This window comes from Erithacus rubecula, assembly GCF_903797595.1.
Source record: "Erithacus rubecula genome assembly, chromosome: 8".
Taxonomy (NCBI): domain Eukaryota; kingdom Metazoa; phylum Chordata; class Aves; order Passeriformes; family Muscicapidae; genus Erithacus; species Erithacus rubecula.
In genome coordinates, this window is record NC_136659.1 from 1295740 (window position 1) to 1358517 (window position 62778).

At 45.0% G+C, this 62778-nt stretch overlaps 3 protein-coding genes across 3 annotated transcripts; 2 read left to right on the forward strand and 1 right to left on the reverse strand.

Moving 5' to 3' along the window:
* Nucleotides 1–336: 336 nt before the first annotated feature.
* Nucleotides 337–21173, reverse strand: MCM3AP (minichromosome maintenance complex component 3 associated protein). The gene is made up of 28 exons (XM_079310282.1): nucleotides 20334–21173; nucleotides 20036–20259; nucleotides 19329–19407; nucleotides 17964–18111; nucleotides 16776–16972; nucleotides 15673–15812; nucleotides 15083–15280; nucleotides 14601–14869; nucleotides 14262–14424; nucleotides 13553–13713; nucleotides 12854–13098; nucleotides 11867–12057; nucleotides 11136–11236; nucleotides 10191–10322; nucleotides 9424–9537; nucleotides 9125–9277; nucleotides 8526–8723; nucleotides 8159–8227; nucleotides 7301–7435; nucleotides 6741–6894; nucleotides 6065–6323; nucleotides 5637–5734; nucleotides 4463–4853; nucleotides 4088–4345; nucleotides 3500–3629; nucleotides 2671–2865; nucleotides 1892–2042; nucleotides 337–1773 (listed from the first exon to the last, which is right to left on the reverse strand). Exons 1-28 carry the CDS (start codon nucleotides 21154–21156, stop codon nucleotides 1615–1617), a joined length of 5535 nt encoding a protein of 1844 aa, XP_079166408.1. The 5' UTR covers nucleotides 21157–21173; the 3' UTR covers nucleotides 337–1614.
* A 286-nt stretch (nucleotides 21174–21459) lies between these two features.
* On the forward strand, nucleotides 21460–22154 carry YBEY (ybeY metalloendoribonuclease; the record flags this gene model as incomplete). The annotated part of the gene is made up of 3 exons (XM_079310561.1): nucleotides 21460–21798; nucleotides 21885–21953; nucleotides 22068–22154. 3 exons carry the CDS (start codon nucleotides 21460–21462, stop codon nucleotides 22152–22154), a joined length of 495 nt encoding a protein of 164 aa, XP_079166687.1.
* POFUT2 (protein O-fucosyltransferase 2) lies at nucleotides 21885–30512 on the forward strand. The gene is made up of 10 exons (XM_079310465.1): nucleotides 21885–21953; nucleotides 22068–22383; nucleotides 22959–23209; nucleotides 24179–24323; nucleotides 24602–24712; nucleotides 26816–26882; nucleotides 28839–28964; nucleotides 29493–29673; nucleotides 29917–30040; nucleotides 30326–30512. Exons 2-10 carry the CDS (start codon nucleotides 22211–22213, stop codon nucleotides 30477–30479), a joined length of 1332 nt encoding a protein of 443 aa, XP_079166591.1. The 5' UTR covers nucleotides 21885–21953; nucleotides 22068–22210; the 3' UTR covers nucleotides 30480–30512.
* The last annotated feature ends 32266 nt before the right edge of the window (nucleotides 30513–62778 follow it).

The following is a 62778-nucleotide window of genomic DNA, read 5'->3' on the forward strand; positions in this document are numbered from 1 at the left end:
GGCCGGGCCCTCACGGGCGCGGGGAGGGCGGTTTTCTCGGGGAGCGGGCGGGTTGAGGGAGAGTGGTTCACAATGGGACGAGGTGGCCGAGTGGTTAAGGCGATGGACTGCTAATCCATTGTGCTCTGCACGCGTGGGTTCGAATCCCACCTTCGTCGACTTTTTGCTGCTGCCACGGGCTGTCTATCCAGATAAATGATATGGAAGAGGTCGGGAGTGCGACCAACCCCCAGCACTGATACACCAGAAACCCCCCGCGTAACAGACAGCAGCCACCCCCCCCTTTCCCCTTGGGAGCATCTCATACCATGAGCTCTTACAGAGGAATAAGACATCTTTCAAGCCACTAAAAATTTTATTAGGTACAAAACACAATTTACAGAAAATAGCCATGCTCCCAAAGCTCTGTTGGATTTTGACAGCTGAATTCCAAGTAAGCTGAGAAGATCAAAAGCAGGGCACAGGCTTCCCTTCACATGCAACCAGTTAAACTCAACAAAAGCGCAGGGAGCAGGAACAGCCTCAAAGCACACTCTAATTTAAACTTATTTCAACTTAGCAGTAAGCTACTCTTTTTATTTTGGGTTTAAGAGAAATAATACAAATGAAATGCTGAAATTAAAAAAACTGTAAAATTTCTTTTTTGGAAGGTAATTGACAGTTTCACACTACTGAGGATTTCAGCTTGGGTTGGGCAGGCAAGATAATCAGTTTAGTGTGGTTATTTATATTCCACCACCAGAAGCCTCTGTTTGAGTAAAACTTGCTGGTTTTGAAAGAAAAAGATTAACTATATAGGAGTACTGCAGACATGAAGTACATCTTCAAATTATTTACTGGGAATTAAACTGAAACCAAAGGCCTTCACCTTCCAAAAGTTTTTAAGTGCTGGAGAATGCAGGCTACCTGCTCTTCCAAAAAAAAAAAAAAAGCAAAATTGTTTCCCCATAGCTGTTTAGTGAAGACAGAAAGAAGCATCCTCTTTTCCAGCATGACATGGAATCTGTGGAATAAGCACCTCACCTGTTTTTAATGCTGAAAACATTGAATAAAACAGAACTGGAGCCCAAAACACCAAAAATCCTTTTGGATTTGCACTGAGCAACAACAAGTATGGCCAAGTGCTGTTCCAACTTGAGAATGACAGTTTCAACATTCCTGGAAAGAGAATAGGAACTTCAAACCATAGTGCTGCTGCAAGGCAGTTGCATGAAGGAAACAGACTGAGACAACATTTCAGGGACTGTGTCTATGGAGAGCAATTGCTCCAATGTTCCCAGGGGCCCATGCTACCCTCCAGCTGAACCTGATGAAGCTGTGTTTACCCAGAATGAGAGCTGGGAGAAATTGAAAACAACACTGTCATTTAAGATCTTCCAATAAAAACCATTTAGTTTGTCTCTGTGCCTGTGGGGCAGAAAAAGAGGGAGTCCCAAGACCATCCATGCACGCTGGCCCTGTGTAAAGCAGCCATGTAAGATGGGCCCAGGCCCCATGGCTGCTCTGTGTTCTCATCCCAGAACACCTGCTTGTTCTGGAATAGGCCCCAAGAGTCCATCTGCCCAGTCACCTTGATGTGGATTTCTTCCCTGAGTCTCCATGTCTCAGCTTCGCTCAAATGTCCACCATGTCCACCAGAGCAGAGAGGTGGAGCTTGGAGGCAGCCTCGGCCTCCTTGGTGGCTCTGAGGAGTCTCTGCAGGTGTTTGAGTCTGTCTGTCACTGCAGAGCTTTGCCCCAGCTCTGGAACCTTGTGTCCCTCCTGACTCCCAGCCTGGGCAGAAGGAAAGGAGATGAGACTGAGACTTTCTCTCAAGGTAATTCTCACTACAGGTTTTGCAGCTACTGCACTCCTCAGAACTTTAGTTTAGCTCACAACCACCTTCACTTACCTCCTGAGCAGCTGACATGGGACTCTTCACCAAGGGGCAGGTGGTGGCTGGGGTGGAGAGCAGAGACTGGGGGAGGTAGAGAGGAAGACCCAGGAGATCCCCAAGGGGCTTCATGTCCTCAGCTAGATATCGGTGCAGCTGTTCTTCAAACCTGGATGGGAAGGATAAGAGCACCAGTCAGATGGCAGCCTGGCTTTGTCCCTGTAACCAGTGCATTACACTAAGAGGTTTTTCTGGGTTCAGAAGCATCTGACCTCCATAGCCATATTCAGAACAGTCTGATGTTCCCTACTGCAGCTATCAAAATCCATCACAGAGAAATGTGGTACAGAAAGAAGCCACACAAACTTAAGAGACTCAACTTACAGGAAGGCTGACAGGACAAAAACCTCTTGGACCAACCTCAAAAGCTATAGTTCTCCACCTTTGTGATCCATATTGCTAGGAACTGACATCTGAGAGAGAAGTTTATAGACATTTGTGACACGGGGACAAACAGACCACTGTACACACTGTACTGCTTCAGTTTTGATGGCGTGACTGACCAGTTCTCAACCATTCCCAAGAACTCCAATAATTTCTACCATCCTGAACTGTTCCCGTGATGCAAGAAGGAAATAGTAGAGAACTGCCCTGATGTGGTTGATGAAAGCAGATGGAACTTGAGACAGTCTAGGCTTTTCTCTAGCACAGTTTAACTTTCTATTCCATACAAGATACAAATTGTTTACAAACCTGGGACGAAGCTTCAAGGAAAAGATGCTGCTCTGGGAACTTACCTCTTGTTTTCTATTTTTTCCAGTTGCAACTGTGCCAACAGATGTTCCTGGGCCAAGGATGTGTCTCTGAATTCATCTGTGCTGGGAATGGTCACTTCCTGACCTGGCAGCATGCTCATGCCAGAGCCATACTGACCCGACACCATGGAGATGCTGTAGGGTTTCTTAAAAGACTTGGGGGATTTTACCTTTGATCTGAAGGGGGGAGGAAAAAACCAACCAACAAAACCACATGAATTAGGATAAGTGCATTGATTTTTCCCTATTAGCTTGAAGCTTGGAAATAGCAGGGAGTGAGAAGTGATTATTTTGAGAAATAATACTGTTGTGCCTTGGTCCAACACAGCACCACCTGTCCATAGGATTAGAGAGGAACTAATCTGACAGGAGTATAAGATTCACCCCCAGCATCACCAACTACACAGCAGAGCTGCAACTAAGCTTCCAAGAGAGAAGACAGTGGTTTCCTTCTCAATGTGGGTAGGGAAGTGAGCTAGACTTGACATCTCAAATACTTTGATGTCACACAGTTCTAAGGCATCCTTTCCCCACAATTTATCTAGCATTTTCTCAGACTCACATTGTTTTCCCTCCATGCTTTTGCACAACTCCAAAGCCTCAGCAGCAGGGCTTTTTTTTTGGCAGAAGTTAATTTCTACACTTTTCAGCACTTCCCAACCAATCCATTTCTCTGAGAGCTGAGTAACCTTGTACAAATAAAATCTACTTCCTACTCTGTTTCAGCACAGACCTGTACATGATTTTAGGGAGATGTACACAAGCAGGTTCTGGGAGGATGCCAAATGTTGGTTTTCAGCATTCACCTCACCTGTCGTGGCATTGCCGGATCTCCTCCTGTGTCCGCAGCCTGGCTTGATCCCATGAGAAAGGCACAGTGTAGTTCTTTAAATGCTCCTTGAAGAAGTACACGCGAATCTGACCATCTTTACTTACAGCTTCTGTGAATAAACCCAAGCCAAACATTTATCATTTGCACAGGTTCTCTCCTTCAGAAGAAAAGCTCAGTATTAAAAAGGTAATTTGGGGCAAGAACATTTGTTCACTTTCAAATAGGTTTCAAACAGAGTCTCAGATAAGCTTCATTAATTAATGGAAGTGATAATTAACTGTGGCAGCTTGCCTTCCCTGCTGACAAGGCTTCTAAGGGGTAACTCTTGGCCTTTGCTTAATGCAAACCCTCACTGGGAGGGCTGAAGGACATTTGTAGACACAGGATAGTCAAGCCATAACCAAGACTAAACGGATACTCCAAGGGGAAGACAAATGCAGAACACAGTAAGACCACAGCTGCCTCCCTGCTACAAACCACTTGCTGCCATATGGAAAGGCACCACTGGCAATGTATTAAATACCATCACAAAAGAAGCATCATCCATGCTGCAAGAGGATACAATACCTGGAGTAACAGGTAGTTTGGGTGGCTTCCAGTCTCTCAGTTTATGATCAATACAGACTGCCAAGATACAATCCCAAGGGATTTCATCAACAGAAGGCCCATCTTCATCAGAGTTGCCAGTTGTTCTGTTTTTCCAGTTTTGGTAAGTTTTGCTCAGCAGATTCTCCACCTGAGACTGGATCAGTGGTAGAGTGTGAGGAGAACTTGCAATCTGAGAGACATACTGAAAGATCATGTGGCAAACAGGACGCCAAGGAGCTATGGAACAGAAAACACGAAGTGAATTGCAAGAATTTGTTACAGAACCAACACTGCACAGGCACATCTTGGAGAACAACGTGCTGCCAAGAAGATATTAGAGTGTGAGGTACCTACCACCTAAAGGAGGCAGATCTAGGTATGGGATTTGGAAGGACAGCACAGCCTTCTTCAGCCAGCCCAGGTGATCTGGCATGTTCCACTGCAGGTGGGGCAACACTTTGTTACCCCCTGCTTCTGAAAACTCTGTTACAGGCCAAGATAAGTCACAAAGGTGCTCTGAGGATGCCACATCTGACAGGAACTGCAGTACACTGTTGTAGAGCTCTATGATGACGCCAGGCTCCTGGGATGGCAGCCCAGCTAAATGCCTCTCCTTCCAGTCACGGTAGAAACGCTTGGCAAATTCTCCATCAATCCCATCCTCAATATACTCCTGAAGAGTCTGGCTACAGAGCTCAAGGGATGCAGGACACTGGGACACCAGCCAGCCCACAGCTTCAGAGATCTATGACACACAAAAGAGGGAGGGCTGAAAACTTCTCTACAGTGATTGGGACACAAAGGATTGAACACTAAGTTTGAATAACACTCTCCAAGAGAATATGCAGCAAAAGGCAAATAAATCAGGCATCATCATACTAATATTTGCAAGAATAATTCTCCAGCTAGGCCACAAACTGAATTTCCACACAGCAGGCTCAGGAACAGACAAAGAGGTTGTTCACATGAGGTACAGGTATGCAGTGGAATTCTCTGCTGCAGGATGGTGGGATTGTCGAAAACTTATCCATAAAAACTGGACAGATTCACAGAAATTAGCCAAGGGTGACTATATCATGTCTGATCATGGTAGTCCTTCAAGTGCAGACCTAAGCTGTGAGAGTTTGTGGGGGCGAATCACTCTGGGCTTGTCAGGAGAAATCTGTATGATCATATTCATGTACAGAACATGAGAGGTAGAAGAAACTCAGTCCTATCCACAAAGATGGGATAACTCTGGATGATCTCACAGCAGCCAGAACACCTACAAAGGGCCTTCAGCATATTAATACTAAGAGCTTAAGGATATAAACGTTTACCACCACCAGCACTTCTATGTTGGACAGCAACACAGGCAAGGCAGACAAGAGTGGGTTTAGTCTCAGTACAGTCTTCAGTATTACTTTTTCTTTTTTCTTTTTTTTTTTAATTTTTTCTTTTTTCCCAGCAAATGCCACTGATCTCTGGCCAGTGAAAATAGAACAGTCACAAATAATGGAAAATAATTCCTGTATCTTGCTGTTCTTACCCTTCTGGTGCCTTCCAAGTCATTGACAGAACTTGGGAGCTCCACAACAGTGTAGTCTGAAATAAGATGTGCTGAAATCAAGTCCTGGAGCATCAAACCTTAAAAAAATAAAAAACCTCATCATGTACACAGAAAGAACACATGTCCTTGGGCCACATGCTCCACATTACATTCACTGCATTGCTGCTCCCCCCTCCTCTCTGCCCACAGACTCTCAGGATCAAATACTGTGTGTGAAAGAAAACTGGAAGCCAAAACTGGTGAACTCTTAAGGCCTCAGGATTTTTAGGAAAGCTCTGGCATGTGCTGTACTTCACAGGCTCTCCCTTTACTGGATGCTATAACTGAGAGGTTGCACTAGGCTTAACACCTCAACTTGGGGCAGCCCTAAATAGGCATTGTTTCAAGACACAAAAACAATTACATACCATCTTCTACTTCCTTCTCCACAGCCTTCTCTTCCTGACCAGGGACTAGAACCACCAAGGGAACTATGGGGTGGAAAGGTTTGGCCTGAAGCAGCTGTTTCAGCTGCAGTAAAGCTGAAAGCCAGTAAACATCATCTTCTGCAACATCTTCACTCCTAACTCTGGGGGGCAGGAGAAGAATGAGGCCATTGGTCCCAAGCAAGTCCTTTTGTGTCTCAGCCATATCAAGCTCTGAGTCAGAGAGTGCACCATGTGCCACCTAGACAGGCAACATAGATGAGAACAGTAATGCAGATAAATAAGGCTATTTCCACATCAAAATCTGCAGTTTATCTTCACTGCCATTCAGTTTTGACATCCTTTCCAGGAGCTCTACACAACCTAAGACAACAAGCTGTTGTCAGGCCAACATGGATATGTCTGATAGATGAGCTGAGCATAGAAGTGCCCTTCAGCACCTGTGTTGGGACCATGAATTGATGATTCAGATTCTACTACTGTAGGTATTTCTCAGCTGATTAAAAACAAAGGAAAAAAGCCATCTTTTTTCAGACCTTTTCAACAACCTACCCAACCCAGTATCATCTCTCCCCATTCAACAGGAGACACAGTACCCACTGGAAAAGAGCCCACCCTGATATGGCCTCTTAGATATCATGAAATTGTTCTCACCTACCTTTATACACACACTGACTTTAATGCTTCTGCCCCCCTGCATGCCACGAGAACTAAATAACGTCAGCGTTTGAATTTTGCATTCTGTGTGTGAAGCTTTTTTCTCACAGCTTTCATGTCCCATAAACTTGGCTTTTAACCAATCCATCAGTATCCTAGCAAACAAAAAAAAAGGGCTTTGGGGGGTTTTGTTGTTGAAACTGGCATTTTAGGGTTTTAATATCAGCACCTCTAGGATACCACAATCTATCATAATCCTATATATCTAGGTTATGATAAATAGTCCTAATAAATATCTGTAAGTTTTAATGAAATTGTCATCCATCAAGGTTTTGTTTTCAGTAGGAGAAAAAGGAATTTAAAGATGTTAAAAAATAAAGATCACTGTAATGAATTACAGCTATATTGTTTAGAGTGCTCTGGAGGGGAAAAAACAAGCTGGAAATTTTACATGGGACAGGCAAAATTACATCAAAGACTGTGTATTGCTAATCTTCTACCTTGACAAAAGAAGTCTGCCCTGTTTGAGAAAGGGACCCAGCAACCAACTTTTCAATGTACCTATTGGGATCATCCTTGGAATATTCATCATCACTGGGCAAAACCAAGAGCGCCTTCCAAAACACCTGTTCTTGTTGAACTGGAATATGTTCTGTGATTAACGAGATGAGATCCAGAGGAGTCCAAGCTAAATCACTTAAAGAGAGACAAAAAACTGGTGAAAAGATCCACCACAGGGCTCTTTCCCAGCTGAGGAATGTCTGTCTTGTACTGAACAAGTTACAGTACTGTAAGTAGTGATCAGTTAATTCTTTGGATCTGTTGCTCATCCTGCAGGAACTGTAGCTGCTAAACCTGACACATGAGCCTTTCTCTGGGCATTTCAGGTGCACATGTGTACTGCTTCCCTTCCACACTGACCCAACAGACACCCAGGCCACTGGAGAGCATGAGGAGCCATGGGAAGCCAGACCTCCTGCTGCACTTCAAACATGTCAATCAATATTTTTTAACCACAAGCCAGGTCACTGATAGCTCATTTTACTCCTCTCCCCCTATAGCCCATCCCAGGCCCCATCCCATCCAGGTACAAAGCCACACCCCATAATACCCATTACATCCTTAAAATTACACCCAGGAAGATCATCTGGCCCAACACCTTCATTAATTTAGTGGAAGGTATCTCTGCCCATGGCAAGGGGATAGAATGAACAAAATTATCTTTAAGGCCCTTTCTAACCCAAACCGTCATATGGTTCTGTGACCTTCCTGTTCCCCTTATTCCAAAATACTCCCAGAAGAGAGGCTCCAAGTGGACATTCAGGCATGATTAGCCATACCTTTTAGCCATTTCTGGTACCTCTGGCATGTCTGCTGCAGCCTGCTTCTAAAGAAAACAGGAACCAAGCCCCAGCCTACCTTACCAACTCCTGGCAGAAGTGCTGAACTTTAATTTCATGTACTGTCTTGTTTCTCAGCAAGTTTAATCTGGAAATGAAATATTGTTGGCTGTACTTTTTGATATAAAGCATGTACTTTAAACAAATCTAACAACACTGAGGCGTAAGAAATATTATAGAGGCCTAAGAACATTGCTGTTAACAGAATAATTTATTTAGATTTTCAGTCTTGGTCACAGCTTTTGTGGAGAAAGTCTTTTTCTGGAAGCTATTGAAGAATAAACAGTTCTGAAAACCCACTAACATTCACAATGGAAGGAGTTTTGGTAACTTATCTTCCAAATGTCAACCAGATTGCCAACTGATGCCACTGGAAGTATCCTTACCTCGTGCAAGAGATTCCCACCTTTCCTCCATTCCCCAGGTTTACAAATCTCTTGCACAAGTTCTCCATGGCTATAGGCCACTCTGCACTGGGGGACAGTGCTTTCAACTGATGTTTGGAATCCAAACCACAGGGAGCAGCTGGAAATGCCCTCATCTGACGTTTCAACTTTGTCCGAGCTGCCACTGCTTTCCTCCACCTTTGGCAGAGAAGAGATAAATAGGTCATATTTAGACCTCTGTCACCAGGTATTTGTACAATGAACATCATCACAACCACACTGAAAGTGCGGCAGGAAAACCAGTAACCAGCAGAAAGAATACATGGATAAGCTATTGCAAGTTTCTAGATAGAATGAAGCTGGAGTCTCCTACTAAGCTTACTACCTGACTACAACAAGGTGATAGTCCCCTCCCATGTACAGTAATTTACCAGAGGCTGGTACTAAGACTGTAAGGTCTACACTTACTTATCATGAAGATAAGAAAGAAAAAACTATCTCAAAAAGAACACAACCAGACAGCAGTAGTTTCATCTCCATCAACTGCTCCATGCCAACACTCCCAAGAGAAGCAGCTGTGTCCCAAGGTGGTAACTCACCGCTGTAAATATTTACAGAAACACTGGAGTTCCTGAAGGGTTTCCTTGGCAATCTGGAAAATCTCATCCTCCAGAAAGAGTTCCATGAAGTGGCCACACACTTCTTCTGAACACCGGGCAATCCGGGCATGCCGGTCTCTTTCTAAGGCACACCTGGTTCCAAATAAATGAAACCAAGACTGCTGTGGTGAAGACCTCCAGCAAATGCCAATTCAGGGCTGAGATGCAAACAGGGAAGTCCATGACATTTAGGAAACCCTTGGGAATGCAAACTACAGCATGCAGTACATTGTACATACCTTAACTCATTGGCTGAAGCTTCTTTAACACCCTCCTTTATTACTTCTTCCATTAATTCCACACCCAGCAATTGGCTCAACTGCTTTATCAACTCTTCTCTTTCCTGTTTTTGCCTGGAAGGACAGAGAAAAGATCTACACAAGTAAAAAAATTTACACTGACAAATCTGCTGCTTTAGTTACACAAGCACTACATGCAGTGTCAAACAGCTAATCTACCTAAATTATTTCCTGCTATCTGGTTTCTAACTAAACAGCTTTGCATGGAGCCAGGTTCCCCTCAAAAACACAGATGATAATGTAGTTCCCTAAGCAACCTGATCTAGTGAGGGGCATCCCTGTCCAGGGCTGGGGCTTGGAATTAGATTATCTTTATGATCCTTTCCAAACCAAACCATCCTAGGACTCTATTTCTTCTTACCCCAAAAAGATAAAAACAAGTAGCTCACTCGGAAAAGTTCCTGCATACAGCAGATGCATGGCCCTCTCTGGAAGCTCTGGGTAAAGAGAAGTTCCTAAAATTCCCATCCACCATTTTCACCATAGCTCTGAGGTGACCAAAATGCTAACCAGCAGGTCACCTGAGAATGCAAAGGGGAACCCTGCCTGCACAATCCCAGGGGAGTTCAAAGTGAGACTGTTGTGCCACTGTGGCAGAAAGACAGGGCTTGAGCAGAGGCACAAGGACTCAGGCTGGCTCCAGCTGTCCTTGCATTGTCCAGGGTGTACTCAGCCCACCCTGCCCCACAGCCAAAGCAGTGCCTCACCTCTCCTCCTCCACTCTGCGCTGCTCCTCCTCGACACGCTGCCTTTCCACATTGAGCATGTTTCCAGCCATTTCTCTGAGGATCTCCTCCATCACCTCAGTCACAAGCTCCTCTATGGAGGTCTCTGAGGCGCTGTGCAGAAACAGCAAATCTCTCCTCAAAGCCAGAATGTTTTCATTTAAAGCCCTAGGTCTATGCTTTTCTCAGCCACACCTTGCTCTCTGTGGTGGGCTGACTCCAGCCATTAGCCAAGGACCCACATTGATACTGGGTTAATCCCCTCCCCACAGGGAGACAGGGAAGAAAGTAGGAAGAAAAAAGGAAAACTCATGGATGGAAATAAATACACTGTACAGAAAGGCAAAACACCCCATCAAGCAAAGTAAATGCAGCCAGTCATCATTTCCCATGGGAAGAGCAATACGCAGACAGTATCCAATCAATGTCCACCCTGAAAGCCACAAATCTCCAACTTCTTCTTCTAACCCAGTTTTATTGCTGACCATGACATCACAGGGAATGAAGTTTAGACTGTCTGTCAGCTGTCCCCATTCAGCAATTACCAGACGGTGGAGGAATAACAACAGTTTGGGTTACATCCCACATCTACGACTCTACCAACTGCCCTGGAGAGGAAATTTATCAGAAGCAGAGAAGCAGCCAGATCTGGACTTGCTCCTCTTGGCCCCCTCTGGGCACCTTCCCTTCCATGACAGAGGTTTCTTGACAGGCAAAGCTTCCAGAGGCTTGGGTCAGCCTTCCCTTAGGCTAGAGTTGTGATGTGACAGACATCTGAAGAAAGGTCTGCTTTCCCTTCCACTGCATAACATGGCCTCCATCACAGACCTGGCAGTGCTTAGTTTTACCGTCTGAACACATGGTGCTGCTATAGCAAGGGGCAGCCGTGGTGACATTCGAGGAGAATCTGCAAGAAATACTCTTTACCAGATAGCAGCAGCCACGTAAGCTGCTCCTGCTCTGCCCACTTCTCTGCACTCTCCTTTAAGGACATCGTGCACCAGCCCATCCACCACTTCGGCAATGTCCTGTAACACAGCAGAGGAAGCAGCTGAACCAAGGTGCAGTCCTTCTCAGGAGTAAATCAGGAGTAAAGCTCTCCAGACTTGCTTAACTGTAATTCAAAGCAGCATCTGTATTTCTGCTTACAAACTGAGCCAACTTAAGCAAACACAACAGCATGCAAACTTCAGACTATTTACACTATCTAAAAGGTTAGTAACAGCCCAGAAACAAAAGCAGATTTTTGTACTTAATATGGGCAAATCAAATAACTGAAGAGAGACTCCTATTTTCTTACTTTAGACTTGCATTCTAGCTGATTGAATTCCAAATTATCAGCTCTACCCATCACTGAAATTTGCCATTATCTAGGTAGAATATGGCAACTGTACTATACAAAACAATGAGACGCTCAGACTGGTTCAGCATCAGCACACAATAATTTGTGTAGGAGGGAGAAAAACAGCACAGGTAGACAGGGTTCACATTCAAGACCCAGCATTAATGGTCATGTACCCACAGGAAGAAACTTTGCCATGTCTCATCTGACATACATCCATGTTTCAGCAAAATGAAATACCCTAAGAATTTGGTTATCTTTTGTTATATTTCACAGATCTTTCCCAATATTTCCCGATGGGTTTAGATTTCCCTACCGTGTCCGAGTAGCCAGGCTGAAACTTTGAATGGGGAGACTCAGGCTGTGCAGCAGGCTGGGAGATGGGCTGTGCAGAGGGCAGGACTGGCACCAGCTGATGAGGCAACAGTGAGGGCAGAAGGTGAGGTGAGGGCTGGACTCTCACTGCTGTGGCATCTAAATCCACACCTCTGCTTTCCACTCTTCCTTCTTGGGAGAGGAGAAAAATTAAGGAAACCAGACCAGTCGTGAACAGAAGCAAATTTTCTCTTCAAAAAACAGGCTTGTCTGAAAAAACTCAGCATGTCATAAAATAAATCTGTAACAGGAGCTTGTTGCCTTAAAGTTAAAAATATGTATCACAGAAATAATTTATATCTATGAATGTTTTATACAAAACATTTAAACATTTAATTGCACATTATCCCCTTTACCAAGTGCATTTCCAACAAAGCAATTGTTTTAAGTTAGACAGACCTGGTACCTACACAATCTGTACTTCCAACAAGGGCACAAAAGCACACATTCACCTAACCTGAAAACTGATGTGTTCATACACACAGTGTATAAACAAACAGCTGCAAATGAAAAACATGAAAACTGCAAAGGGAAGTTGGTTTTCTGAAGTAGTCAAACACTTGGTATTTCACTTAAATTGGCAAAATGTGGCTCATTAGAAAATTATGTGAATTGAGAAACACATTTTATTAATCACATCATTCTTGGCTTTTACAGATACATAAATACACTTAGGCAACTTAGTCTAGTGGAAGGTGCTTCTACCATGTCAAGGATGTAGGAACTTGATGAGCTTCAAGGTCCCTTCCAACTCAAACCACTGTGTGATTCTCTTATGATTTAAACTGTAGTCCTTTCACTGCATCTAAATTTCCGTGCAGTTTAAATCTCTGAACCACAAACAGCTTCTGCTTTGCACAATAAACCTGCTAAGGGCTGCCTCAACTCTGTGTTCTGAGCGGTACCTAAAATGCAGGTTTGCTCTTACCTGTTGCTTCCACACTTGGTTTTTGGCTACTGCCAGCCTGATCCACAGAGGTGCTTCCACCAATGTACTTGTTCTGCCCATTGAAGCTGGACACGGGCACATGGTGGGACACTGGGGGCAAAGGCCCCCCATTCACAACCTCCCCAACAGAGACAGTGAGTTTCTGGCTGACAAACAGGGATTTCTGTGGTTTGGGTAATCCATCTGGTTCCAGGAAAGCTGAGCGATTCAGCTCCACGTAACCCCTGGGGAAAAACAAAAGTAACAACCAAGTATGTCCTCAAAGCTCCAGGCTTTCAATTCTGAAACTTACTGTTTTGAAACAGAATGTGGACAGGAATAGATAGCTAACTGACATCCTTGAGGGTTTTTTTCCCCTTTTCCAATCTCTCAAAACATCCAAGTTTGGATGAACACACAATGCATGGATTTTCATGGCAGACACATCTGTGAACTGCTGTCCTCCAACATCCTTTAAGAGCTGGTTTGCACTGCTCAGCTTCATCCCACCCTACAGGCATCACTGTGATGCCAGTTAGCCATGAAGCAGAACTGTCTCCTTATTTCCTATGGAGAACCATCCCCTTTTCTTGGCTCGTTCTTTCTCTGGTTCCAACCTGCAGCAGCAGCTCCCCCATATTACCTCTTTGCTTGGCATCAGGCTAAACACCCCCAAGGCATAACTTTCCTCACACTTACCCATCCGATACACTCAGGCCATAGTAACTTATAAAATCAGTTGCCTCCTCGCAGTCTTTGAACAGCAGCATGCGGACCAGGTGGTCCAAGGGGAACACTGTACTTCTCTGAGTGCTCACAGTGTAGGCAATATTGAGGGATTTGAGACCATCCTTACGAATCTGGGGGAACAGAAAAAGCCATATAACTACTAGGAAAGAACCCAAAATAAACTATGAAGCATACAATAAACAGGAGAATAATATTTAAATACACCAATACTTTATCATCAAAGATCCATACAAACAATTACTTAGAGTTCCAATTTTGTTTTTAAATTCTATGCAGTTGCTTTCTAGCTCCTGTTCCTCTTTCATGATATTTGTTTTGAGCATATCCCTTTGTGATTCTTGTGTAGAAAAAACACCTCGCAAGGTCTTCTGAAAGTGCAAGCTCATATTTGCTTTGCAAGACTCTCAGGCCTGCTTCTCTATTACGTTTCAGGTAAATATTTATTTGTACATAATTACAAGAAAAAAAAAAGAGCATTTCAGTATTTGCATTTCATATCACAGTAGAAAGGTCCTGATAAATTTTTAATACTGCTAAAGAACAAGTAACAATATTATTTTTAAGGCTCAATATCTACTAAGTTTTCTGCTGATTTCCCCCCCACATCCCATAGTCTTACTCATTAATACTTGTAAAAATTCCATCTGTTTTTTCTCACCTGGTTGAAATAACAGTGTAAGAGGCAGGCATTCAGATATGAAGCTGCTTGCACAAGCTTGAAAAACCGCACAAAATTGTTGCTGTTTAATGCAGCAAAGGCTTGAACTGCAAATCTAACTTCAGGCGAGTTTCTAACCTCTGGACGGAATTGCTGAACCTCTCTGTGAAGACAAAAGACAAAGACAAAACTTTTGCTTCAATATTGAAAAATCGCAATTCAACAGCAACCTGCAGCAGCACAGAATTAAAATCAGCAGCATTACAATTTGTCTGGATTTAATTATAAACTCCATTTTTTCCAGATGTAAAGAGAGAAAAAAAGTGGTCTTATTCTCACCTGAGAATATCGCCCTTGTTGAGATTCAGCAAGACATTATAACCCCTGAACTCTGCTTCACTCTTGCAGTAAATCCCCTTGTTAGCCAAGTCCTGATACATCTCCTTTAAGCTCTGCAGGCATTTAGTCATGTTTTCATTGTTTATTTTGGCATCAAAGGAGGACATGGGCTCTTCACACAAGTGATGAGCACAGTGGATGTGAAAGCGAGTGCACTTCTCAATCAGAGACACCATCAGCTGGTTGCAAAGGTGTTGCTGGGTTATATCCTAACAGAAAAAAAAAGAATGCATTACATGTATTTTTAACTAGTTTAAGTGCACAGTCACCCGACACTACCTCTGTAAAACCCATTTCACCATGCTTTGAGTCACTCTGCAATTCGAAATGTTTCAACAGCTATTGCTTTTGGCTTCCATTTTTTATAGCATGATGGCATCTTTTGCTTTTTATCACCATACATCTCCATCCATAGTTCTTACCTTTCTTATTCCACGAGTTCTGTTCCAGACAAAGTCATACCATTCTCGGTAGTTTCCTTCTCCTTGGTCCATAATATTTGTCACTAAGTAGTCCATGGTCATGCTCAGCACCTCAGAGGGTCTCAGTTCATGGGGCAAAGGTTCCTCCTGATCTGCTGAAGACCTGCTATATTCCTTGATTGCTGCTGCATGATCCACCTGCAAGAGGTGAGGAAAAGAATCAAAACTCAAGAAGTATGTACAACTTCCAAGCAGTAAAGAGGATTTCATCCCACCCATGCCTTTAACTTCAGTAAGGAGTAGACTATTGAAGTGTTCACTTAGTCTCTAACTCTTAACGTTTAAGACAATATACAGCTATAGGTAATTACTTATAATATATAACTACAGCTTTAGAGCTACAGTTCTAAATAACCGAATAGAAGACATGACACGAGTGAAAAAGCAAATCTTGTTTTCTGATGGGGAATTGAAAGGTAATAATTAAACAGCTACAGAATTTTTGCACCAGAATTACCCCTGTAATCAGCTAAACAATACTGACAGCTCAAATGAGCATCAGGCATACTGATATCCTGGAAACTGCATACCTTGTCAGTTCCTAGAAGCAATTCAAAGATGCTGAGCTGGTTTCTTGTCTCCCTCATGTAACGCTCCTTTTCAGGACACATATCTGGGCAAGTGCCAACAACAGTTTTTGCTTTGCCAAGATCAGTCCTTTTTATTCGAGCTAAAACAAAAAAAAGCAACAAACAGAAATAACTGAACAAACACTAAGCATCTCTTGGGTTTGGGGTTTTTTTGGTCACAATAAGCTACTACCCTAATGTGTCAAAACAGCCCTGACCATGCAAGGCTGTACCTAAACCTTGATACAGCCAGAAATGTGCAAGGATGAGGTTCTCCCCACTCTGAAGCCTGTCCAAGTATTGCACATATTGTGAGTTTTGCTGAAAAGACCAAAGCTTTTCAAAGATACCCAATGTTTTGTGTCCTAAGGAACAACAGTTTCAAAATTCTGCATTGAGTGGACAAGAAGTTTGTCAGTATTAAAAACAAGATCTTAAATTAGAAATAGGATCAGTTTTGAAACTGGAAGAACAACATGGAAGGTTTCACAACCACCACTGTGAAACAAAAGGACATTTCTTGAAATAATTCTCAGCTGTATAATAGCTTGAATTTGGAGAAATACTGGAGGTACTGGCACAAGCTGCTCAGAGAAGGTGTAGTAGCCCCACCCCTAGAAGTGTTCAAAGGCAGACGGAATGAGGCTTGGAGCAACCTAGAATACTGGAAAGCCCATGGCAAGGGGGTGGGACTGGATGAGCGTTAGCATCCCTTCCAACTCAATTATGTGGTTCTATGAAATGCAGTTAAGGCTTTGGTAACCTTCTTTAAAGAGAGTCTGTAGAGATGCAGATCTCCCTATGTGCCCTCCTTCAGAGAAGATGGACATTCTGCCCTTCCCTTTACATAGAACATCACATGAGCAATAAGTAAAACAGATTTGTGTGTTCTACAAGAAAAAAAATACAGAAAAAAATACACTAGGGAGAATATTTTATAGACTGCTCCACATTAAACTCTCTTTTAAGACACATCTATAATATCACAACAGCTTTGCCACAAAACCCAAACACTTACTTCTTTCCAGCAGAGCAGCAGATGCCACACTTATTAAGTTAATTACCTTGTCGCATGATTTTGTCCCTCTGATCCAAAAGCCTGTATCTCTCTTCAGATGTCTCAGCCACCAATCCTACCAGGTTACTGAGAGACAACAGCGAAGCTCCCAAGCCCTCTGAGCTTTGTCCTTCAGAACTGGAATCAAACAGCTCTGCTTCAAACTGAAGCGCCTTTCGAAGGCCAGGCTTCTTCGCTGGAGAACTATAAACAGAAAACTTTTTTATCAATAATATGTTAATGCATGCCCTGGTCTTAATCAGTTCACTGTTCTTTACGATGCCAGCATCTGTTTAGAAGAGTATTTTGCTCAAAGGAAAATGTGAACAATGTATGGATGTGCTAAGCTAAGCTAATACCAACACGGGGAGTTACCTGGTTAAACCCTCAGCACTGCCCTGACAATGCTGCCAAGAGTTCTGATATTGTGGAGAAACTCCTAACAGAAAAGTTATTACTAAAAAAGTGTCATTGAGGGGACAGAAATGGATGGCTCTTGTAGCATTTTGCATCACTATGGCACAGCAGTTTATATTTTACGCTAGGACCTGGCTTCCTGGCGTGAAGACAAACTCAATGTGCTTTCTATAGCAACAGAGATTACTTAAAGATTTTACAGGGCCAACGACAAACATGCTTTTAAAATCAAGGGATACTGATTCCTTTACAACATATAACAGACTTTATATGACTCCACATATCAAATGCCTTTTGTCAGACTAGACACACTATTGAGGTATGACAAAAATGACAACCTTGTGGTATTGTGACTGCCACAAACCAGGAAGACTGTTCATTTGAAGTGAGACAATGATTCAAACTAGTTCAAAAAGGAGACTCTCATTCCACAGAACTGTAATTGCCTCCAAAGGAAACTGCTTGCTTGAGAAACTCATTGAATCAAGAACACAGTGCCTTAACTGCTTGGTCCTAGTTGGGCTCTGCACTGTTTGTTCACTTCCCCTCATGCCTCATACTGCAGTTCCTTTTATGAACAAAATCCAGAGACCAAAGTAAAAGACCCTAATAAACAGTTAGGAATATCCCTCAGATGAAATGTGAGAGCTGAGTACTTCTAATTCAGAAACCAGAAAAGGAAAGCAGCCTCCCTGAAGAAAATATGACTATTTGGCACATAGTCTTTCTCCAAGCTCCCCCTTTTCTGCCAGGTGGATTCCCAAAGGAGAGGACATACCTTCTCCCAGGCAAGACACTGCTGGCAGAAGACCTTATTAAAGGTTTTCTAAGTGGGGAATGCTGATAGCTTTGCTCTTCACTGCTTTGCCTTCCTTCATCTTCACCTGATTTCTTCTCCTTGGATGAAAATTCTCTTTTTGCTGGACCTGAAATGACACACAAATATGAAACCAGGTACCTGCCAAGCACTTTAATCAACAGCTATTTCTTGACCTCATAGAGGTGGTGATAAAAACTAAGACTCCCAGTTTTGTACACGCGTGCAAAGCTTCCACTAGGAGCTGTACCAAGTTTCCACCAATTGCTATCAAAGTCATTGCTCTATAAAGAATAAGTATTTTTCAAGACAACATCACTTAGTAATAACTGCAATTATCAGTAAACAAAGTCTGATCCTCAACTGAATCACAGTTCTCTCAGCCTCATGTTATAACCCACGAGTCGTAACTCCCTATGGGATATGAAATCCATTTCACCTGCATAAATCACAATTTCAAGTACTCCTACTGAAAGCATTTATTTCACATAAGCTTAGACTCAGGTTGGCATGAGTTAACACTTGCAGGAATGGAGAATTTCTTCTTCCAGAGACAATTTTTCCAGTGGGATTTCTTAAACCCTCCTTGAATAGTTACTTCAGAATGCTACCATACATGCTGCCACAGACATAACACCATGATAAAATGACAGCTGGCAAAGAGGCAGCCGTAGAGCTGCTGCTTCAAGATGTTCATTCTCCGAGAGACAACTGGGCAGCTTGTTTTCTGGAAGGCAAGGCTGATGTTGGTCAAAGCTGAGCTGAACCATCCATCTGCTGGCAGCTGAAGTGCACCCTCAGGCTAGGGGTGCTCACAGGCACACACACTATACTCATGGAGCTAAAGAAAGGGAAGGACTTGACATTATAAGTATTTACCCGGAGACTGAACAATTTCCTCTTGCCCTAGTCCCAAGCAGGGTCTGGAATCTCACTTCTAAACTCTGTAGGCTGTTCTTTTTTGGTTCAAACAGTGTCTAACTATTGATGCATAGAACAACCTCAGCAGACACTGCAGAGACTCTCAGGACACTTTGCTTAGGTTGGTTCTCAGAACTTTTTCCTGAAAGCTGAAGTCCACATCCCAGACCATGATCTGATGCAGGCAGCAAAGCATTTCAGACTGGGTTTTCTTACAAAGAACATCGTAGTTCTACACATAAGCACAAAGTTGATCAACATATTGCTGTTGTATGACTGCATTAAGGATTCAACCAAGATCTCTCCTACTAGGAGATAATTTAGGTATCATACTCAGCACATCAGAGAAAAAAAGAGCAGCTGGCACACTCTATACATCATTCAGTAGTCTGAAAAGAGACTTACTTGTTTTCTTCTTTTGCCAAAATGTTACTATGTCTTTGTGCAACTCTTTTGCTTTTTTCCTGGCAAGAACTGCAGAAGCCTGAAAGAAAACAAAAGCAGAGCATGGAAACCTACTGGCATCACAACACCGAAATGCACAGAGCAGGTTTTGCCGCAGAAACATTTACAGGTTCTCAAAAACTCTGGTTGTTGTATTTTAACCTACGTGCAATCAGCTGTACTGGTCAACAGAAAAATGCTGTTTTTCTACAAACAAGAGTGTAGTTTTCATCAGTGCTAAACCTAGCCCAAACACTCAGATTTAAGTCTTTCTTCATATAATGAGAGACCAGATTGGGTTGGAAGGGATCTGAAAGATGATCAAGCTACACGCTCCTGCCTCAAGCAGGGACATCCACAACTAGACCAGGCTGCTCCAAGCCCCCCAGTCAACCTGCTCTGGAACACTGCCAGGGATGGGGCAGCCACAGCTTCTCTGGGCAACCTATGCCAGGGCTTCATCACCTTCAAATAATTTCTCTCTAAAATCCAACTCCTCTTTTAGTTTATACTCATCACCCTCTCCCAGTCTGTCCCTATAAAAAGCGGCTTTCCCTCTTTATTGTAACCCCACTTCAGACACTGGAAGGGGCTCTAAGGTATCCCTGGATACCTTAGAGTTCTCCAGGCTGAACACTCCCAAGAGTTATGCCACTTCTCATACTCACATGATCAAAAAAGTGGAGGACAGCCATTTTTTTATTACGCCTCGTCATGATGCGACGAACTTTTACGAACTGGCCAAAGTGTTTTTCCAGCACAGTCCTGTCGTTGAGGTAGTCAGGGATGTTCTTGCACTGGACGGCCGTCAGCTCCGCGGCTGGCAGACCCCCCAGCGCCTCCGTGCTCTCGCTGCCGCGGCTCCGGCGAGCAGGGGCGGCGGGGGCCGCATCTGTGACGAGAAGGAACACGAGCAGTCAGCCAGCGGGGAAAACACTCGAGCGGCCCCACCAGACTCCCGCCCACCTTCTCGGGCGGGCTCCCGGGCCTCGGCCTGCGGCGCCTCCTCGGCGAGTCCCCGCTCGGCCTCGGGGCCGTCCCCGCGCTCTCGCTGCTCGCGGGCCTGGCTGCGCAGCAGATCCTCCAGCGTGCGACCGAACAGGATCCCGCCGCGCGGCCGGCTAAGCATCACCGCCCGCTTCTCCGGCGGCGCCGCCGCACGTCCGCCCGCCACCGCCCGCCGCGGCGAGCGCTCCCGATCCTCCTTCCGTTTCAGCCCTTTGGACGGCGGCTCCCCCTGATCCTCTAGCAGCGCCCTGGGGCTTCTCTCTTCCGGCCGCCCCAAAGCGGCGGCGGGACGCGAGAACGAGAAAGGCTCCCGCGCCACCGCCGCCTCGGGGCCCGTCTCAGACGCGAAGCCGAAGGGCGATGAGAAAGCAAAGGCGGCAGGGGCAGCCGGGCCCTTCTCCGCCTCGCCGCCTGACACCGGCTTAAAGGCAGCGGCGCTCTCGGGCGCCTTGAAGCAGAACTCAGGCGCCGCGAAGGCACCACCGCCGCCACTCGACGCTTCGCTGGAAGTCGGGAAGCCGCCCAGGCTGGAGGGCGGCCTGAAGCTGAATCCAGCATTCCCCGCCGGGGCCGGTGCCTGGCCCAGCGCATAGGGCGACGCAAAGGGGAGGCCGGCGGGGCCGCCGCCCTGGCCGAATATGGCGGGCTGCCCGAAGCGCAGCGGCGGCGGGAAGGAAGACGGGCCACGGAACGGGGCCCGCGCCGACATCGCTGCGGCGGCTGCCTCGAACCGCCTTGCGAAACGAGATCCGCATGCGCGGTGGGGAGAAGCCTTGGCCATGGGGCGGGGTCCTGTGGGGAAGTGGGCGGGGCTACGGCGGCCGCAGGACAGTAAGAGTAAGGGGACAGGTGGGGGCAGTGTTGTGGGTGTACCTGTGGGCATGACCGAGGTGGGGCGTGATTTCAGTTGGTGGGCGGAGACATAACGGATGATAAAAAGGTGGGAAGGTCCCAGTTCAGGAGTGTGGCCTCTTAGGATGGGCGGGGTGTGGATTAGTGGGTGCGGTGGTGGGCGGGACTCTGGGGCGGAGTCTTCTTCGGTGGGCGGGGTCTACGCGAGCGGACGGGTGGTGCCGGTGCCGCCATGAGTGTGGCGTTGCGGAACGTGCAGCGCGCCGTCCCCGTGCGCCGGGCTCCGCTCCGCCGCGCCGTCTGTGCCCTGCGCGCCGCCCTGGGCGTCTCCCGCTTCGACGTGGGGCTGGTCTGCGCTGGCAACGCGTTAATGCAGCGTCTGAACGGCGACTACCGATACTGCCCAGAGCCCACCGACGTTCTCTCTTTCCCGTTGCACCAAGTGGCGGCGGGGGAGCTGCCGCGGCCGCGCTGCCGTGACGAGTACAACCTGGGGGACATTTTCCTGGGGGTAGAATACATTTACCATCAGTGCCGGGAGACCGGGGAGGATTTTGACGACGTTCTGACGGTGAGCCCCACTCGGGCGTGGTGGGTGGCGGGGCCGCCACGGGGCTCGGTCGGTAATACGTGTGTTGTGCTTCTGACCCCGTGCAGGTGACCGCAGCCCACGGATTGTGCCATTTGCTCGGCTACCGGCACGACACGAAACTCGAGTGGGAGCAGGTGCGGGATGCGCTGGGGCCGGGGAGGGTGTGCGGGGTCCGGCATGGGGTGGACCGGAGGCCCCGGCAACGGGAACTGCGGCTCGCCTCGTGCTGACCAACGCTGCTCCCGCAGATGTACCAGAAGGAAGCGCAAATCCTAGAGGAGCTGAACCGCCTCACAGGCTCCCGCCTGAGGCCCCTCACCGCCGGCCTCTTCTAAGAGACCTAGAGGGGCCGGGGCTCCGCCGGCGCCGCCCCGGACGTGGCGTGGGGGGGATGGCGGTGCAGGGGCTCGGCAGCCGCTTCACCCCGACGCTGCTGTTCCTCGCCTTGGCCGCGCTCGCCCGCCTGCCGTCCCCTGCCGCCGCCTCCGAGCCGCCTCCCGTCGCCCTCCGAGCCGGCCACGCCGCCTCCTCGCTGCCTGCCGCCGCCGCCGCCCCGCGCACCAGGTGAGCAGTGGCGGCCCCGTCGCGTCCGGCCCCGGCCGTGCGGTGTCTGCTTGCACAGGCGCCCGCCGTGTCTCTGCCATCGTCTGGTAAAGGACCTCCTTCACCTGCTGGTGCCTTTTTGGGTCGATTTTGGAGGCTGTCATCGCAGAAGTCCGAGGGCTTTCGTCGGTAGAATATCCCGAGTAGGAAGGGACACCCCACAGGGATCATCCAGCTCCCAGCTGCATTCTTTTCCCCTCCTTCTCTGGGGCGTGGCCTCCTGCCTTTGTGTCCAGCTTACAAGAGTTAGCCTGGGTGATAAGCCAGTGGTTTCACCATTTTCTTGAGACTCTTCACTCCTTGACCTGCTGCAAGAAAGGCTCCTGGCATGTGCTACCTCACCAAGAGACCCTAGTGGCCCCTGCAGGACACACTGCTCTAACTTCCCATATTTCTTCCCCTTCCAAGTACTGCAAACTCAAAAAGAGTAGCTTCCTTCCCAACAGTTTCATCACAGAATTGTAGAGTAAAAAAGAAAAATGTGTAACAGCCTCAATGTGCTCCCGGAAATAATGGTATTGCTTTGCTCTCCTCAGATACCTCTTGTATGATGTGAACCCCCCTGAAGGGTTCAACCTTCGCAGAGATGTCTACGTTCGTGTTGCTTCTCTTTTAAAGACCCTGCGGAAAAGCGAAAACTGGGTGTTGGTTCTGCCTCCCTGGGGACGTCTTTATCACTGGCAGAGCCCTGACATCCTCCAGGTCCGGATCCTGTGGTCTCAGTTCTTTGATGTCCCAAGCCTCAACAGGAACATCCCTGTCATCGAGTATGAGGAGTTTCTTGCAGGTGGAGTGTAGCATCATCCAATCTATAGTTAACTAAATATTTGGTGTGGTTTCTTAACATATTTGTCCTTTTATGTGAAAAAAAAATCCTAAGAGGTGTCAAGAGGAGTGAAGGAGTTTTGCTGAGCTACCCAACTACTAGGATGGAGTAACCCAATTACTTGGCAGCTTGTTTTATATAGCATTGCTGTCTCCTCAACTTCTGGGACTCCTGAAGACAGACAGTGAATACCTGTGGTATTCCTGTGTGGTTTTGACCATAATAACAAGATCATAAGGAGTGAGGCAGCTTGTTGAAATATAGACAAGCCATCTTTTTCTGAGTGTGGTGGTTGGACAGTGAAAGTTGTAAAGCAGGTTCTTCCCTGAACTTCCTTTTTCGTCATTGATGCTGCACATGAAATATCCCTGGATTTTTGTGTCTGAGAGAAAGGGTTTTCATAAGAAAGTGAAGTTGGTTCCTTTAGGATTTAATGCCATGTTAATCACCAAATGTTCAAATCTGCAGCAGTGTCACTGGCTTGTCAAGACCACCAAACATCACACCACTGCGAAGAGCTCTGAAGGGCTCATTCATTGCCTTCCAGAAAATGCATGTAGACACCCTTAAATTTAGGGGAAGAAGGGCTTGTATTTGGCATTTTTCTTGGAGGCACTCCTCCTGTGGCAGCTGCTTACACCACTGAAAACCTGTGTGCTTCATAGTGTGTTTTTCCCAGCTGACAGTGATTCTATTGTGTTTGACACATTAAATCACACAGAGCTGGGTGAGATAGCAGGTGGTCACATTACCTGACCCTTTGAATTTTTCTGGCTCACACAGAACTTCCTTCGCTTTTTTATAGGGAAAACAGGGAAGTAGTGTAATATTAGCATTTCTAGCAGATTTTTAACTGCAACTGATGCTCAGCCATATGTTTATGGTGTGGGTTTTCATGTTTACAAATCCTTTGCTTTCCCTTCTGCTCAGAGTCAGGTGGGCCCTTTATTGAACAGATTTATGTGCTGCAAGGCTATGCGGAAGGATGGAAAGAAGGAACATGGGAAGAAAAAATAGATGAAAGGCCATGCATTGATCAGCTGATGTACTCCAAAGACAAACATGGCTACTACAGGTAACATTGAGCAGTTCTTCTGGTCTCTTCAGTTGTATTCAGAGAGATATTTGCCTGCTGTGAATATCTGGTTGCTTGGAGTTCACTTGGTTTTTGAAAAGCCCGTATGTATTGGTATGAGAAGAGCCTAATTCTATAAAGTTAAAAGCATAAAGCAGCATAAAGGAGGTGGCTGGTTTATTTGTGTTGTATGTGGGTTTTTTTAGGATGTTGTGTTCTATAAATGGCATTAATTTAAAATACAAGTCTGTGAACCAATCCTTTGTATTCTATTTTAGGGGCTGGTTCTGGGGTTATGAGGAAACACGAGGCCTAAATGCCTCTTGCTTGTCTGTCCAAGGATCTGCCTCTATTGTGGCTCCCATTCTTCTGAAGAACACTTCAGCACAGTGAGTCGTCTTGTTTAACTACTTATTGTTGTATTGTTTTACAATCCCATTGCTGGGTGGGAAGGGCAGGGGCAATTTAAAGGCTGTATCCCACTTTGAGATACTTCGTCACTGAGTTGTTGTACTCTGTTAAAATCATTACTAACGGGATTTACACTGTAAGAAACACTTCACTCTAAGCTAAGTTAAAGATTGCAGTGCTAAAAGCTAAGAGCAAATACCCTTAAGCCCCTTTATATTCCCTCTCAGGCAGCTTTTGTGATTTCTACCTCCAAGGTAGCATCAGATATCCCCTAGATCATGCAGTGGAAGAGATGCTGAGCCATCAGCTGTTCCATATTCTACTCCATACCACTTGTGATTTTAGATCTGACATATTCCCCCTCAGTGGGAAGAGTCCTGGCTCCATTAGTTCTTCTCCAAGTGAAAGCCACTCCATGCCTTTGATTGTCACCACTGCCAGTCACCAAACGCTTGCAGTTCAGCAGGACCCTGTACACTGAGTGTGGGTGAACCTGTTACACTGCAGTACAAATTACCTGCTTTGTCAATTGCTCTCTTCTTTTTCCACTAATTCTTGACACACAGATTCATTATTTTAACGTGTGAGTGTTGCCTTGATATTTGGATCAAACTGTCCTCATTTCTGATCATCAAGACCTTTAGTTATTAGATGAAGTTACATTGGTTTTTTTTGGTTGTTTTTGTTACTACACTCACTCCTAGATTTCATCTGCCACTTCATTGGCCAGTGATCAGACTTCTCTAATTCTTCATAGTTGGCCTTAGCTGCTCTCAGGAATTTAAAATAATTGTTAAGCTGTATCACCTGATTTCATACCCTTCTGTAGGTTGTTTAGGAATAGGGTGAAGAGACCGTGTACTTGTGACCTCCCTCTGCAATGAGAACCATACATTTATCCCTGTCTCTAAACTTTTTTTTTTTTTTTTTAATCTAGGCACTAACCTTTCTATGGCAAGTTTTCTTAAAAGCCTTAAATGAAGGCTGTTGGGAAATCTTGCTAGGCATTGTCAGTGAGATGCCCCTTATCTTTGTGTGTGCCAGTGTCTTCAAACTACTCTGATTGTTCAGATCTCCCATATTGCCCTTGTGGCTGGACCACCAGTTGTGTGGTCCTAGGGCTCATTTTTACTCGTCAAGTGTGGTCACTTCAAGGAAATTTCTCAATGTGTTTTGATTAGTAACCTCATTCACCTCCAATCTTCCTGTTAGATGCAGTGCTGCTTCTTCACCAGCACATTCTATTCTGTTTTCCAGGTGATTTAGAGCCTTTCAGGCAGGTGTCCAGCTGATTATCAGCAGTGATAATCCAAGATTGATTTGCTTCCTCTCTTTTTAGTGGAAGGAGATACACATAATGACCTTGATCCCTTTTGGCAGAAGCATTTCTCTATGTGTTTGCTTGTCATCTGTGTGCTCACAAATCTACATCTCTTGTGCTCTGGGATACTTGAAACTCAAAATCTCTTCTCCTTCTTAGAACTTGAATAGTGTGGTTACGTTTCCAGGACACAATCCTGAACTGTGTTTGTTTATGGGAAGCACAAGCTTCTGTCTGCTACTTCACATTTTGGTAGTGTCTTTTTATTCTTTGATCTGTTGTTTTACTGTAGGGCATTTAATTCTGCATGTGGAAAACACCTTCTCTGTTTTCATGGTCTTCTGCTTTGTCCCAGAGATTGTGATGTGCTCTGAGGCTGAGCATTATCACATAGGTCACTTCTCCCCTTTGGATCACTCCCACTGTCACAAATCTTGTCTCCTGTAGCAGCTACTGCAAGGACTGTGAGGGGTGGTTAATGCTTGCTAGTGTTTAACTTTCAGAGGCAAGGTACCATTTATTAAGGAAGAGAGCAGGCACAGGGAGTGGTGTGGTTCCCTTCTCTCCCCAGCAGACTGTGGGTCACAATTCACCTTGGAGAGAACTAGAATTTGCTTCGTAGGAGCCTATCCCTCATTCCCCATGCCTGTTTTGCAAGCAGATCATAGTCTGTGCTTTATCCTAGCAAATGTGTAAAGAAACATCATAATGTAAATTCTATTCCTAAGGAACCTGCACTCAGTTTTATAATTTTCAATAGGTCAGTGATGTTAGACAGAGCTGAAAACCTTCTTCATGACCACTACGGAGGGAGAGATTATTGGAATGTAAGTATTTTACAGAAAGCTTCTCTAGGCTTGGCTCTGCTAAATAATTCAATAACCAATGTGTGCTTCAGTTTTGCCTTGGATTTCTTGTCTTGATAGTAACTTGTGTCTTCTGTTTCAGCAATTTGTGCTAACATGGTTTTCAGGCTGCTGTGGATTAATGTGATACAGGAATTCGTCCTGCTGTCTTGTGCCTAAAGGCCCAGTGTGCAGGGCGTGGTGATTAAAAGGACCTCCCCTATACAATACATCTACAATCAGAAGGGAGCAGTTTCCTATCTAGTCCAACCTCAAGATTAGTCTTTTCAAAAGAATTCTGTAAAGTGCTTGTTAGTGTCCCAAATCCCTCCCCATTGGCTTCAAAGGCAAAATTCCCATGGGTTTCAAGGCAAACGTCTATGGTAAAATAATTCCTGTCATAAAGGTTTTAAGACAATGTTAGGGCTCAGACACAGGAAAATGGAACATGATATGGAGTGCTTGATATAGTTAAAAATCCTAAGAGAAACTGACATGATATTACAAAGCAAATTATGTGGACTCAGTCTTGTAAGTATCTGATTATTCATTTGAGATATGGCATGTTTTCAGAAGTGGACCAAACAGTAGTTTGCTAGCCATGAGTTGTTCATTGAGAGAGACCTCTCAAAGAAAGAAATGCAACACAGATACCATATTTGAGCACGATCTTTTGACCTGTAAAAGTGGATATGAAATCCATAACACACATTTCTTAGCAGTGGCACTTTAAACATTGCCCCAGTGCTTTTACCTGATGTCCTGTCTAGTTTAGGACAAATTTGGGGAAAAAGACCTCCAAAGGGCCCCCTCCCCCCCTTTACAATTCCTTCCTTTACTGAGCTTGGAAAGAATTTTTTTTAGGGGAAAGTGGAAAAACTTTTTATTAACAAAACTACAAAAGAAACACTTCCTAGCACAGACCCAGATCAGATGAACTCGGCTGATCTTCACTGGGAAGGGCGGCACAGCTTTTTTGGCAGACTTCCAGAGGTGGTCTCTGAAGTTCAGATCCGTGTCCTCTGGAGCCGGTGCAAATCTTAGGGATGAGGAGGAGGAGGGAGAGGGAGAGGGGCAGCTTAAGCAGCCGGGGGGAAAGCAGCTAAAGCAGCAGAGGGGGGGTGGGGGGGGCTGCAGAACCAGCAGCTAAAGCAGCAGCTGAAAGCTAAAGCCGCAAAAGCAGAAAACACCCGCCTAGATAAAACAACCTGGAAGAGGGGCCAGCAGCTCCATGGTGGGGGGTAGGGAAAGGAGCTAGTCAAAACATAACCCATAACATGTCCTAACAGAAATTTGCTCACTGCAGCTTGGGCCCATAGCCTCTTCTTTTTTTTCCCATGCTCATCTGAGAAACATCTCTGCCTTCTCTGTTTCTTTGCATACAAAAAGGGAGAAAGTGGGATTTCCTTTGTTCTTTTGCCTGTTAATAAAAAAGCCACTTGTGGCTCTGTGCAGTGGTAACTGCATCACAGAATCTTAGAGATTATTTCACAGGTTAAGGAAATAATTCCTTTCTCATCACTTTTTCCACTGAATTTCATAGGTGTGTCTGTGGGTAGATGCCTAATATTTTTAAAGCAGGTTTTATTCTTGCAGGTATTTTGCATACTAAAGTGTTTCCCCAGCTTTGGTTTCAAATGTGAGGTATATTGCTAGGGTGCTTAATTTGGTATATTATGTGTTCTGTTGTGTAAATAACTGCAGTGTCCTCCCTGTACCTGTATATTGCAGGGGCAGGTGAATATGCTGGTTATAAATGTGGTGATAATTAGAAATAAACCATTAAAGCTTGGATAAAAGGTTAGAAATAGTTACTTAGAGTACTCCATAGAGGTACCAGAAGTAACTGCATCCTGGAAGTGCTGTGTGTATGAAGCTATCTCCTACTCATTTTTAGTTCTCCTTTTTCTGACACAGCGTCTGCTCTTTTACCAACAGACCCGTCGGAGCATGGTGTTCGCTAAACACCTCCGTATGGTGGGAGACAAGTTTAGGAAGAAATATCTTCAGTCCACTGATGAGGCAGACAGGACTCAGTACAAGGAGGACTGGACACAGATGAGGGTAAAATCCTAAAGTCTGTTCCTGTAATGGAACATATGTGTACTCCTGGCTGTGTGCTGCAGGGCATGTTGGAAACTACACATTAGTGACACTCTTCTGCTCACATCAAGGTGGACACGCATGTTTTTCGTGAATCTTCTCCCTCTGTGACACATGCTAACAGTCTGTCAAGGTGTGCCTGGCCCGTTTTAAAGACCAGATCTTTGTTGCCGTCATTTCAGTAAAGGAAGGTTGAATTTCTCCTTGTTTTCAGCGCTACTTGTGGGTTTAAAGTTCAGCTGCCACCCGCCAGTTGAGGTTTATTTGGTCAAGGAGAGGAGTTTTTGCTTGCAAAAAGTTTGGCACTCCAGTTTCTCTCTTGCATGATGGAGGCCACCCAAGATCTAAATGTTGCAACAAGTGTCCCAAGCTAGTTCCAGTCCGTACTTAAAAATAGTCTGATTCTGTGCCTTATCCAGAGGTGATTCTGGCTTTTTTGTGTGAGCAGTGATGCTCTCAAGTTTTAAAGTTTCAGTCTTTCTCTCATAGGTTAAGACAGCCACAGCTCTAGGTGGCCCATTCCTTGGGGTTCATCTCAGAAGGAGGGACTTTATCTGGGGTCACAGAGAAGATGTGCCTTCCCTGCAAGGAGCAGTAAAGAAAATCCACAGCCTCTTGGAGACACTTAAACTTGAAAAGGTTTTTGTAGCCACTGATGCTGTTGAGGAAGGTAGGCAAATCACAGCCACTTCAGGATTGGTAACTTTTGACAATGAGTGCAGCAATTACCACTGGCTCCCCTCCCTGCCTGCAATGCTGTGAATTTTGGCAACTGTATTGTAAAATTTATTGGTTGATTTTGGTGTCCCTTGTTCTGTAACTGCGCATCTAGAGTTCCCTTAAACACATTTTGTGACAGCAGCGAGTTGCTCTTCATAATGTAGAAATCAATTTGTATCCTTTCTTTTTTAAGAGATTGAACTGCTCAAGAAACTGTTGCCTGAGATGGTGAGGTTTGAACCCTCTCTGGAGGAGCTGGAACTCTATAAGGATGGGGGCTTGGCTGTGATTGACCAGTGGATTTGCGCACATGCAAGGTAGCAAACCTGATTTATTTCAGCCAAAGCTTAATATCACTGTCACAAAACTGAGTATGATTTTTGGCCCATGGTTGTTTACAAACTGTGTAAGATATTACATAATCAATTACATAATTGATATGTGTATAGTAGATGTATAATTGTATATTTGTGTGTATATATATATGATAATTTCATTATTGTATTGTTTCACTGAACAGTAAGGTTCATTGGACTGAAATCTAATTGCTTGCATTTTAAAAACCTCCCCCATCACGAACCATTTTTGATTTATTGTCATAGGTATTTTATAGGCACCTCAGTTTCAACGTTTTCATTCCGAATCCACGAGGAAAGGGAGATCTTGGGATTTGATCCAAAAACAACTTACAACCGATTTTGTGGTGAAACAGAGAAAAACTGTGAGCAGCCAACTCACTGGAAGATTGTATATTAAACACAGAGAAATACAAGGTTTTGATACTGTTAAGAGTTCAAAATAATAAGGAAAAATGATGGAAAAATGTACCTGCCTTGGTACAAAGTATGACCCAGTCCTGTGCTCTTAGCTCCTGCTCCCCTTCCAGTGTTGGTGTGACATGGGGAGGGTAGGGGTACTGCTCAGTGTCTCTGGACCTCATAGCATTTCTACGTGGGTCCCCAGTAGAAATGGTCCCTAGGCTGCCTTCCCTGTGTGGTCCCACGTGCACCAAGTGGTTGCTACAGACCTCAGAGGCCTCCTGGCTGCAGAACTGGGTTATGGGAGGTGGTAAAGCAATGCCCAGGTTACGCCTGTTAAAACCAGCCTCACCTGTTGGAGCATTTCCTACCTGTCCATGGTTCTCTCTCTGGGTCTGTGGTTGTTTTTTAACTACAGAGCTGGCCATGCCACCAGGAGTGCTTACCCTGGGAGCACCAGTCTGTTCCCAGGAAGGGACAAAGCTGCCCCTGGAATAAAAGCCGGGGGGGGAGTGGGAGGGGTGCTGCTCCTACTCCAAGGGAAGAGCCTGCAAGGCCCATCCACTGGGCACTCCTCTTTCATGTGAAGGCACATTTCCTAGTGGAGAAAGAGGTTGGTACCTGGTGGAGCTGGGCCAAAATTCCTTTTTTTGAAGGCAGCTCCCTCCTGTCTGCTGCAGCACTGGCCAGGATGGGAAAGGAGAAGTGGGTATGTTCAGCACTGCTGCTGGAAGAGGGACAGTGCGGGTTGGCCCCTCAGGAGGGTCCTGGCTGCTTCGGGGCTTTGCTTTTCTGCTGATTTGTGTCCACAAAGGAAAGACACATGGAAAGCAGCATCATCACCATAGCCCTGTACTCAGGAGTCCATTTGCCTTCCCCACAGTGAAAGTGGTTAAACTCTTCAACCACTCTGCAAAATTCAGCACCACTGCACATCTACAGAAGAACTACAATGTATCCACAGGGAGTTCTGGCATTCACTGCCCATTATGTATCTGGAGGAATCAAAGTGCTTATTTTACATCTCCACAAATGTGGCTAAAGCCACACATACAGAGCAATACCAAATTCTCACCAATTTGTACCATAGTAACAATTCTCTCCACGTGTACCAATAAAAACAAGCCTTTAATAACATTATTTCTTAGATAAGTGTTGGGGATGAAATCAAATACAAAGAAAAAAATCTAAATGTAGAAAATAAAGGTATTATTGCACACTGATACAGTGATTCTGCTTTTGGGCTCTGCAGGTGTTTTTTTCTTCCTCTTGCACATGATGTTGTTTGGGATGATAGCAAGTAAGAGAGCAGGAAGGGCCTTTGCAGGGGTTTTACAGAGATCTTTATTTCAGCCACGCATGTGCACTCTCATTCAGAGAACAAAGGCGAAAGAGAGGCTCTAGGTAAGTACATGGGATCAGCAGGGCGGGAAAGAGCATCAGAGACCAATTACCAGGGGACATGGGGTGTCACAAGGGTGGGGTTAAGGCAGAGGGGCCAACAGTGAAACAGGGTGGGAGTGACTGAAAGGCTGACAGGGAGAGGGCACAGGGCTGACCTAGGGAACACAACAGGGCTTGCTTTGGCTGGATAAAACAGGATCTGCTATCAAGAGAAGGCAATTAAGAGAGGCCTCTCATTTTCCCTAATTGGGAATGCCTTCTCCATAACTCCCCTTTTCTTTATTAATTAAAATCAAATGGTTGGGGCAACTAAAGAACACAAAATGACAAAAACAATCAAAAGCATTCATAAAACAATTTTCAAAATGCAAGCTATTTTTTGAGTCCCTGATATCTGTACAGATTTTTGAAGAGTCTTGGAACTGGTAGGAAGGGAGGTGAGGTTTTCTTCACACAGCTTGTCAGGAAACTGAGTCAGGAAAAAGATTTTTCAGCATGGCACTCTGGTGGCTGTAAGCAATGTAGTTAGGTGCGATTGAGCCTGTATGAGGTAGAATGAGGTGGAGTACCTGCTGGAACTTCAAATAGAAATCACTAATTTTGAAGAAAAAACAAAGGTTGTTACTTTGGGAGATTTTTCTTTCTTCCCTCCCCCCCTTTGTATTGAAAAAAGGAACTTTGGGAAAAGAGATTAGCAACTAGGGAGCAAAGGTAGGGAAAAGCATGGCTGTGGGAGGGAGACTATGGAGGGGAAAGGGGAGTAGGAATTTGAAGGGAACATAAAGAAAGGGTAATAGGATTTGGGGAAATTTTGAAAGTAATTATTTTGTGGATGAAAAAAGGGGAAAGTGGGAGGGAAAGTTGGGAGGCATTAGGGATTCAAGGACGGCACTTACCCGTTTGGCAGGTTTTGTAAGTAGAGGAAGGGACTTTTGGTTGCAGGACTGCTGACTGGTGTTTTGTGCTGTCTTTGCTTTTGGGTTGCTGCTGTAACTTGATGGCTATTGGCTTTGGGCTTTATCTCTTGGGTTGTTGTATAAGGGATGTTTTCTAGGATGGGGATAGTAGTTGCATTTTGGTGCATGAATGCTTCCTTGCACTGAGATGTCACCAGGCCCTGTAACATTGGCTGCTTGGGGGCCTTTCCTTCCTTGTACTCTGTCAAATTGCACTGTTTCTCCATCTCCTACACTGCAGAGACATTTTCTGGGGTTATTTTTTTAATTGCAGTTTTATGGACAAATGTATCTTCCTTGGTATCATTTTGGGTGATGAATCCATATTCATTTTTCAAATTGAATCATTTGACAGTTCCCAAAACTTGCAGCAATGACCTTTTTACTTTTGCCAGTGACTTTGTGTTCATGGCTGTATTGCTGGACGTGCTGGTGTTGCCAAGGCTGTTGCTGGCGTTACTGTTGCTGTCACAGGCAGGAAGCGGTGGAGCCCGAATGAGGCAGGCAGTGCTGTGCCTACAGTGCAGGCTGGTGTGCAGGTGATGTGGTGCACTGGTGGTGTGCCTCACCTTGCTGCTGGTGGTGTGGCTTGTGGCGCAGAACTTCTGAGGCCAGACCGCTGCTCCTGGCTCCCGTTTCACCCTTTGGCTTGGAGCTGGTGGGGTTACTGAGAGCAGCCCCAGCGGGGTGGCAGGGGGTTCTCCATGGCGGCAGATTTTTGGCACTGCTGTGCCTGCAGGGAGTGGCAGCACTCGCTGCCCACGCTGAGTCTGACAGTGCCACGGTAACCGAAATGAGCACATTCGCTCTGTCAGATGCGGTGTTCTCCAGTTTCACAGAGCTCCCTGAGCTGTGCAATTACAGCGGGCTTGGCTGGTGCAGCTGTAATTCATGAGCTAGGGGCTGCACCTCCCATTCCTCCACCCTTACTTCTGGGACTGGGCCTGTGGAAACTGGGGGGGCCTGGCAGCTTGGGACCCAGGGGGAAGGGTGTCCCTGGGGGCAGGGTCCCAAACAGCAGGGGAGGGATCCAACTCGGAAGGGGGAGCAAAAGGAGAACCTGTGCCTCCAGCCATGCAGTCTGAGCCATTTTCTGCAGCAGGGATAAGGAGAAAACATGGAGAAGAAAACTTTTCCTGCAACAGGAGAGGGGAACACAGAAGAGAGGTTTTTAGCTGGGATTCAGCATTTTTTGAACAGTCATTAGAAAGCTGAACACCTATAGCAATTAAAATAAATGAAAATTTTCATCACTGGAAGGTCTTCATTTTGCAACTTGCTCCCAGCCTCATTCAAAAAATCATCGTTTAGAGATGAGTTCAGTGAAACGTCACGATAATTTTCACACAACCAGTGTATTAAAGGCTTAAAACCCCCTTTAAAAACTCAGAATTGTTGCAACAAAGAATGTTTTAACTTGGAGGTAGACTTCCTCCTGTAAGTAGATGTATCTTACTGGCGTTTCACCCCAAGTCTCTTCCCAGCACCTGACAGTAAGAGGAGAAAAAGCAAAGAGTACCCCAGAATTTTGAACTCATCACAATGTGGTCAAAAACACTCTCAGAGTGGTGCGAATGCATTCACAGAGTAGATGTCCCTGTTCAATATGCCATTTGTTGCATCAGTTTGCTGCTTGGGGTGAGAGCAAGTAAAGAAGCAGGAAGGGCCTTTGCAGGGATTTCACAGAGATGTTTATTTCAGCCATGCATGTGCACCATCCATGGTTCAGAGAACAAAGGCAAAGGGGCTTGTGAGGGTCCAGGTTAAGTACATGGGATGAAGCAGGCAGGAAGAAGCTTCAGAGACCAATTACCAGGGGACATGGGAGTGTCACAAGGGTAGGTTAGGGCACAGTGGCCAACAGAGAAACAGGGTGGGAGTGACTAGAGACTGAGGGATAGGGAGAGGGGCTGACTCAGAGGACAGAACAGGAGTTGCTTTGGCTGGATAAAACAGGGTTGTTATCAAGAGAAGGCAGTGAGAGAGGCCTCTCATGTTCCCTAATTGGGAATGCCTTTCTGAGTCTCCACAGTGACACTGTGGAAATTCTTGGAACCGGAGGTCCATTGTGACATTGCAAAACCAAGAAAATAATTTTGAAACTGCAGAACCTCATGGAACCAAGAGCACATTGTGACACTGAAAAGAAAGGAGACCATTGTGACACAAAATAACCTGAATGATACCAAGGATATACTATGACGCAGCAGGACCTCATGGATTAAAGGGACTTGTGATGGAACAAAGACACCATGGGGCCTCATGGACACAATGGTTCATTACTACACAGAGGGGCACGATATAACCAAGGGTCCTTTGTGACACTGCAGAACCAAGAAATCCATTCTTACCCTGTGGAGCCACATAGAACTAGTGCCTCTTGAGGCTACCTAGACCAGAGACTAGACAGAGTTAAAGGGATAAAGTAGGTATTTATTAAAAAGACCTTCTCAGGACATGCCTTGGGCAGTATAAGAGCCTGGCCGAAGCTATACCCAAGATAGATGATGGGTCACAAGTGTTCACACTTTGAAAAGTTTTGGTCCATTTATGTTTTGGCGTTAATTGTCCAGTTACAGCTTCAGGTTATGAAGTCCCATCCTCCCAGTTTTTCTCCTCAATTCACTGTTGTTTATACAATTTGGGCCCGAAGCTGCATCGGTGTCCTTGGTTCTTGGGCTAGAATAGATTGTTTTGTCTACCCAAACTGTGAAGAGAATTTGCTAACACTTTATATGAAGATCAGAGCTATATACTAATGCAGTACAGAATCTGAAAAATATGAAAGCTAGAACTTAAGGCATTGGAACCGAGGATCCATTGTGACACTACAGAGCCTCATGGAACCAAGGGTGTGTCACTACATGGCCTCATGGAACCAAGGAGACCACTGTTATGCTGTGGAACCTCATGGAGCTGAGTGTCCATTGTGACATTGTGGTGCTCTATGAAACCCGGGGTCTGTTGTAACACTAAAAGCAAGGAGACCATTGTGACACCTCAGAACCTCATTAAACCAAGTGCCTGTGGTGACATTATGGGGCCTCAGTGAACCAAGGGGTCATTGTGCCTTTGCAGAACATAGCAGACGAATGTTACACTGCAGGGCATATACAAATAACAATACAGTGTCACACTATGGAACCAAGGACATAGACATGGACTTCTGGCACTGCAGAAGCAAATGGAACCAAGAGTCTAGTGTGAAAGAGTTGGGCCTCATAGAAGAGTTCATTGTAACACTACAGGGTGTCATGTAACCAAAGGTCCATTGTGACATTGTGGAAACGAGGAGACCATTTGTGACACTAGGTACACAGAAATCTAAGGATCCACTGACACTCAGAGGTTACTAATATAACCAAGGGTCCAGTGTGAGATTGCAGAACCTCATGGAACCAAGGCTTGATTGTTGCACACTGGGACCTAATGGAAGCAAGTGTCCATTGTGACATATGGGAAACTCATGGGATTGAGGGTTCTTTGTTGACGCAGCAGAATAAGGGAGTCCATTGTTACACTAAAGAAACTGATGAAATCAACGGTCTATGGTGAATCTGAGGGGCTTTACAAAAGAAAGGGCCATTGTGACACAGCACTGCCCCGTGTATCTAAGGGTCCATTGTGACACTGAAAAGCTTCATAGAACCACAGTCCATTGTGGCTCAATGGATCCTCATGGAACAAATGGTCTTTTGTGACACAGAGGAGTCACATGGAATCAAGGGGCCATTGTGACATAGATGGGTGTCATGTGACTAAGGGTCCTTTGTGACACTGCTGATCCTCATGTAACCAAGGGTCCATTGTGACATTGCAGAACCAATGGCAGCATTGTGACACCTCAGAACCTCATGGAACCAGGGGTGTATTGTGTCACTATAGGGCCTCATGGAATCATGGATGTAGCAATGTATCTGAATAGCTTAGGCCGTTGTTTATACCAGGTGCACTAGCCAAGCCATTTTTAGCTGTTTTTCTGCAGTTTTATCAAACATTCTGGAACTCATCAAGACTACTGAAACACAAATTGTGCTAAATTGGGAGAGAAGAAGCTGGAAAACAGAATACCAAGATTTGAAGAACCAAGATAAAGGTGGGCAGTGATGCACTGGACTGCAACCAATCATTTTACCTGCAAAGCTCGTGCAAATTGTATAACAAGAGAGAAGCACTAATCAAAAAATGTATGATCGCGTGAACAGTAGTTTTAGAATGTATAAGTAGGGTTTAAAGTAAACAATAAATCAACTTCTGCATAATCACATTGATTCACTATCCAGAATTCCTTTGTTCCCGCACATGGATCCATTGCAACCACTGTTACGCTATGGAACCCCATGGAATTAAGTTTCCATTGTGACACTATGATGCTGTGTGGACCCCAGGGTCTGTTGTGACACTGTAAAACCAGGGAGACCATTGTGACACCTCAGAACATCATTAAATCAAGTGCCTACTATGGCATTATGAGGCCTTAGTGAACTAAGGGGCCATTGTGACATTGCAGAACCAAGCAGACCAATGTTACACTGCGGGGCCATATGGAACTAACGCTATAGTATCACACTTTGGAAACAAATAGACCATTGTTACACTGCAGAACCTCATGGTACCATCCATTCATTGCAACCTTATGGGGCCTCATAGCACCAAGGAGCTATTGTGATGCTTTAGAACCAGGATACTTTTGTGATACTGTAGAACAAAAGAGACCATTGTGATACTGCAGAACCCCATGGAACCACGTGTCCATTCTGACAAACTGGAGTGTCATGGAGCCCAGAGTCACGTGTGACACTCTGGAACCAAGGAGACCATTGTGATACTGTGGAATCTCAATGAATGAAATGTCTGTCCATTGTGACACATGGGACCTCATAGAGCCAAGTATCCATTGTGACACTAGAGAACTAAGGAGTCTGTTGTGACACATGGGGAACTCAGGGGCCTTAGGGTCCCTTGTGACACAGCAGAGTGAAGGAAACCATTGTGACGCTAAAGAAATTGATGAAATCAATAGTCTACAGTAAATCTGAGGGGTCTCATAAAACCAAAGGGTTATTGTGACACAGTGGCACCCCATGTACTTAAGGGCCCTTTGTGACTCTGCAGGACCTCATAGGTCCTCCATTGTGACACATAGGGACATGATATAACCAAGGGTCAGTTGTGATTCTGGAAAGCCAAGGAGTATAGTGTGAGAATTTGGAGACTGATAGAAATGAATTTTTTTGTATCACTGTGGAAACAAGGAGACCATTGTGATACTAAATAACCTAGTGAAATCACAGATCTACTGATTTACCAATCTACTCTAACATAGAAGGAACTCATTGAACCAAGGGGCCATTGAGACTCAGAGGGGTCTTATGGAACCAAGGGGCCATAGTTGCACTGTAGAAACCTAGGGAATAAGGGTCTATTAAGACAATGCAGAACCCAGAAGACTACTGTCATCCTGAGGGGCCTAAAGGAACCAAGGGTTCATTGTGACACTCTGTACCTGAGGAGACCATTGTTACACTGCAGAACCTAATGGTACCCTGTGTCCATTGTGACATTACAGTGTCTCATGACACAAAGGAGCCATTGTGACACTGGAGAACTAAGGATATTATTGTGATACTGTGGGACAAAAGAGACCATTGTGACACTGCAGAACCTCATGGAACCAAGTGTCCATTGTGAATACACTGGAGTGTCATGGAGCCCAGGGTCCATTCTGACATTCTGGAAACAAGAAGACCACTATGATATACTGTGGAATCTCATGGAACCAAGTGTCTGTTTTGACACTGCAGGGCCTCATGGAACCAAGGGCCTGTGGTGGCATTTCACAATCTAATGGAAGCCAGGAGACCATTTTGACACTATGGACTATCCTGGAATCAAGTGGCTATTGTTACCTTCATGGAACCAAGGGTCCATTGTGACATTGTGGAAACAAGGAGACCATTTGTGACGCTAGGGAACCTCATAAATCCAAGGATCCATTGAGGCTCAGAGAGGTCTAATGTAACAAAGGGTCCAGTGTGAGACTGCAGAACCTCATGGAACCAAGGCTCAATTGTTACACATGGGACCTAATGGAAGCAAGCATCCATTGTCCATTCTCCACTGGAGAACCATGGAGTCTGTTTGTGTCACTTGGGAAACTCATGGTACTGAGGGTCTCTTGTTGACACAGCAGAATAAAGGAGACCATTGTTACACTAAAGAAACTGATGAAACCAACGGTCTACAGTGAATCTGAGTGGCTTCATAAAACAAAGGACCATTGTGACACAGCACTGCCCCATGTTCCAAGGGTCCATTGTGACTCTGCATGGCCTCATTAATCAATACTCCATTGTGATGCAGAGAGACACCATGTAGCTGACGGGCCATTAAGACTCAGAGGGGCCTCATGTAACTGAGGAGACCATTGTGACACTGTGGAACCTCAGGTAAATAAGGGTCAATTGTGTCACTGTGGAACCATGGCGACCATTTGACACTGCGGGATCTCATGAAACTTAAGTGTCCATTGTGACACTGTGGGGCCTCATGGAACCAAGGTCCACTGTGACATTTTGGAGCCTCATGGTTCCAGAAGACCATTATGACACTTCTGGACTCTTCTGGAGCCAATGGTCCATTGTGACTCTGTGTAAAGTCATAGAACTGCGGGTCTGTTGTGACACTGCGGAACCAAGGAGACCATTGTGACACAGCATAACCAAGGGTCTATAGTCACACTGATGGTCCTCACAGAACTAAGGGTTCTTTGTTAAACAGCAGAGCCCCATTTATCCAAGGGTCAATTGTGGCACTGCAAAGCTTCATAGAACCACCAGTCCATTGTGACACAATGGAGCCTCATGGAACCAATGGTCTCTTGTGACACAGAGGAGTCACATGGAACCAAGGGCTCATCATGACGCTACTGAGCCTCATGTACAAAGGGTCCATTGTGATATTGCAGAACCAATGGCAGCATGGTGACACCTCAGAACCTCATGGAACCAAGGTGTATTGTGTCACTATAGGACCTCATGAAACCATGGGTCCATTGTGAAATATGGAACCAAGGAGACCAGTGTTAGGCTATGGAGCCTCATTGAAGCAAGTGTCCATTGTGACACCATGGTGTTGTATGGAACCCAGGGTCTGTTGTGATACTGTAGAATCAAGGAGACCATTGTGACACCTCAGAACAGCACTAAACCAAGTGCCTGTTGTGACAATATGGGACCTCATCAAACCAAGGGACCATTGTGAAACGGGTGCGCACCATGTAACTGAGGGTACGTTGTGACACTGCAGAACCAGTGACAGCACTGTGACACCTCAGAACATCATGCAACCACATGTGTCATGTGACATGGTTACAACCTGCTTAATTATAGAGGAGCAGAAAGAGCTCTCTGTGAATTGCAGAAAGGACTTCTGGTTTGAATATTCCCCTGTCGGGGGCTGGGGTTTGTTCCCTTACTTTTCCACCTCTTTTGGGAGAATTTTTCCCATTATCATGCTAAGGAAGCCTGCTGAGCACTCCCAGCTCCTGATTGCTCAACAGCAAGGGATGGGGCGGGGGTGGTCTCTCTCTGGCTCACTGGTGGGGTCTGAGGGCATCTGGGGACTGCTCATTTCCAGCCCACACTGTCCAAACACTGGGAAGTGAGGCTCTCTCTGCGGTTGGACACTGTCCTGCTAATCTGCTCTGCTCCAGTCTCCTACCTCTGAGGACACAGCTGACCACTAGGACCCAAATGGTGAGTGGGGAGCCCTTCCTCCATCCTCCCACCTGGGACACAGTGCAGCCGCTGCCGCCTCCCCCCTCTGCTGGCTCTCGTCTGCTACCTCCAGCAGCACGGGCCCTGCCCCGCCTTTCACCACTGGGACCAGACGCAGGCAGAGTGTGTCTGCAGCTGAAAAAGGACTGTAACTTGAGTTAGTTGTTCTGTTTTGTTGTTAAATGCCATAGCTGCTGTTGTTTCTGTTCATCTGGTTAGATATTCCTGTCTCAGGAAGGGAAAAAACTCCAAAGGGTTCACACTACAGCTTGGGCAAAACAGATGAGAACCTGGTGAATCTCTGGTGTGGGTCCCCTCTTCACAGCAGATGAAGCTGGTGGATTTGGTGTCCTTTCTCTTGTTTACTCGGCTTTTCCAAGGTCTGGGGCTGGGATGGAGTGACCCCTTGCCTTCTCACTGATTCCTGGCCGATTTGTCCTCCATTGATTGTCCTCTCTGATCTCAAACTGAAACCAAACCATCCAATTCAAGGAAAAAAACACTGAAGGATTGCTGTCGCAGTCTCCAAGGCCAGAGAAAGGGAAAAAATCTAACTTCTTGTTTAAGCTAATGAAACCTAAGCAAGCTAAGCAAAAAAGGAATCCAGTCCAGACAGCATGATAGACACCTTGGCAGTGAGGTATTGAGCATGTCAAAGACCCCCAAGGCTCCTCCCTCCCCTGGACCCACCTTAAAGCTACAGGAACCATTTCTGGGCATAGAGCAGATGACCACAGAATAGAAAACCACCCCTGCAAAGGGACCCAAATAGGCTGGATTGATGGGCCAACACCAGTGCTGTGAGAGTGGTTATCAAGTGGTTAACAAGGCCAAGTGCCAGATCCCTACACTTTGTCCACAATAACCCCCTGCAACTCCAGATTGGGGCAGATATACTGGAAAGTGCCCATTGGGAAAGGCCCTGGGGGTCATGGTGCCAATGCCCAGGTGGGCAAGAGGCCAATGGTTTGGGCACAGGCCCAGGGCAGTTCTTGTCCCCTGTACTGGCACAGCCAAGGGACTTTGAGTGCTGTGTCTAGTTCTAGGCCCCCATGACCAGAGAGACCTTGAGGGGCTAGAGCACATCCAGAGAAGGGCAATGAAACTCACAAAGAATCTGAAGTGTATGTGTTATGAAGAATGGTTGAGTAAGCTAGCATTGTTTAGCCTGCAGAAGAGGAAGCTCAGGGGTGACCTTACTGCTCTCTACAACTCCCTGACAGCAGAGTGATGCCTGGTGGAAGCTGGGCTCTGCTCCCAAGCAAGCAGTTGTCCCAGTCTGAGGTTTCTCCTTTGCCCCGAGATCACCCCAGAGGGACATGAAGGTGGTTCAAATCCTGGTTTTCTCCAAAGCCGCTGAAGAGAGATTGCTGGAGACGTTTTTCTCTTTTTCCAAGGATTGTTTATTGTTTCTTATCTCAGGCACCTTTTGTCTGGCCAGCAGTGGTCTGCTCAGCCTGGCATCCATGGTGGAATCTGCCTGGTGAAGGCAGGGCTTATCTTATATAGTTTGTACTACATATTACATGTTTACAAAATTTTTCCAATACAATACAATTTTATTAAATGGTCCAGCCCTGACCCCATCCAATCCAAGAGTGCCAATGTGTCACCCAACATGGATGACATGGAGAAGAAGGAGGAAAAGGTGTCCACCCCCCAAATTCTCCATCTTGGCCACATGTCCCTTACAATAAACATTCCCAAAAGTCTATTTATAAACGTTCTAACAATCTAATTTACACTTCACTAATTTTGGTAGCTTGTTTCCATTCTCCTTGTGCTGACAACTTCCCCCAGGGGTTAGAATTCAGAACCTGTGACACCAGGATCTAAATAAGAGGTCTTTGAGACAATTGCAAGGGGGATTTTGAGACCCCCAAGGAGGCCAGGGGTACGCCCTGGGCTCCCACATCTCCCCCCACTGCTTGCACCAAAAACACCCTTTTCACAGTATTGTTCAAGGTGCGCCGAGTGCACAGGATGATGCACGGCAAAGCAATGAGAATATCAACAAGCCCCACTAATATATAAAAACCTACTATCAAAATTTCTTTTTACAAAGGTAGAAGATCAAAAAGGTCAAACAGACCATCCAGCCATGATAACTGTGCTAGAACTCGGAAGGATGGTTTGTTTGAGACTGCAGTATAATTGCCATATGCATTCTGATTCGGAGTAACATCCATTGTTTGGTTCTTTGTCACTCCTAAAACATCATATACAATTCAAAAATCCATTGTCAAACCAAAAATTTCTTATTCTTTTGGTTTGAAAACAGCCACAGGGAAAAACTGAACCCACACATGTCATCTGTCCACAGGGGTTGTCACAACTCACATCACCCATGAAGGGATGCCCTCCAGAATGGGCCATTCTTTCACTGGCAATCCCACCAGACATGTTGAAAATGGCTTCTTTGCGTGGAATGCCTCAAACAAATTGTGTCCAATCCGACTGTCAATGCTAAATTTTCCCAAACATTCTCCCTTGGCTGCATCACTGGTAAATCCGCTTTGTTACCTAACATAGTTGACAAAAGATAAGATACAACAGCATATAAACAATCATGTTTCACTGTCAGTCCTTAAGTCTTTTATATCTTGTTTGAAGAGAAGTTCACATCCTTTTTCCTTGATGTCTGCCAACACTCCCCTTGGAATCCTGGCAGCTTGTTGCACTGGATCATTGTGAGGAGGGTCTCCTGCTAATTCTGCCACGGTGAGGTTACCATGAGCACCACCTTGGTATTTCTTTCACAGCTCCTGCAGAGCTCTTTTCCATCTGCTCTCCCACATAAGTCCTTGTGTGTCAGTAAGTATCAATGACACATGAGATCTCATGTCATATGAAGTCAAGTCATATTCATTGAGAATACCTTTTAAAAGCTGCTTAAAATATGAAGATTCCAGTCCATAATCTCTAATTGCCTTAATTAAATCTTTAACTAAATCATGATTTATTTTTTGCCATCTTGGGTTTTGTCCTTGTGGGTCATAATTCACTGGTATGGCTATTTCAACAGTCCCAATTGCAGGACATTCTCTGCTTCTTGTCAAGTCCATTCTAATATTTGCCCAATCAACTAAAGTATCTTGAGCTGCTGTTACAGGTCTGTGTGTCTCTACAGGAATTTGTCTGTTCAAAGGTGTTACTTGTTGAGATTGAGGCCAAGCTGCTGCCTCATTCATTTTTTTGATTCATTGGTATTGTAGAAATCTGTGGTCCTTGCTGCATTGTTCCTTGAAAAATCCCTGCCTGTAATTGTCATCAACCTTGTTCTTCCCTTTATTATCACTTGTGCTGTCATTTCTAAATCTGTAAGAATTGTCCTTGGAGATCTGCAAGATAGGAAAACCCATTCTATAATTAAAAGAGGGTCTTTTTGTGTTCGTCCCACTGAAAAATCAAACCATATAGCTGTGTTTCTTCTCCCAACACTGCTAAATGGAATGGTAAAGAGTCCACATATCGGTGTGCTTGTCTGTCTTGTATTATTTCTGCAACTTTTTGCAAGCTTGCTTGTGCTTCTGGCATAAGAGTCCTGGGGGATTTGATGTTGTCGTCTCCTTTCAGAAGATCAAATAATGATGAAAGGTCTTCATTCGTGATTCCCAAAATTGATCTCATCCAGTTGATCTCTCCAAGGAGTTGCTGCAGGTCTTGGAGATTGTTGAATTTTGAGCTGATCTCTATAATTTTTGAGGTTTGATTGTCTGTTCGGTGATTTTCCATCCAAGGTATTTCCAGGGTGCGATTTCTTGAAAGTTTGAAGTGCTGACTTTGAGTCCTGCTTTTTGTATTTCTTCGATCACACAAGCACGGACTTCTTGCAGTTCTCGGTTTTTTGATGCAGCAATCAGCAAATCGTCTATATAGTGTATAATTCTTGCTTTGGGATATTTGTGTCTTGCTGGAGCCAAAGTTTGTGCCACATACCATTGACAAATTGTTGGCGAATTCTTGAGGCCTTGGGGTAAAACAACCCAATGATACCTCTTCATTGGCTCTTCTCTGTTCAAACTTGGAGCAGAAAATGCTGTCCGGTAAGCATCGTCTTCATGAAGTGGAATACTGAAAAAGCAATCTTTGAGGTCAATAATAAGAAGAGGCCAGTCTCTGGGAATCATCGTGAGTGATGGAAGTCCTTGCTGAAGAGGTTCCATCTCCTCCACTATTTCATTCAATTTTCTGAGGTTGTGAAGTAATCTCCACGATCCAGAAGACTTTTTGGATGACAAACACTGGAAAATTCCAAGGGCTGTTTGTCGATTTTATGTGTCCTTTTTCTAGTTGTTCTTTCACCAAAGCTTTCAATGCACTCAACTTCTTCTCCAAGGCCCACTGATCCACCCAACGAGGCGTATCAGTTTTCCATGTCAATTTTGGAGTGGCGAGTGCCGCAGTGAGCCCTACTAAAAATCCATTGTCAGGTGCATGCTCCACTGTGAAAGGAGATCTCTTCCCGATACAGTGAATGGCTTTTGCATGAGTAATAGCTGTCTTCTGTCTGGGTCCTGTGAATGTTATTGAATTTTTGCTTTGGAGGCATACAGAACTTCCTCCAATGCCTGTGATTTGGTCCAAAGGTACAATCAAGTTCCATTATCGAGGTCAGAAAATACATTAAATCTGTATCACGTCAGTTCCGGTGGCCACCATCCCTATGATGGTTATTTTCCTGTTATTGTATATCAAGTCACAAGTAATAGTTGCTGTTCACGGGTTATGTACTTCAACCATAACGCGTGCACTTCGACATGGTCAATGTAGTGTGGATGCCCTTCGCCCATCGCCGGCATTACTTGATGCTCCAATGGATGCGATGGCAGAGCTTTTGCCAGTTGAGTATTTTGTGGAATTGTCAATGGGGGTCGAAGAGCCCTTGCTAAAATTGTCAGCTCTTCGAAGCAGTCTGCTGAAACAATAGTAGGATATATTATCAGTCCAAAAATGCTGCACCGGTCTCTGCCTATTATCAAAAAATCTTGTCTCTTTAGGCACGGTGCTTTCAAACCTGTAGGTATAGATGCAGATTCTTCATTCAAAAAACAAATCACTTTTGAAGCTGACAGGATATACTGCATTCCTGGTGGCAGCAAATCCCTGTCACAGGGGATGTCCCCTAAGGCCCTGCTGAGGGAGTCAGATTGACGTTCCCCAACAACTGTATTGTCTGTGCCGGTGTTGTTGCTGTTCCTTGTTGCACTGCCATAATTTCTGTCGTAGTGCAAGGTGGTCCTGCACTTTTCTTTGTTTTTGGCAGTGGCAATGGTTTTCTGTCCACATCCATCAGAGAATAGCATTCACTTGCCAGATGTCTTCCTCTGCAACATCTAGGGCAAAGTTCTGGTAGCTTGGAAGTCTTTGTGGATTGAGGACAATTTTATCTAAAATGTCCAAAACCCCCACAGTTGTAGCACTGTATTTCAGATAGATTCTTTTTCTTCTCGAAATTTGCAAAAATCTTTTCATGTTGTTCTTGAAGAACTTCCGTCATTTGCTCCTTGACGACTGAAGCTATATGTTGTGGTGTTCCAATCTTGCTGAAGGCTTAAACTATCTCCATCAAGGATGGCTCACCTGCCAAAGCACTGAATGACTCTTTTGCATTCTGGATTTGCATTGGCAAATGCAAGGGTCTTCAGCAGATATGGTCTGGCTGTTTCTTCAGTAATTTGTCTATCAATAGCTTGTGTAAATTTGTCAACAAATGAGGAAAAAGATTCAGTTCGTCCTTGTTTGATTTCTGTGTAGATAATATCATGTGTCCCTGCTGGTGAAACACGAAGAATTGCCTTGTGAGCTGCTTCCTTCTCTTCCAGGATTGGCTTCTGCTTGCATTTTGTCTGGACATTGTCTCATGTATTTAATTGACTTCCATTTTTGTCCTCTCTCTGTGGAGACACAAACAGAACCCTTCCCCCAAATCCTTACTTTGAAAGCTTTTCAACTTTCTCTGTCTCTAAATTTTTTATCAAAACTGGAAAATTTTCCCTCAACTATTATTTCAACTATTATCTAACAAAAAAACAAAACCCCAAAGTTTACAATCTTCTGCAAGTAAACACAATACAATAATTAACAATGCTTTAAACAACAGACATACATTTACAAGATTAGATAATCATCAGGTTTAAAAAAACTGTGTCATCACCTCAGGGTCTGCAGACAGCTGACAAGCCTTGATTCAATGAGGAATTAGATGGTCATCTCCAGAAAATGAACACCAAATTCACTTCAAGGTCAGCTTCAGCGGTTATATTGATAAGTCAAATTGCCAATTCAAACGGCTGGAATATTATTTTGATGCAGAAAACACCTGGGTTTACACAATTTCTCTTTCAGTTAGAATCAAGGCTTGGCCAGAGCCTAAACTCTAATTGGAAGAGAACTCCCTGACATCATCTTATTAAAGAAAAAAACCCACAACTCTTAACAACAAAGCTACAATTAAACATTTCAAAAAAGAAATCAAACTCCTCTAGCAACTCATTTTCTCTAAAATTTATCTTTAGGGTAAGATACTTTGAACATGGCAAGACACTGCAGTGCTTCTACGATAGCAACTCAGGAAAACCATAACACTAGAAATTTGTTCTGAGAATGAAGCTCAAATAATTTTCTGGAATTCTGCAAAATACTCAAAACCATAAGATAGCACAGTGCCAGGTCACAAAAGACCTGCCAAAATAAAAGAGAGAATTAATAAAAAAGAAAACAAAAAACATTAAGTTCACAACCTAGCTGACTATCTTCATACATCCGATTCAAGGACACGTCTGGAGGCTTTCCAAAACTTACTTAAAATATTGAAAGATTTCAGATTAAACAATGAAACAGAAAACAAAACCGTTCTGTGATATAGAATTCATACAATCTTATTAGAGTGTTTTAAAAATTAAATACAGAAACTAAATCTAAATTTTAAAATCCAACTCAAAATCTATTGATTTATATTGACAATATTGCAAATACTTATAAACTGGCTTCTCTAAAACAATTAACTATAGGAAAATTAAAGCTCAATGTTGACATTTAAATAAATGTCCACTCATATCTGAGCAATAACAAATCACTAAATATAGATGATATGTATTCAAATAAAATACAAAATACCTTATTATACCTTCAATTATTAAAATACCTAATACTATTAAAATACCTTCACCATTCTTAAAGTTCCAACATCTTTTTAACAACAATGCAAAAACAAACACCTTTATTTTAACATACAAGACCTGAAAATAAAACTGAGTCTCTTATCCTGTTCCCTTGCTCTGTTTGTTCTCCACAATATAGATAAAAAGCAGCTCTTGGCATCTCTCCATCCCCCACCCCTCCTCCCGTCTGCAGCACTGGATCTGTGTAGGCACAGGGGGAGCAGCGGGGGTGCTGCCGGAGCCTCTGGGGGCAGGGTGGCTGTGCCCCCCCTTCAGTGAGCTCCAGCTGGTGACCTCACGCTGCTGCGACTGGGTTTTCTCTGTCTGGCTCTGTCCGGGCAGCTGCCTGCAATTGCTTAAAAGTTGTTAATTTTTTCTCCTTTGACTTTACAAAGCATAAATTTTCTCTCCCCATTAGAATCTGCCAGTTCTAATGTGGTGTCACGGTCCGCTCAACCTGAGCGGGAGTCGTGATTGGTTCTTTTATGGATCTCAGAGTGCAAAAGACACAGCGGGGGACAAAACCAGTTTACTTCTACAGAAATGCACTTCATTTAGTGCCAACCAAAATACGATAGTGGGACAGAGAGAGAGAGAGAGACAGAGAGAGAAAAGGGAGTTGGGATTATAGCTACCAAGACGGGCAGACGAATCCTCGTGGAGCCAGCCAATAGATGTCTGTTGCCAGTTGGGGAGATCTCAGGGGTCTCCTCTATGAAAGTTACTTTTATAGTCCTTTCCCAAAGCGACTGGCTTTTGGCCAAAAGGTGGAAAGATTTATGGACTATTGTATGTGGAGCTCGTTATGCTGAGGAACAGGTGGAGACAGGACGCTTCAAGGAACACCAAACCATCTTTGTTGTTATGAACACACACAGGGTAGCCCATACTGACCAGTCCATTGTTCTTCCATCTGTGGGAGCTTTGTTGAGTAAACGCCCCGTGACTAGTTGTCATGAGAAACCAGTCCTGGTAGGCACCACCTGTGGAACAGTCACTTGGCATTCCTCCCATCCCTGGCCAGTGCAGGCCTCAGGTGAGGGTCGTTGGGCAGAAACAGACGAGAGGCTCAGACGGACTCTCACATATGGATAACAGAGGTTTCCCTGAAACAGGGCATTCATCTCCTCCCCCAGCATTTCTGACAGCTGGAGACAGGTCTGTCTGTGTCTTTTCGCACTTCTCGCTTTTCTGTCTCCCGGCCGCTGCCGCAGGTTGCCTCTCCCTGGACATCCCTGCAGCTGAACGCATTGAGCCTGCATCTTTTCCCCGCTTTTTTCGCAGTCCCGTCCCTCTCCCCTCTGTCCCCCACGGCCCGGAGAGTCGCCTGTAGCACCCTCCCGCCTTCTGGGGTCAGAGTTTCTGAAGGGGTGAAATAGCAAAAATCTACGTTCTGTAACTCACTTGGAAATATTTCTAACTTAATTTTTCCCCGACCTTGCTGCTGGCAAGACCTTTGCTGAACCCTTGCTGCTGGCAAGGCAGTAGTAAACTTCCATCTCCCAGCTCATGGCTAGGTGAGAATTCTATGATGTGTCTCTTCCCCCAGTCTCTGAGGGACTTTAATTGCTTTCTCCGCCTGCTGATAGCAAGGCAGCCATAAACCTCCCTCCCCCTGCTCATGGCTAGGTGGGAATCCTATGATATGTCTCATTCTGAACCATCTTACCCAAAAGCAATTCATCCAAAATCTATTCGGAGGTTCCTGAAACCGACCAGCAGTGCACAGGAGCGAGGCTTCCCAGGACACCTCCTCTCCGACTCACGTCTGGAGCTCAGCTTTTCTTCTCCGCAATCCTCTTCAACAGCATGCCTCTTCTGAAGCTCGGTCTTCTGGGGGTCTGTACCTGCCTTTGCAGGCTGCAAGGATCCACCAGGGTCCGTGCCAAATGTGTCTGCCTGGGGGGTCTCCTCCTCCATCTCAGTGTGTCTTCTTGAGCTTGCCCTTCTGGGGGTCCGCACCCACCTTTGTGGGCTGCGGCACATCCAGAGATGACAGATGTCACTGCCCACACAGGGGGATGCCAGATGTAAATGTCCACCCAGGGAACACCAGTTGTCCCAGTCTGAGGTTTCTCCTTTGCCCCGAGATCACCCCAGAGGGACATGAAGGTGGTTCAAATCCTGGTTTTCTCCGAAGCAGCCAAAGAGAGATTACTGGAGACGGTTTTCTCTTTTTCCAAGGATTGTTTATTGTTTCATATCTCAGGGAGTTTTTGCTTGCCCAGCAAAGGTCTGCTCAGCCTGGCATCCATGGTGGAATCTGCCTGGTGAAGGCAGGGCTTATCTTATATAGTTTGTATTATGAATTACATGTTTACAAAATTTTCCAATACAATACAATTTTATTAAATGGTCCAGCCCTGACCCCATCCAATCCAAGAGTGCCAACGTGTCACCCAGCATGGATGACATGGAGAAGAAGGAGGAAAAGGTGTCCACCCCCCAAATTCTCCATCTTGGCCACATGTCCCTTACAATAAACATTCCCAAAAGTCTATTTATCAACGTTCTAACAATCTAATTTACACTTCACTAATTTTGGTAGCTTGTTTCCATTCTCCTTGTGCTGACAACTTCCCCCAGGGGTTAGAATTCAGAACCTGTGACACCAGGATCTAAATAAGAGGTCTTTGAGACAATTGCAAGGGGGATTTTGAGACCCCCAAGGAGGCCAGGGGTACGCCCTGGGCTCCCACACACACTGGTGGCATTTTTAGTCTGCAAGAAATCTTGATCCATTAAGAAATTTCACAGGCAGAAAACCAGTCGCACGCACAAGACCCTAAATACAAACAGAGCTTTATTTTGCAGTGAAATTAAACTCAATTCACCACTTTTCTAATGTCTATTTAGAGGAGGTGTTTGGCACTCAAAGAATAAGAAGGCTTCTAAGTGGTGGCATCTATGGTTTGAAATCAATCATGATCCATATGGAAATTTTTAAGGGCAGAAGCCCAATCTCAGTCCCAGGGCCCTGGACAACAAATAGGCCTTTGTTTCTCTGCAAAAATAAACTTCACTTCGTCACTTTTGTAATGTCTATTTAGAGGAGGCTTTTGGTACTCAAGCACAGCCAGCCTTCTAAGTGGTGGCGTTTTTAGTCTGGGAGAAAAGCAGTTCAATATGGAATTTTAGCAGAGTGAAGCCCAGACTCAGTCTCAGGGTCCTGGACACAAACTAAGGTTTATTTCTCAGAAAAATAAAGCTCAATCCACCACTTTTGTAATGTCTATTTAGAAGAGGCTTTTGGCACTCAAAGAAAAACCAGGCTTCTCACTGGTGGAATCTTTAGTCTGCAAGAAATCCTGATCCATACAGAAATGTAACAGGCAGAAAGCCAGTCGTAGGCACATGACCCTGGATACAAAGAGAGCTTCATTTCTCAGTGAAATCAAGCTCAATTCACCACTTTTGTAAGGTCCATTTAGAGGATGCTTTTGGCACTCAAAGAACAACCAGGCTTCTAAGAGGCAGCATCCTTAGTCTGGGAGAAATCCTGAAGCATAGGGAAGTTGAACAGGCAGAAGCCAAATCTCTGTTCCGGGTTCTTGGGCAAAAAACAGGGGCTGGTTTTTATGCACAATAAAGCCGATTCCATCACTTTTGTAATGTCAGTTTAGAGGAGGCTTTTGGCACTCAAAGAATAAGCAGGCTTCTCACTGGAGCTTTTATAGTTTGGAATCAATCCTCATTCATATGGCAATTTTTACAGGCAGAAGCCCAGCCTCAGTCCCAGGGCCCTAGACATAAAAAAGGGATTTGTTTCTCTGTAAAATAAAGTTCACTTCATCTCTTTTGTAATGTCTATTTAGAGGAGGGTTTTGGCACTCAAACAACGACCAGGCTTCTCAATGATGGCATTTTTAGTCTGCAAGAAATCCTGATCCATATGGAAATTGAACAGGGAGAAGCCCAGTCGCAGTTCCAGGGCCCTGGACACAAACTGAGTTATATTTCTCAGTGAAATGAAGCTGAATTCACCACTTATGTTATTTCAATTTAGAGGAGGTGTTTGACATTCAAAGCACAGCCAGGCATCTAAGTGGTGGCGTTTTTAGGCTGCGATAAAAGCAATTCAATGTGGAATTTTAGCAGGGAGAAGCCCAGACTCAGTCCCAGGGCCCGAGACAGAAACTCAGGTTCATTTCTCAGAGAAATAAGACTTAATCCACCAGTTTTGTGATGTCTATTTAGAGGAGGCTTTTGGCACTCAAAGAATAAGCAGGCTTCTCACTGGTGGCATCTTTAGTCTGCAAGAAATCCTGATCCATAGAGAAATTTAACAGGCAGAAAACCAATCGCAGGCACATGGCCCTAGATACAAAGAGAGCTTTATTTCCCAGTGAAATGAAGCTCAATTTGCCACTTTTGTAATGTGTATTTCGAGGAGGGTTTTGGCACTCAAAGAACAACCAGGCTTCAAAGTGTTGGCATCTTTATTCTGGGAGAAAAGTAGTTCAATATGGAATTTCAGCAGGGAGAAACCCAGTGTAAGGCACAGGCCATGGACACAAAGAGGGGCCCTTTTCCCTTTGAAAAGAAAAGCACCCTCCCAGTTTCCTAATAACTTTTGGAGGAAGTGTTTGTGACTCCACTAGTAACCAGCCTTCTAAGTTGTGGCATCCATAGTTTGGGAGAAATCCTGAAGCATAGGGAAATTGAACAGGCAGAAGCCAAATCTCTGTTCCGGGGCCTTGGGCAAAAACAGGGTCGGGTTTTTCTGTACAATAAAGCTGACTCCATCACATTTGTAATGTCTATTTAGAGGAGGCTTTTGGCACTCGAAGAATAAGCAGACTTCTACGTGGTGGCATCTATAGTTTGGAATCAATCCTGATCCATATTGAAATTTTTACAGACAGAAACCCTGTCTCAGTCCCAGGACCCTTGACAAAAAAAAGGGTTTGTTTCTCTGTAAAATAAAGTTCACTTCATCACTTTTGTAATATCTATTTAGAGGAGGCTTTTGGCACTCAAAGAATGACCAGGCTTCTCACAGGTGGCATATTTAGTCTGCAAGAAATCCTGATCCATATGAAAATTTAACACGGAGAAGCCCAGTCGCAGAACCTGGGCCCTGGACTCAAACTGAGTTTTATTTCCCAGTGAAATGAAGCTGAATTCACCATTTATGTAATTTCAATTTAGAGGAGGTGTTTGGCACTCAAAGCACAGCCAGGCATCTAAGTGGTGGCATTTTTAGTCTGGGAGAAAAGCAGTTCAATATGGAATTTTAGCGGGGAGAAGTCCAGACTCAGTCCAAGGGCCGTGGACATAATCTCAGGTTTATTTCTAAGAGAAAAAAGGCTCAATCCACCACTTTTTAAATGTCTATTCAGAAGAGTCTTTTGGCACTCACAGAATAACCAGGCTTCTCACTGATGACATCTATCATCTGCAAGAAATCCTGATCCATAGAGAATTTTAACAAGCAGAATCCCAGTCACAGGCACATGGCCGGAGACCCTAAGTGAGCTATATTTCCCAGTGATATGAAGGTCAGTTCACCACTATTGTAATGTCTATTTAAAGGAGGCTTTTGGCACTCAAAGAACAACCAGGCTTGAAAGTGGAGGTATCTTTATTCTGGGAGAAAAGCAGTTCGATATGGAATTTCAACTGAGAGAAACCCAGAGTAAGGCACAGGCCATGGACACAAAGAGGGGCCCTTTTCCCTTTGAAAAGAAACACCCTCCCAGTTTCCTAATAGCTTTTGGAGGAAGTGTTTGTGACTCCACTTGTAACCAGCCTTCTAAGTTGTGGCATCCATAGTTTGGGAGAAATCCTGAAGCATAGGGAAATTGAACAGGCAGAAGCCAAATCTCTGTTCCGGGGCCTTGGGTAAAAAACAGGGGCTGGCTTTTCTGTACAATAAAGCTGAATTCATCACTTTTGAAATGTCTATTTAGAGCACGCTTTTTACACACAAGGAATAGCCAGGTTTCTCACTGGTGGCATCTATACTCTGCAAGAAATCCTGACCCATAAAGAAATTTAACAGGAAGAAGCCCAGTCACAGGCACATGGCCCTGGACACCAATTGAGCTATATTTCCCAGTGAAATGAAGGTCACTTCCCCACTTTTGTAAAGTCTATTTATCGGAGATGTTTGGCACTCAAAGAACAACCAGGCTTCAAAGTGTTGGCATCTTTAGTTTGGGAGAAAAGCAGTTCAATATGGAATTTCAGCAGGGAGAAACTCAGTGTAGGGCACAGGCCATGGATACAAAGATGGGCCCTTTTCCCTTTGAAAAGAAACACACCCTCCCAATTTCCTAATAACTTTAGGAGGAAGTGTTCGTGACTCCACTTGTAACCAGGCTTCTAAGTGGTGGCATCCTTAGTCTGGGAGAAATCCTGAAGCATAGGGAAATTGAACAGACAGGAGCAAAGTCTCTGTTCGGGGGCCTTGGGCAAAAAACAGGGTCGGGTTTTTGCTGTACAATAAGGCTGACTCCATGACTTTTGAAATGTCTATTTAGAGGAGGACTTCAGCACTCAAAGAATAAGGAGGCTTCTCCCTGATAGCATTTATAGTTTGGAATCAATCCTCATCCATATGGCAATTTTTACAGACAGAAGCTCAGTTAGGGTCCCAGGGCCCTTGACAAAATGTATGGATATATTTCTCTGTAAAATTAATTTACTTCGTCACTTTTTTTATGTCTATTTAGAGGAGGCTTTTGGCACTCAAAGAACGACCAGGCTTCTCACTTGTGGCATCTTTAGTCTGCAAGAAATCCTGATCCATGTGGAAATTTAACTGGGAGAAGCCCAGTGGCAGTCCCAGGTCCCTTGACACAGAGTTTTATTTCTCAGTGAACTGAAGCTGAATTTACCACTTATGTAATTTCAATTTAGAGGAGGTGTTTGATGTTCAAAGCACAGCCAGGCTTCTAAGTGGTGGCATTTTTAGACTGGGAGAAAAGCAGTTCAATATGGAATTTTAGCAGGGAGAAACCCAGTGCAAGGCACAGGCCATGGCAAAAAAGGGGCCCATTTCCCTTTGAAAAGAAAAGCGCCCTTCCAGTTTCCTAATAACTTTAGGAGGAAGTGTTTGTGACTCCACTTGTAACCAGGATTCTAAGTGGTGGCATCCTTAGTCTGGGAGAAATCCTGAAGCATAGGGAAATTGAACAGGCAGAAGCCAAATCTCTGTTCTGGGGCCTTGGGCAAAAAACAGGGGCTGATTTTTCTGTACAATAAAGCTGACTTCATCACATTTGTAATGTCTATTTAGAGGAGGCTTTTGGCACTCAAAGAATGACCAAGATTCTCACTGCTGGCATCCATCATCTGCAAGAAATCCTGATCCATATGGAAATTTAACACGGAGAAGCCCTGTCGCAGAATCTGGGCCCTGGACACAAACTGAGTTTTATTTCTCAGTGAAGTGAAGCTGAATTCACCACTTATGTTATTTCAATTTAGAGGAAATGTTTGACATTCAAAGCACAGCCAGGCATCTAAGTGGTGGCATTTTTAGTCTGGGAGAAAAGCAGTTCAATATGGAATTTTAACAGGGAGAAGTGCAGACTCAGTCCCAAGCCCTGGACACAAACTCAGGTTTATTTCTCAGAGAAATAAGGCTCAATCCACCACTTTTGTAATGTCTATTTAGAGGAGGCTTTAGGCAGTCAAAGAAGAACCGGATTTCTCACTGGTGGCATCTTTAGTCTGCAAGAAATCCTGATCCATAGAGAAATTTAACAGGCAGAAAACCAATCGCAGGCACATGGCCCTGGATACAAAGAGAGCTTTATTTCCCAGTGAAATGAAGCTGAATTCACCACTTTTGTAATGTATATTTAAAGGAGGCTTTTGGCACTCAAAAACAACCAGGCTTGAAAGTGGAGGTATCTTTAGTCTGGGAGAAAAGCAGTTCAATATGGAATTTCAGCAGGGAGAAACCCAGTGTAAGGCACAGGCCATGGACACAAAGAGGGGCCTTTTCCCTTTGAAAAGAAACACACCCTCCCAGTTTCCTAATAACATTTGAAGGAAGTGTTTGTGACTCCACTTGTAACCAGCCTTCTAAGTTGTGGCATCCATAGTTTGGGAGAAATCCTGAAGCATAGGGAAATTGAACAGGCAGAAGCCAAATCTCTGTTCCGGGGCCTTGGGCAAAGAACAGTGGCTGCTTTTTCTGTACAATAAAGCTGACTCCATCACTTTTGTAATTTCTATTTAGAGGAGTCTTTTGGCACTTGAAGAATAAGCAGGCTTCTCACTGGGGCCATTTATAGTTTGGATTCAATCTTGATCCATATGGAAATTTTTACAGGCAGAAGCCTGTAGATGATGTTTCACTCCCTAAAATATACCCCTGGGATGCCATCCCATGAAACAAAGAAATTCCTTCAAACGTAATCCTTCCTCCCTTATCGAAAAACCCGTTATGTCTTTGGATTTCTATTGGCTCTTAAATTTACAAGTTAGTTGGTTCTTTTCTCACTTAGAATTTTAAGATAATTTGTTAGTTTGTAAGTTGTGGTTTTTATTGGTTAGAAACTCAATCCTCTGGAAACCTATATAAAGTGTTTTGTTATCTGATATAATTAGACCGTTGCTAGCATCTCCCTTCGAGGACAAGAAAGTTATCCTTGGAACTTTGCAGCACGATCTCAAGCCTTTGTTCTTTGCTAGTGAGTAGCTGAGGGCTCTGCATCTGGTGTTTAGAAGTACCTGGACTCAGGGCTGCAGACCCCGGGGTTGGAAAACACCCAACTCTAGAAAACAGCTACATTTTGGCGCCCGGACAGTTTCTTCGTACCCTAGCAAGACCCTGTGAGCTGTTCTATCTGCCTCCACATCATCAAGCTGTCTGGAGGTGTAAGTTCTTGTTTTATAAGAACTCACACCAAAAATCCAAGACTCATCCCGCAACCCCAGACACCGGACTGGAACTGGGCGTCGCTAGCAGCAGCCAGCAAACCTGACCTTCTCTGCTAAGATCTGGTGAGCACTAAGCTTTTTAATGTGCGCATTTTTATAAGGTCAAAAGCAAGTTGGTTTTTTCTTTTCTTTTTTCTCATTTTTTTGCTGGGTAGCCAAGAAGATCCATGGGTGGTTTGCTCACCAAACCCTCCCTAACCCCCATGGAAAATGGCTTTTATTCCCAAATCATTATTCTTTTATCTGCTAACAATTTTAAATTTTCTAAAAACTCCCTCTCTAACTCTACCTTAAAATCCTTTGTTAAATTTATATTCCTTCATTTTCCTGATACTAATTCTCACTCCGTTACGTCTGAAAAATGTTGGCAGGCTGTGGGAACTCCAATTTTCTTTCTACAAACACAGCAAAAATTCGCAGCCGCGCGATTCATTCCTTTCTTTCAAGAGATAAGAGCAACACGCTCTGCATCCCCCCAGCTGTGGTTTTTTCCCACCCCGACTCTATCCCCCGACCCCGGTGGTCCCATTTCACGAGGTCCTTCCCCAACGCCATCGCGAAAAACCAAAGCCCCGCTCCCCCTCCAAACCCCGCTCCCCCCGCAAGCCCTGCCTCCCCGGCTAGCCCCAAGCCTCAAGCCGGCTTCTGCCGAAACCTTGTGCTTCACCGAACCGCCTGTTCCCCCCCCCCCCTCCTCCCCACTTCTCGAGTCCGCGCAGCAAGATGAAACATTATTTTTCCCCAAACCAACGGGTCCCTCGCGCCGCACTCCTTCCCACTCCGCGTGTGCAAGCAACACCCCGCCCTGTCCCGCAGCCCCGCTCGGTTTCACCATGGGACAGATGCCCCTCCCCCCACGCGCACAGCCGGGGCGAGCCGCAGAAACCGCGCTGCCGCCCGCCCCGGGGCCACAGCCGGGCGCACAGAAAAATCAAACCCCCAGTCCCGCACCCCAGTCCCCCCCCACCGTGCATGGCCCCCCGGCTTCACATACCATGCTGGGCGCCGCTTCCCCCTCCCCCTGCCTTTTTCCCGCGACAACCCCCCCGTGTCAGTACCAGTCTCACCCTCCCCCTACCTTTTCTCAATGTGCATTTTACAACTCCCCTCATCCCCCGCTGTTAATCCCCTCAGGGGCCCCCTGTGCTCCCTCACTCCCTACAGTTGCCACAGAAACCGCACTCCTCCAACATTCCAAGGGCTCCCAACCCCCGTGTTCCCTCTCTACCCCCTCCCCTCTCCCCTTCCCTCGGCTCCTCCTTCCATTTCTAATGCACCACTGCCACCTTGTGGCGAAAATGTGTCATGCACCCAACCAAACAGTTCTCAAACCCCGCTACCCCCCACCCCCACCCCTCACTCCCCCCTCCCAGCCGTGCGCTCCCCTACCTGTCTCCGTGCCCCTCACCCACACCCTCCCCTCTCATTCTAAAAAACACCGCAGATGACGTAGATATTCTACGTCTTCTGAGGACACTGATTCTTATAGTTCAGAATATGAACAAGACCCCTGGAACAATGTTAAGCTATTCCCCACACAAAATGGTGATTGGCAAATAGCTCAAAAGATTTCTGCATTTCCTGTAACATACAAAGCAGGTTGCAGAGGACATTCTACTAATAATGCTCATTCGGAAGCTTTTTATTCAAAACAATTAACTGAATTATCAAAAATTGCAAAAGAAAATGGTAGAAATACCCAAATTTTTAAAAACTTCTTAGAAGCAATTTTTTCTGCACACGTTTTAGTACCACGTGATTTAAAAAACCTAGCACAATGCCTTTTGTCACCTGCTGAGTATATGTTATTTCAAAGACATTGGAAAAAACACCTAAAAATATTATCTGATAATTATGCAAAAGATCCAAATCGTCCAAATTTTACAGTAGAACAATTAACTGGAGAAGGCAATTTATCAAAGCCTTCAGACCAAGCAAACATTTTGCCCAGTGACACATTGCAAGACACAGCCAATGCAGCAAAAACATCCATACTTCTCACACCTGATGATTCCACCCCTACCATGCATTTTTCTAACATCAAACAAAAAATAGATGAAACCTTTATTAAATTTGTAGACAGACTAAAAGATGCTTTGGAAAAACAAATTGAGAGCACAGAGGTGAGAAAAGAACTGTTATGCAAACTTGCTATGAGCAATGCAAATGAACAATGTAAAACTATTTTGAGGTCCTTGCCTCTTGACACAGAGCCCACCATTGAACAAATGGTGGAAACCTGCACACGTTGCATGTCCACTGAAAACACAGTAGCCCAAGCAGTGGCCAAGGGCATTGCTGAAGGAGTCACAGGAGCCTTTGCAGCAGTGACATCCAAAGAAAATGCCCAATGCTTCTACTGTGGGCAACTTGGACCTTTTGTAAAAAATTGCCCAGACAAGCCACAAATCCAACACCCCCCCAGCCATCATCCTAAGCCCCCAAAACAACAAAAGCACCCACAGTATCCAAAAAATGGACATTCAGTGCAGGAAATGGCCCTGCACCAAGACATCAAATCAAAAGCCATTCAAAGCCCTCTCCCACCTATGAAAATCAGTCAAATTCTGGAACGCTTCAAAATGGTTCAACACACACCCAGATATCGTTGGGAACCCACCGCTGACTGGTAAATTCCTTGCCTTACAACTTCACAAAAGGTGATTTTTGCCGTGTTCCTACAGGAAAATGTGGGCCACCAGATGGCCCTTGGGACATTCTCATATTTGGGGATACTGTACACAGCCCAAAGCAAATTTTTGTTTTGCCAGAAATTCAGACTGTTCAACCTGGACAAGAAATCCTTGTCCAGCTTTGCTTCACAGACACACCCTTTTTCCTTTCACAGAGCACACCTATTGCACAAGCCTTTCTGCTTCCAAAACGCTACAATGAACAAATCCCTCTCAACCCTACCGTGTTGTGGGTACAAATTATGGGATCCCAAAAGCCCATCCTGGAATGCAACATCCTCTGCAAAGGTGAGAGAATCCTCAGACCAGGAATGATCGACACTGGAGCAGATGTCACCATCATCGCTCGCTCGGAATGGCCATCCAACTGGGACCTACAACCAGTAGCTGGCATGATTTCTGGAATTGGTGGCGTCACCGTGTCCATGCGAAGCAAAACAACACTGTCATCAAAGGACCTGAAGGCAAGTTGGCAACTGTCCGCCCATTCGTGGTCAGAGCCCCCATCACCCTGTGGGGCAGAGATGTTCTATCCCAATGGGGAGTCTCCCTTCGAGTCCAATGTCAGGATTTCTAATTGGGGCCACTGAAACGCGTGCCCTCCCACTGACCCCACGGCTCACATGGAAAAGTGACAGCCCTATATGGGTCAAGCAGAGGTCCCTGTCAAAAGTCAAACTGCGCACACTGCATTCCCTGGTGGAAGAGCAACTCGCCAAAAGCCACATCACTGAAACCACAAGCCCCTGGAACACTCCTGTTTTCGTCCTGCAAAAACCTGCAACAAACAGATGGAGGTTTCTCCAAGACCTTCGCAAAATCAACAACGTCATTGAAGATATGGGACCCCTTCAGCCTGGCATGCCTTCTCCATCAATGCTGCCTCGAAACTGGATGCTTGCTGTCATTGACATCAAAGACTGTTTTTTCAGCATTCCACTGCATCCAGAAGACACCCCACGCTTTGCTTTCGCCGTTCCCTCTCTCAACAAAGAAGCTCCCCTCAAAAGGTACCACTGGCTTTTCCTTCCTCAAGGACTCAAAAACTCTCCCACCATATGCCAATGGTATGTCGCTCACGTTCTTTCCCCTCTCCGAAAAGCATTCCCAGATGCAATCCTGTATCACTACGTCGATGACATTCTCATTTGTGCCTCAGAAAAGACTTACTTAGACAAAGTAATAAAAGCAACCATCGAAACCATCAAAAAAGCCGGATTTGAAATCTGTGAAGATCAAGTACAGTACACCAGCCCGTGGAACTATCTTGGACTTCAAATTCGAGAAAGAACTATCATACCTCAGCAGCTTCACATCAAAGACAATCCAAAAACCCTAAGAGACCTACACAGTCTGTGCGGATCCATCAACTGGATACGCCCCCTCCTGGGAATCCCAACAAAACAACTCGCCCCCCCTGTTCAACCTTCTCCGTGGAAAAGAAGGCCTCGACTCACCGTGCACCATCATGCCAGAAGCTCAACAAGTCATTGTCAACATCCAAGAAGCCCTCTCCTCATGCCAAGCTCATCGGTTTGAACCTGACCTGCCTTTCCAATTCGCCGTTCTGGGAAAGGCCCCTCACTTTCATGGACTCATTTTCCAATGGGACCCCAAACTCACAAACCCTTTGTTAATCCTTGAATGGGTTTTCACAAGCAATCAACCTACAAAAACAATTACCACGTTTCAAGAAATTATGGCACTCCTTATAAAGAAAGCCAGAACTCGCCTCTGCTCTTTAGCAGGGTGTGAATTCACATGCATATACCTGCCACTTACCACTGGTAATCTAGAAAATTTGCTCCAAACCAATGAAAGCCTTCAAATTGCTCTAGATAGTTATACTGGCCAAATTTCAATTCAATTACCACAACACAAGCTTTTTAATAAAGATGCAATTTTTCATTTAATTCAAAGTTACTCCAAAGCAGAACCCCCCTCAAAGCTCTAACTGTCTTTACAGACGGCTCAGGCTCCTCTCACAAGTCAGTTATGACTTGGAAAGACCCCAAAACCCAAAATTGGGAATCAGATATTCAAACAGTGGAGGGATCTTCACAAATTGCAGAGCAAGCAGCCGTTGTTAGAGCCTTTGAAAAATTCAAAGATGAACCTTTTAATCTAGTCACAGACTCAGCCTATGTAGCCGGTATAGCTATGAGAGCAGAACATGCCTTTTTAAAAGATGTTTCCAATCCAAAATTGCACCAACTAATGTCTACACTGATATACTTAATTTCTCACAGAAAACAGCCTTACCACATTGTTCATGTAAGGTCACACACTGATCTCCCAGGTTTCATTACAGAAGGAAACAGATGAGCAGATGCTCTAGCAATGCCTATACAAACTGCAAATGTCCCTGACATCTTTGCTCAAGCAAAGCTGTCACATGCATTTTTTCATCAAAATGTGCCTGCTCTTATGCGAATGTTTAAACTCACAAAAGACCAAGCAAAAGCCATTGTAGCAACGTGCCCAACCAGTCAAACTTACCAAATACCCTCTATGGGTACAGGTGTCAGTCCCAGAGGTCTGAACAGCTGCCAGCTGTGGCAAACTGTCATGACTCACTTCCCATCATTCGGGAAGTCCAAATACGTGCATGTGTCAGTTGACACGTTTTCTGGAGCAGTTTTTGTATCAGCACATGCAGAAGAAAAAACCACTCATGCTCTTAAACATTTTCTCCTAGCTTTTGACACTCTGGGAGCTCCACAAAAAATTAAAACTGATAATGGTCCCGCTTACAAATCTCAAAATTTAAAAAAGTTTTTCAGTGAATGGGGGATTGAACACACCACTGGCATTGCTGCAAACCCTACAGGACAATCCATTATAGAAAGAACTCATCGAACCCTCAAAAGAGTTCTCAACCAGCAACAAAGAGACACAAAAATTTTATCTCTGGTTGAAAGACTTTGCAAAGCTCTCTATGTTACCAATTTTCTAAATTGCGCAACTTCAGAACCCGATCCCCCAATTCTCCGTTATTTTTCAAACTCCACACAAGCCAAACTCACTGAAAAACCACCAGTGTTGGTAAAAGACCCAGAAACACACCAAATTTCTGGGCCCTTCCAATTAATCACCTGGGGAAGGAGATATGCTTGCGTATCCCTGCCATCTGGTCCAAGATGGTACCCAGGAAAAAACATAAAACCATATTTGGGCACAACAAAACAAACTTCTTCAGGCACCAAAAAAAATTCTCCTGAATCAAACACAAAACCTCCTCAAGACCAAAACAGCTCTGCATGGAGACGCAGGCGTCGCAGAGCACTGATATACCAAAGGAAAAATCGTCCTGGCACTCGACAGCAGACAAAACAGAAAACCAAGCAGCCTTTAGCTGCCTCAGATAAGCCTTAAGCTGAAATTAAGTTTTTTGTAGTTTTAGTT

Coding starts and splice junctions, on each gene's coding strand:
- MCM3AP (XM_079310282.1), bottom strand. CDS start 21,156: ATGGCCAAGGCTTCTCCCCACCGCGCATGCGGATCTCGTTTCGCAAGG. Junction 20,260..20,333: donor CCGGGAGCCCGCCCGAGAAG/GTGGGCGGGAGT, acceptor TTCTCGTCACAG/ATGCGGCCCCCGCCGCCCCT. Junction 7,436..8,158: donor TTCTGCCAGGAGTTGGTAAG/GTAGGCTGGGGC, acceptor TCTCTCTTTAAG/TGATTTAGCTTGGACTCCTC.
- POFUT2 (XM_079310465.1), top strand. CDS start 22,211: ATGGCGGTGCAGGGGCTCGGCAGCCGCTTCACCCCGACGCTGCTGTTC. Junction 24,324..24,601: donor GACAAACATGGCTACTACAG/GTAACATTGAGC, acceptor ATTCTATTTTAG/GGGCTGGTTCTGGGGTTATG. Junction 24,713..26,815: donor CTGAAGAACACTTCAGCACA/GTGAGTCGTCTT, acceptor AATTTTCAATAG/GTCAGTGATGTTAGACAGAG.